The 72,089-nt window shown below is 37.5% G+C and overlaps 1 protein-coding gene and 1 pseudogene across 1 annotated transcript; both read left to right on the forward strand.

Moving 5' to 3' along the window:
• Positions 1-20,811: 20,811 nt before the first annotated feature.
• LOC107806830 (sodium transporter HKT1-like) lies at positions 20,812-34,091 on the forward strand (annotated as a pseudogene).
• A 15,708-nt stretch (positions 34,092-49,799) lies between these two features.
• Positions 49,800-51,941, forward strand: LOC142163840 (putative cation transporter HKT1;4). Its single transcript, XM_075220985.1, has 3 exons — positions 49,800-49,855; positions 50,878-51,108; positions 51,743-51,941. The coding sequence occupies exons 1-3, from the start codon at positions 49,800-49,802 to the stop codon at positions 51,939-51,941; spliced, it is 486 nt and encodes a 161-aa protein (XP_075077086.1).
• The last annotated feature ends 20,148 nt before the right edge of the window (positions 51,942-72,089 follow it).

Genomic DNA, 72,089 nt, shown 5'->3' on the forward strand with positions numbered 1-72,089 from the left:
TATGGGAGGAGGTGTAGATCTCCGGTTGGATGGTTTGAGCCGGGTGAGGCTAGGCTCCTAGGTACAGACTTGGTCCAGGACGCATTAGATAAGGTGAAATTGATTCAGGAGCGGCTTCACACGACGCAGTCTAGGCAGAAGAGCTACGCGGATAAGAAGGTCCGTGATGTGTCTTTTATGGTTGGGGAGAAGGTTTTGCTGAAGGTATCACCCATGAAGGGTGTTATGATATTTGGGAAGAGGGGCAACTTGAGCCCCCGGTTCATTGGGCCTTTTGAGGTGCTTTAGAGAATAGGAGAAGTGGCTTATAAGCTTGCCTTGCCACCCAGTTTGTCTAGTGTGCATCCAGTGTTTCATGTTTCCATGCTCCGGAAGTATATTGGAGATCCGTCCCATGTTTTGGATTTCAGCACGGTTCAGTTAGAGGGTGATATGACTTATGATGTGGAGTCGGTGGCTATTTTGGATCGGCAGGTTTGAAGGTTGAGGTCAAAGGATATATCTTCAGTGAAGGTACAATGGAGAGGTCAGCCTGTGGAGGAGGCCACCTGGGAGACCGAGCGGGAGATGCGGAGCAGATATCCACACTTATTCAGCACTTCAGGAATAATTCTAAACCCGTTCGAGGACGAATGTTTTTTTAAGAGGTGGAGAATGTGATGACCCAAAATATCATCTTTAAGTTTAATAATTAATTATGTGTTCTAAGATCTCGAAAGGTACTATTTATCATTCCTCGACTTGCGTGCGAAATCCGTAAAATTCCGTGGAAAGTTTTTGTGTGAAAAATAGACAAAAATGTGGATTTGAGTTTTAAAAACTCAATTGAGTTGACTTTGGTCAACAGTTTTAGCAAACAGACTTGGATCAGTATTTTGACAGTTTCGGTAGGTCCGTATCGTGATTTGGGACTTGGGCGTATGCCCGGAATCAAATTCTGAGTTTCCTAGCCCGAGATATGGAATTTTGATGAAACAAATTAAAATGTTTAAGTTCAAATAGTGACCAGATGTCTAATTATGTGAAAATGACCCCGGAATAGAATTTTGATTATTCCAACAGCTCTGTATGGTGATTTTGGACTTAGGAGCGTGATCGGATTTTATTTGGAAGTTCGTAGTGAAATTAGGTTTGAAATGGCTAAAATAAGAATTTAAAGTTTGAAAGTTTGACCGGGGAGTTGACTTTTTGATACCTGAGTCGGAATCCAGTTCCGAAATTTTCATAGCTCCGTTATGTAATTTATGACTTGTGTGTAAAATTTGAGGTCAATCGGAGTTGATTTGATAGGTTCCGACATTGAATGTAAAAGTTGAAAACTCTTAGTTTCATTAAGTTTGAATTGGGGTGTAATTCATGGTTTTAGCGTTGTTTGAGGTGATTTGAGGATGCGACTAAGTTTGTATGATGTTTTAGGACTTGTTGGTATATTTGGTTGAGGTCCCGAGGGCCACGATCGGAGCCATGATCGATCCCAGAGTCGAGGACCACGATCGAAGGCATGATCGGCCTCAAGGTCGAGGGCCACGATCGAAGGCATGATCGACCTCAAGGTCGAGGGCCACGATCGAAGCCATGATCGATCCCAGCGTCGAGGGTCATGATCGAGAACCGGGATTTCGTATGAAACCCCAGATTTCGTATCATTATACTATTTTGAAGTGACACACATGCTAGGTGACGGGCGTGTGGGTGTGCACTGTTGGGGATTTGTGAATCGGCTCATCCCGTAGCAACTGTAATGTTGCATACTTTGTTGAAACCATTTGATACTTATATGTTTTAGAAAGAATTTCTGTAAATTGAGCTGAATGCCATGTTTGGGCCTTGCGCCAATGCTGTTTGGACCCTTAGGGGCTGTTTCTTACCATCCTCTCATTATTTTCGATTGAAAGCCTATACTCAGTCAGGTTTATACTTATTTACTGCATAACTCTGTTTTATGACTTTGTTTTTGATGCATATAAATATTTTGGGCCGAATGCCCGAGTGGCTTGATTTGTGAGGATGAGTGTGGATCGGGGCTGCCCGCCTGCAGCATACTTGTGACTGAGTGAGGCCGAGGGCCTGATTGGTGAGGATGAGTGTGGATCGGGGTTGCCCGCCTGCAACATACTTTATTATTATCGCATGTGAGTTGTCCGTGCAGATTATAGCGCTTGGGCTGAAGGAGCCCCTCCGGAGTCTGTACACACCCCTAGTGAGCGTAGGTACCTACTGAGTGCGAGTGCCGAGTGCCGAGTGACTGGGAGTCATGAGTGACTGTGAGGTATGCCCGAGTGGCAAGAGTGATTGTGAGGTATGCCCGAGTGGCAAGAGTGATTGTGAGGTTTGCCCGAGGGGCTGTATATGAGTGATGTTTTCCCGAGGGGCTGTTTATGATTTCATCATTTTGCTCACCTTTGCATTGAGCCTTTGATTGAAAAACTGTTGGAAAGATGTCTTTAAATGATTTTCTTTTTACTGGAACTGGGTTTAAACGAGATGTTTGATTCAAATCCTGATTTTTAAAAGCATGTGGTATTTTACTGAGATTTCCTGATGTGAACGTTATATGCTTTATTGCTCGTCACTACTGCTCAGTCTTTATTTATTGTTGTTACTTACTGAGTTGGCGTACTCACGTTACTCCCTGCACCTTGTGTGCAGAATCAGGTTTGGCTGGACACGGTAGCGGTTATTGAGTGTTCTGGTTGCAGATTTTCTTCGAGATAGCAAGGTAGCTGTTTGGCGATCGCAGCCCCTGCTCTTCTCCCTCTTGTCTTCCTCTAGTTGTATTTAGCTATTTTCCAGGCTGAGTTAGCCTTGACATTGTTAGAGAGGTCGTAGTAGATTCTCATGACTAGTGACACCCCGATGTCGGGCTTTTCTTTTCCGCACTTCTGTTTTTCTCTGATTTGAACTCTTTAATTGGAGGTTTTATGTTAAATAACCTTGAAATTATCTTTGAAATGAAATTATCGTTTTACTTTGGAAATGAGTTGGCTTGCCTAGTTCCACGATAGGCGCCATCACGTCAGGTTAGGTTTTTGGGTCGTGACAGGTTTGGAGCCCGAGGGGCTCCGGTGACTTTCGGATAGACCACAGGTTATTATTGGACTTAGAGATTGCAGCTTCAACTAAGTTTCTAGTGTCTGGTTCAACGTGCTTCGCGATCGTGAAGGGAAATAAGGGCTCGGGAGGAAATTACTCACCGCGAATGTGAAGTAATGGGGGGGGGGGGGTTAACCCTTCGCTAACACAACACTTCTTTCACGAACACGTAGTGTTAGGGATGGACCTGGGGGAGTTGGTCTGTTGCTCTATGTGAACGCGAACCCAGGCTTGCAAAGGCGAAGGAAAAGGTGGACAGGGCATCGCGAACACGAAGGCCACTAGGGTAGCTGTTCTTCGCGAATGCGTCAGGCCCTTTGCGAACGCGAAGAAGGCCTGACGCCCAGTGATAAAAAGGTCCCATAGTCGGGAATTAAGTCTTTTTTCACCATTTTCAAGTTTTAGATCGGCTTAGAGGCGATTTTGAAGAGGTTTTTCATCCATACCTCATAGTTCATAAGTTAGTAGATTTTAACTTGTTTCCTTACATTTTCATAAACACCCATTGATTTTAACCTTTAATCTATAGTTTTTTATGGTAGAAATTAGGGATTTAAGTAGCAATTGGGAATTTTGAGAAATTGAGATTTGGACATGTCGTGATGGCGCCTATCATGGTACTAGACACGCCGACTAATCAGATATTTCCAACACATTCAACTTTGAAATAAACTAAAACAGTTTAAATAAATAAAAATTTCATAAAACAGAATAGGATATCATAACTTAACATATAAGTTTTCCCAAAATCGGGGTGTTACTGAGTACATGAGCATCTACATAATGACATAGTCTGATACACTTTCTAGAAAGTAGAACCAAATAAATAAACTAAAGCATAGGGGAGGAGAGTCAAGTATTGCAGACGCCCAAAGCAGCTACCTCGATGAGCTTCGAATGTCTAATCTCTGTGAATGAGCAACCGCCGTGATCGAAAACACCTGGATCTGCAAACGAGGTACATGGTATAGCATGAGTAAAACCAACTCAATAAGTAATAAATCTAACCTTTGGACTGAAAGTAGTGACGGGTTCAAGTATTACAATCCACTTATACCATTAACAGTACTGATAGGTTACAACTACCTTGCTTTATATTTTGATGATCTAACAAACTTACTGTCAAGAACCAGATAAGGAACCAGGTAAATATTCTCAAGACCTTAAGATCGAAAGATTCTAGCTTGGAATATGCTTCAACTCTTCAGAGTCAGAGGAACAACAGAGGGAACAGATAACTATCGTTTCCCGAGGAAACAGTACAAGTCAAATGCCCCAGCTGTAAAGTTGCTGCCTGCATACGCTACAGTGCAGAAACAGTGCAACAATTAACTTTATGAGGAGTGTCTTTTACCTACCTTGCTTACATCATCTTAGTGATGTCACAAATGAATTATTAACATCAAGGAAGGTAAAGCAAATCACTTGTTCACTTAGAGAAATCATTAAAGCTCTCACACGGTCATTGATCATCAAGCAATCAACTCTCAAGTGCATCAAAAACAAAGAACAACACTACTACGGACCAGTTCCCCACAGCAAGTCATTGTATATACTTAGTTGAGTTGTAACTTTGTAATAGTTCTTAAATTGTATTTATTACTTAGCTTGTTTAGAAGTATTCTGTAGGAAACTCTTTGTAAACCTTAAACCTTTGTGTTTGAGTCTTGGCTATAGTTAGTCAAGTTGTAAAGTCTTTGTAATAGAGTTATTACAAAGTGGCTCGTAATAGAGTATTGCAAGTTAGTGAGGAATTAAGAGGTTAATTCCTAGGTTGAATAGGTTGTAATCTTAAAGTTGCTCAATAGTGAAGTTGAAATCCTACAAGGGTAGGTCGTGGTTTTTAATCTCGTTGAGTTGGGAAATTTCCACGTAAAATTCCTCTTGTTATTTACTGCAGTGTGCGTGTGTTCTAGTGGAACTGATAGAGAACCTGGTTCTCTATAGAGTTTAGTGGACCCTAATATTCTATCAATTGGTATCAGTGCAGGTTCTTTCTATCAGGTTAACACCTAGAAAGGATCCTCATGGCTGCTCCTCCAAACTTCGAAGAAGGTCAGTCTACTTACAGACCACTTAGGTTTAATGGACAGTATTACGGCTGGTGGAAAACTAGGATGCACGACTTCATCATGGCTGAAGATTCTGAGCTAGGGGATGTCATATGTGATGAACCCTTTGTTCCCATCAAGAATCTTGGCAACCCAGCTGTTTACATTCCCAAGAAGAGGAAGGAATTCAATGACGCTGATTGAAAGGCCATAGAAAAGAACTTTCGTGCAAATACAATTCTTGCTTATGGCATTGGTCCTGATGAATATAACAGGATATCAGCATGCCAATCAGTAAAAGAAATCTGGGAGGCTTTTCAGACAGCTCACGAAGGAATAACAAAGGTTAAGCAATCCAAGATCGACATGCTCACAACTGAATACGAGCTTTTCAGGATGATAGATGATGAATCCATCCAAGATATGCATACTCGCTTCACCTTCATCATTAATGAGCTTCACTCGCTTGGTGAAACTATTCCAAGAAACAAGTTTGTCAGGAAAATCCTTAGTGTTCTACCCAGTTCTTGGGAAATCAAAGTGAGCGCCATTACAGAGGCGAAGGACTTGCAGACACTGACCATAGATGAACTTGTTGGCAATCTAATAACATATGAAATGAAGAAGAAGAAGAAGAAGAAGAAGGACAATGAAAGAAGAGAACCCAAAAGGAAGAAGAACCTGGTCCTCAAGACAGACAGCAATGATTCAAGTAGTGAGGATGGTGATATTGCTTACTTGACAAGAAGATTTCAGAAGATGGTTCGCAGGAATGGAGGCATTCCAAAAAGGGGAAACTCTAGCAAGCCAAAACATTATGACCTCTGTCATAAATGTGGCAAGCCAGGACACTTCATCAAGGAATGCCTTCTCTTAAAGCAAGATCAGTACAAAAACAACATTGACAAAGCAGCCAAGAGAAACCCAGTTCCTGATAAATGCTTCAAGAGAAAGAATCCCGCTAACAATATTGTAAAGCAAGCTCTCGCTACATGGGGAGACTCCTCCAGAGAATCTGAAAAAGAAAATGATCATGGTGATAGGTCAATGATGGTAGTGGAAAGTGAAGCAGCTGAGTATGAATGAATCTTTTCCTTGATGGCTCAGTCTGATGATGATGAAGATGACGACGATGATGAGGTAAATTTTCTGGATGTTCAGAGAAATCAGAAATCTTATTCCCTAAAAAAATCATGGCTTTGGAAAAAGTGTTAATTGATGCTTATCACAGTTTTATAAATGATAAAGATGCTTTAACTATGGAGTTAGAAGAAGCAGAACAAACTAGAGATGACTTAGTAATCATTGTTGTTGATTTAAAGGAAATAATTGAGAACCTGAAGAAAGATAAGGATACCTTAGATGAAAAGATTGCAAATATAGAACATGAAAGAGATGATCTAATGGTCGTTGTGGTAGACCTAAAAAAGACCTTTGAGTGTGTAAGAAAGGAAAAAGAAGTCTTAGCTGAGAGAGTTACTAACATTGAGCATGAGAGAGATGACCTATTAGTGGTGGTAGTGGATTTAAGGAGACAATTGGAGAACCTAAAATAGAGAGTAGGCCTGAAAATTCTCAAAAGGGAAAGGAAGTTGCAAGCGAGGCACACATTAAGCTTGAAAGTGAGTTAAATTCAGTAAAGTCTAGTCTGTGTGCTGAGCTTGAGAAAAACAAACAACTTCATAAAGAACTAGGAAGAGTGAAGAGTGATCTTGAAAAATTACTCAAGTGGACCTGGTCCTCTGATGCTATCACTGCCATGTACACCAACAATGGGGGAAGCAGGCAGGCGATTGGGTTCCAAAAGGAAACGATTCCCTCCAACCTTCATAGCAAGTATGTTACTGTACATGATAATTGGTTTTGCATTCACTGTGGCAACACTGGGCACTTTAAAGAAAATTGTAAGGCCAGATTTCAATCACAACTGAAAAATAAAGTTTTCGCTGAATAAGTAACTACTGGCAGAGAACCCGGTCCCTTATATAAAAAAAATGCATGATGCCTCATTCACCCCTTTCCTCATTACAAGGGACCCAAACACGTTTGGCTTCCTAGGTCTAACTCTTGATTTTCTTGTGAAGGGAACAGTGAAAGGAAGCATCCTACAATGGTACATGGATAGTGGCTGCTCAAAGCACATGACTAGAAGTACAAATGATTTCCTTTCACTTAAAGCCCTGCAAGGAGGGAGTGTATCCTTTGGAAATGGCAAGAAAGGATACATTGTGGGAGTTGGAAAGATTGGGAAGTCTCTCTCACACTCAATCAAAAATGTGTACTATGTGAACGGGTTGAAGTACAGTTTGCTAAGTGTTTCCCATATCTGTGACAAGGGAAACAAGGTGGAATTTGTGTCAAAAGTATGTACAGTCACAAACATAGTGACTGGTGAGGTGGTGCTAGTAGCAAAAAGATACAAAAATATCTATGTGGCTGATTTTGAGTCTCTGCAAAATGGTGATCTCAATTGTCTAAGTGCTATTGATGATGATGTTGAATTATGGCATAGGAGGTTGGGTCATGCAAGCTTCACGCTACTGAATAAATTGGTCAGGAAGGACCTGGTTCGAAATCTGCCCAAGTCAAGTTTCAAGGACCACAAAGTATGTGATGTATATGTAAAAGGCAAGCAAGTCAGATCCTCATTCAAGCCCAAAAAGGAAGTCAGTACCTCAAGGCCACTTGATCTTCTTCACATGGATCTATGTGGACCCATGAGGGTGGAAAGCAGGGGAGGAAAGAAATATATCTTCGTTATAGTTGATGATTACTCCAGATTCACCTAGATTCTATTTCTCAGAACTAAGGATGAAACTTTTGAAGTGTTTGTTGCTTTCGTCAAAAGGATTCAAGTGAAGATGGGTAATAATGTAGTTTGCATCAGGTTTGATCATGGGACAGAGTTTGACAATGCGAAATTTATTGAGTTCTGTACTTAAAATAGTATCACTCACCATTTTCGGCTCCAAGAACACCTCAACAAAATGGTGTTATGGAGAGGAAAAATAGAACTTTGAAGACATGGCAAGGACAATGTTGGTTGACAGTGGGATCGCAAAAAAGTTTTTGGCTGAAGCTGTCAATACTGCTTGCTACTTGGTGAACATGTGTATGATCACGTCCCTTCTGAACAAGACTCCATATGAACTGCTGAATGGAAGGAAGCCCAAACTGACACATCTAAGGACTTTTGGGTGTAAATGTTTTATCCTCAACACTAGAAAGGAAGCTCTTGGAAAATTCGAGGCGAAAAGTGATGAAGGAATCTTTCTGGGATACTTATCCCAAAGCAAATCTTACAAAGTATACAACAAAAGGACTCAATGTGTTGAAGAGAGTATACATGTGATCTTTGATAAATATCACCTCTCCTGTGAGAAGGACAGATGTGTTGACCAAGATGGAGAACCTTTATTTGTTCTAGGTGAAGTTATTGACATGGAAAATGGAAAGGCAGACATGATGAGTCATGTCAAGGAATCCAGTAAAGATTATGCAAATATATCTTCATCCATTGGAGAGGAACCTGGTTCCGTGATCACAATAACTGAAGCTGAAAATAGAGTTGCTGATGTAGTCCAAGGTACTCCACTTGTTGAAGTAAGACGCGGCCAAGAACCTCAGTCAGATACACCTGGGTCCTCTACAAATGAGATTCAGGTACCAAACTGGAAGCACAAAATCTCACATCCTCTTGACAACATAATCACCCCTCTTGACTCAGGTGTTCAAACCAGATCAAAAGCCAGAAATTCACTTGCCTTTTCAGCCTTTCTTTCTCAAATAGAGCCCAAAAATATCAAAGAAGCATTGAAAGATGCAGACTGGATCACAACCATGCAAGAGGAGCTACATCAATTTGAAAGAAACAAGGTAAGGCACCTGGTTCTTCGACCTGCTGATCGGGTCCAAACCTACACCACTATTGAGTAGCGAGGATGGTCGATGCAGTTTTATCCAACAAGGTCGGGATCGATTTCCATAGGGAGTTAATTGATTTGGAATTAGGTATTTATCTAAATCTAGATGTGTGTGTTGTTCCTAATTGCGCTTCCACACAGTTTGGTTTTGATTCTACTTCTAATTCTATTCTATTGTATGCAATTATTAAAGCTAAGTACAATATTTTTTATGTTGGTTTTCAAGTGTTTAAAAGGACTAGGGTAGTTACTTCCGCCTAGGTGGACATCTAACGAGTAGTAAGAATCTAGGGCAAGCTTAATTAATTTGGGATCGTAATATAGCCATCACACCCAAGTACTCACTCCATATCTCTCGATAGTTTGAGTGATTTTGCCCAATTTGGCTTTTGCAAGTCCAACTGGGTATTCATGCAAGTCATGTGATATTAGCTCAAGTCAGGTATTACTATCTCTAGGTTTAACCCTTTCATTGGAGCTATCAATTTCTTGAGTTCACCCCAATTCCTTGTTGGCCTAGTTTTCCCAGACTTAATCCCTCTTTCTCAAGAAGTGACCAAATCATAAAGGCATGAATCAGTGTTTGCAACCACTAATTCTATAATTCTAGCAAGAACTAAGCTAAATATTACTAACCCATAGACATTCAAGCCCTAAAATTCAAGACCCATTAAATACCCACACTAGGGTTGAGTCACAACCCTAGCAATGAGTCTAGCCACTCATAATAATAGCAGAAATCAAAGATAAGGAGAAGATATAATCCATAATACTAAATTAAAAGATGAAAATCTAATGTTATAAAGTAAATCTTGTACAAAATTGTCCAAAAGGGTAAACCTAGCTGTCTCACGTACTCAGTAAAACCATAACATAACTTAAAATTGAGAAAAAGATCTATTTATACTAAGCTAAAATTTCGGACAAAAATACCCCTGCCAAAGTTTTGCGGCCGCGTAATTCTGACCGCGGCCACAAACTTGCTTTTGCGGCCGCATAATTCTGATCACGATCCTCGTTTCTTTGCATCTAGATCTGGTTTGAATCTTGTTTCGCGAACCTCATAATTTCTACCGCGTCCGCGTGAGAGACTTCTGCGGACGCGCAATTTTGACACGGACCGCCCTTCTCATTTTTGCTTGAATTATGCACTCTTTGAACCATAGCAACCGCGGTCCGCAAAATTCCCATCGCGGTCGCGCTGGTACTTTCGCGGCCACATCTTCTTGTCGCGGTCTGCGTTCATGTTTGTGCCCAAAAAATCATCTTTCTGATTCTTCATATCCCGGACCGCGAAATAAAGGCCGCGTCCGCATTGATACTTTCGCGGCCGCACTTATTTGTCGCAGTCCGCTTTCCACACCTCTTGGCCCAATTTTGGTTTTTGTTCAAGTTTTGACTCCTTTATGAGTTGATTATGGCTCCTTTGGCTCATTTTGAATAATCTCTGCAAGCAAGCATATTAAGTTAGTTTCCGAGAATACCTTCATGCATTTTTGGCGCAAAACACAAGTAAAAGAGAGCAATTTATAGTCTAAAATCCCTACTTATCACCTGCAGATCGAACTATTATAGGAACCAGGTGGGTATTCAGGAACAAACTTGATGATTTTGGAAATACGACAAGAAACAAGGCAAGGCTTGTAGTTCAAGGCTACAATCAGGAAGAAGGGATCGATTATGATGAAACGTTTGCTCCAGTTGCTCGAATGGAAGCCATTAGAATTTTTATTGCCTTCGCATCTCATATGGAGTTCACACTATTCCAGATGGATGTCAAAAGTGCATTTCTAAATGGCTATCTGAAAGAAGAAGTCTATGTCAAGCAGCCTCCTGGTTTTGAGAGTCACGAGCATCCTGAGCATGTGTTCAAACTCGACAAGGCATTGTACGGGCTAAAGCAAGCTCCCCGGGCTTGGTATGAAAGGTTGTCAAAATTCCTTCTAGAAAATGGATATACAAGAGAAAAAATTGACAACACTCTTTTTCTGAAGAAACGAGGGAGGAACTTGCTCATTGTTCAGGTATATGTTGATGATATCATATTTGAAGCCACATCTGACTCTCTTTGTGAATAATTTGCAAAAATCATAGGGAGTGAGTTTGAGATGAGTATGATGGGCGAACTAAATTTCTTTTTAGGACATCAAATGAATCAATCTCAGAAGAGAACATTGATAAGTCAGCAGAAGTACAACAAGGAATTGCTGAAAAGGTTTGACATCGAAGCATCAAAAGTCATCGACACCCCTATTGCCACAGCTACCCGTCTAGACATGGATGAACCTGGTTACCCTGTAAATCAGACCATGTATAGAGGGATCATAGGGTCACTCTTGTATCTTACTTCAAGCAGACCAGACATTGTGTTCAGCGTGGGCCTTTGTGCACTGTTTCAATCCAATCTAAAAGAATCTCATCTGAAGGCCTCCAAGAGAATATTGAGATATCTCAAAGGGACCCATGACCTGGTTCTCTACTATCCCTCATGTGATAACTTTGATCTTATTGGGTATGCTGACGCTGATTATGCAGGATATCTGGTGGACAGGAAAAGCACGTATGGAATGGCACATTTCCTGGGTTCTTGCCTAATCTCGTGGGGTACAAGGAAGCAAAACTCAGTGGAACTATCAACTGCGGAAGTGTAATAGGTAGCAGCTACTTCTTGCTGTGCTCAATCATTGTGGATCAAGCAGCAGCTGGAAGACTTTGGAGTGTTCTCAGATTGTGTGCCTCTCCTATGCAATCCAGTCTAACATAAGAGAACCAAGAACATTAACGTGCGTCATCACTTCCTCGGAGACAATGTTGAAAAGGGGCTCATTTGCATGAAATTCTTTAGCACAAAAGATAAGATTGCAGACATATTTACCAAGGCCTTGAGTAGAGAACATTTTGAAGAAAATCTTCTGGCACTGGGATTGATAAAGCCCAGCTGAGAACCTTGTCCCTCGATGATTGGCTATGAAAGACATGTTCAGGTAAAATTAGCTAAAAGTGTTTTCTGGCAAAGTCTAACTCATCTCTATACCATTACAGGTAGACACGCATGATGATTACGGAGCAAATAGGTAGTTGATGCAGTATGCACTGGTAAAAAGGGCTAAGCTTATAGATGCTAGATTAGTCACGGAACCCGGTACCCCTGACACAAGTTAGTAGTTTCTATGTTCTCTTATGCACAATTTTGAACGGTTAAAACAAGTGCCACATCATCAGCGCGTCAGTTTCTTTTCCGTGCGTCTTGTGAACCCAAACGTCTCACCCATTAATTATCGACCCGACTCCCAAAATTGTCGCCCTTTCTTAACCGGTCCCTCATCCATCATAATTTCATCTATTACTGTCACAACTCCTCCCATCAAACTTGAAAACCCATTCTTATGCCTCTGTTCAAACTGCCAAATCCCTTCTCTTCTTCTCACCATGGCTGAAAATCAAACAACCTTGAGTGTTCCAAGTGACATCCCCATTGAGTCCTCACCTGTTGACACACCCATATTAGACTCATCACCCCACACCACTGCAAACCAAAACCTAGGACAGAGTCACCCCAACATTTCGTCTCCTCTCCTACCCACTCGAGCTCTGGTTCTCATAGGAGTCAGAAAATCTCGACTCCCAAAAGATTTGTAGCCCAGAGCCCTTCTCCTACCTCGCCGGAAAAAGGGGAGTACTGTTGACAAAGATGAAAATCAGGCAATTTCAAGCTCGCCTATGAAAAAAGGGTCAAAGGTAGATCCAACTGATAGTTCTGAGAAGTTTGACTCAACAAAGACTGCTCCTGATCTTATGTCCACAGGTAACACTCCTTTCTCTACTGAGTTTTCCATGGATGTACAAGAAAAAGTGGAAATAGAGAACATGTAATCCATAGCTCATGTATGGGTTGTTATAGAAGGAGGTGATGATGGTTTTGGGACTCAGGGGGAAGAGTCTAAGACTGTGAAATAGGATAGAGAGCTTGTGCATGTTGAACAATCGGCACAGGACAATACTACTGGGGTACCAAATGAGGGACCTAATTCCTCCCAAGAGGATCTAACTCAGGGGTCCTCTCAAGAGCCCTAGGTCAGTGTTGACCCTGCTCTCTGTCCTCATTTTGATGCTGAGCCTTTGTGTGTGGTGATGCCTGAGGAAATATCTGTGTCCAGAGAAGAAAAAGGTGTTGGTGAAGAGGATTCTGATGATATGCCGATTCCTAGTTTGACTAGGCGTAGACCAATGGTTGCTGAAAAACTGTGGATGGTGGTAGTAACATTGACTCTGCTCCAATTGAAAAATCCAAATTAATGATAATGAAAGCTTTTCCCTTTTTGCTAACTACGCCTTGCCTTTATGCTCTGTTTTTAGTCATGTTGTGTGCACACAAGTAGCATGAGTTAACTCGAGCTAGACTTCTTTTTGCTATATACTTGTTGCTCTTCTTTTTATGATGCTAAAAAGGGAAGATTAATGGTGCATAATTGATGATTAATGGTGCATAATTGATTCATGAGCACTGATTAAGGGGGAATATAGATTAAGGGGAAACTTAAGGCTTTTTCTGGTTCACGGTCTGGTTCTGTGCATTTTCTTTGGGATCTTCAATTATAAGTTTGTCATCATCAAAATGGAAGAAATTGATAGGTTACAACTACCTTGCTTTATATTATGATGATCTAACAAACTTACTATCAAGAACCAGATAAGGAACCAATTACATATCCTCAAGACCTTAAGATCGAAAGGTTCCAGCTTGGAATATGCTTCAACTCTTCAGAGTCAGAGGAACAACAGAGGGAACAGATAACTATCGTTTCCCGAGAAAATAGTATAAGTCAACTTTCCTGGCTGTAAAGTTTCTGCCTGCACACGCTACAGTGCAGAAACGGTGCAACAGTCAACTTTATGGGGAGTGTCTTTTACCTAACTTTCTTACATCATCTTAGTGATGTCACAAATACATTATTAACATCAAGGAAGGTAAAACAAATCACTTGTTCACTTAGAGAAATCATTGAAGCTCTCACATGGTCATTGATCATCAAGCAATAAACTCTCAAGTGCATCAAGAACAAAGAACATCACTACTACAGACCAGTTCCCCACAACCAGTCATTGTATGTCCTTAGTTGAGTTGTAACTTTGTAATAGTTCTTAAATTGTATTTCTTACTTAGCTTGTTCCGAAGTATTCTGTAGGAAACTCTGTGTAAATCTTAAACCTTTGTGTTTGAGTCTTAGCTATAGTTAGTCGAGTTGTAAAGTCTTTGTAATAGAGTTATTACAAAGTGGCTTGTAATAGAGTATTACAAGTTAGTGAGGGATTAAGAGGTTAATTCCTAGGTTGCATAGTTTGTAATCTAAAAGTTTCTCAGTAGTGAAGTTGAAATCCTACAAGGGTAGGTCGTGGTTTTTAATCCAGTTGAGCCTGGAATTTTCCACGTAAAATTCCTCCTGTTATCTATTTACTGAAGTGTGTGTGTGTGTGTTGTGGAACTGATAGAGAACCTGGTTCTCTATAGAGTTTGGTGGACCCTTATATTCTATCAATTGGAATGTTATAGCTATGACAGTGACATCTCAGAAATAAATAATCTACAAGTAATGGTACGAGAAATTAGACATGCTTTCAGGTTTTGCAATAAAATTCAACATAGAATGGAGAAAATCTAGCCCAGGGTTGATCCAGCATAATGCAAACAAAAACCAAGGCAGATCCAACCCAAATGTAAATAAATTGCTAGAAACTACGCTCATTGTGGATGTGTCGACTCTAAAGGGGCTGATCCAGCCCAATCGCTATAATAAGCCACATCCTAGCATGAATCAAATAATCTTGTTGCGGCGTGCAGCCCGATCCATGAATATCACTCATAATAGACCCTCAGACGCACTCAATCATTAATCACTCCAGTTTATCGGGCTCACAAGAATCATGATAATCAGCCCAAACAATGATGATATTATGTATCAATAAAGAATAACATAGATTGAGCTATGATATGCAAATAATATCTGCAACTGAGTATAAAATGGAAAGTTAAGCAAATAGTTCAACAAGTAACACGACCTCTGTGGGTCCCAACAATACCAACACGTAGCCTAAGTAGGATTTCTAACATGACTGGTAGCTCAATTGCTCTAACACATGGTGAAAATACTAGTAACAACAAGATTATTCAACTATATAGTTCCATGTAATCGACCAAGTCATAATTCTTACAGTGCAATCCCACACGCTCGCCACCTAGCATGTGCGTCACCTCAACACCAATCACATAACACGTAATTCGGGGTTTCATACCCTTAGACCCAAGTTTAGAAGTATTACATACCTCAAACTGTGCAAAATTCTACTCCAACAAGCCTTTACCTCGCGAAATGACCTCTAAATTCCTAGAATCTAGCCATAATCAATTTTATACGATCAACTCAAGGTATAGGAATCAATTCCATAAGAAAATACTAAATTTTTAATCAAAAATCAAAAAGTCAACTCAAAGTCGACCCCTAGGTCCACATATCGGAATCCAATAAAAGTCACAAAATCCATAAGCTCATTCAACCATGAGTCCAACCATACTAAAGTTACCAAAATCCAACCCCGAATCGTCACTCAAATCCCCAAATTAAACTCTCTAAATACCGAGCCTCAACTCCCAAAATTACACCTCAAAAACACACAAACTAGGTGGAAAATTCAATGAGGAATCAAAATTATTGAATAAAAACCATCACAATTGATTTACCTCAAGAAATACCTCTTAAACATCGCCCCAATCCGAGTTTAGAAAGTCTAAAAATGAGAAAAATCACGAAACCCTGCGGATATAACACTACCAGTGCTTTCGCACATGCGACCCGTTTAACCGTATCTGCGGTCCCGTAGGTGTGGACATTTCTCCACTTCTGCGACCAAGACTGGGATCTCGGCCTTCGCTTCTGCGATCCCACACGCGCAGGTGCAAGTCCGCATCTGCAGAACTCCCTCCGCATCTACGCTCCACATCTTCCTCTCTGAGCCCGCTGCTGCGCTTCTTACTCCGCATCTAGGACCTCGCAAGTATGGAAATTCCCTCACACCTGGGACCACTGCACACTCCTCTCCAGGACGCTTATGATGTTCCCTCTTCGCACCAGCGGATTCACACCTGCGGCCAATCCCCTCACAGGTGCGATCACACCAGAAGACTCCCAGCTTCAGCAATGCTCTAAGTCTCATTTTCAATCTGATAACTATCCGAACTCAACCCGAGGCACCCGAGACCTCAACCAAAAAAACAAGTCCTAAAATACGATATGAACTTAGTCGAGCCCTCAAATCATGTCAAACAACTTCAAATATGAATCACACCCTAGTTCAAGCCTAATGAAAACTAAGGAATTCCAACTTCTACTATCGATACCGAAACCTATAAAATCATGTCTGATTGACCTCAAATTTTGCACACAAGTCATAAATGACACAACAGACCTACTCCAACTCCCTGAACCACAATCCAAGCCCGATAACCACATATTCAACTCTCGGTCAAACTTTTAAACTTCCAAAGACACTAATTTTCCAACTTTTGCCATTTCAACCCTAATTCAACTACGGACCTCCAAATCACTATCCGGACATACTCCTATGTCCAAAATCACCCAACGAAGCTATCATAACCATCAAAACTCCATTCTGGTGCCATTTACACATAATTTACATCTGGTTACCCTTTTGAACTTAAGCTTTCAAACCTTGAGACTAAGTGCTTCAACTCATTCTGAAACATTCTCGGTACCAAACCAACTACCCCGGCAAGTCATATAATAACTAATAAGCATAAAATGAGCAGTAAATAGAGAAACAGGACTACAACTCTCAAAATGACCGGCTAGGTCGTTACAAGACCTCAAATTGAGGTTGTATTTTAAACTAATTACATAACCGGGGTTGAATAGGTAATCGGGTTTTGGTCCGAATCTCAGGTTTTGACAAGCGAACCCGGGGTTGAATTTTGTTGATTTTTTCAATAAATATTAAAGATTGATTCTTTTTCATTCGTGGGTAGTTTCTAAAATTTATTTTGAATTATTTGAACTATATTTGGTTAGATTTGATTGATTTGGAGGCTTATTCTGGAGGAAAAGTGACGGTTGAATATTGATTTGGTTGCGGAGTGAGGTAAGTGTTATGATTAACTTTGACTTGACGGATTAGGACTAGTTGGTCTATTTGCTACATGGGTTATATGTGGGGATAACTTATATATGTGGTGACGAGTACTTATGTGTTGTCATTGGGTTAAAGCATGCGGGTGGAAATTATTTCTTTGTATTTTATTATTTTGATAATTACGATATCCATGCTTAGGTTAGATTATTACTTCTTTGATTATTCTTTTCGTAATTATTGCTTATTTCAAAGTTGTTGAATATTTTTGAAAGTTGAAGTTTGATATCATGGCACCATATTTGAAGTTAAATTTATTCTCCTCATTATATATTATTTGAATTCATATTACCATTATTACATGATGAGGAAGAGAGTAAAAGTTCGAAGGGTGATACCGCACCACTTCATTTACATTATCATTACTACATGTCGAGGAAGAGAGTAAAAGTACGAAGGGTGATGCCGTGTAGTTTCATTCATATTATTATTACATGGTGAGGACAAGAGTAAAAGTACGAAGGATAATGTCGTGCCATTATATTCATATTATTACATGGTGAGGACGAGAGTAAAAGCATGAAGGGTGATGCCGTTCCATTTTCATATCAATGATTTGACTGATTTTCATGGTGTTTGTTATTTACTTGGTTATTTCGTGGTTTCATACATGTCGTATTTGTTATATTTTCCCCTTTTTGCATGTCCCCTCCCATTTAGTACATCATCATCCTCTGTTATTATTTCTGCTTTATATACACTTGTACATGTTTATTTATGTAGGTGTCTTGTCATATCCTCGTCACTACCTTACCGGGGTTATGCTCAATTCTTACAGAGTACATTGAGTCGGTTGTACTCATACTAAACTTTTGTACTTCTTATGCAGATACTGATATTTATCCTGGCGGCGCTCAGTAGCTTTCTACTCGGATTCAATCGCAGTCGGATACTTGAGGTATAGCTGCACGACGCCCGCAGCTCTGAAGCCCCCTTCCCTTCTTTCTTTATTATTTTATTGAATTTCAAAACAGTTGTATTTTGTGTAGACCTTGTTTGTAGCACTCTAGATGCTCATGTATTCGTGACTCCAGGTTCTGGGATATGTTTAGATTTCGTTATAAGGTATTGTTTTTCTCTACTTCTGACTTATATTATTATCATTGTTAATATTTGGTTTTCAACTATTGGAAATCGGTTAATTTTTTGTTTCACGCCGACTTGCCTAGTTAGTGTATGTTAGGCGCCATCATGACCCCAAAGTTTGGATTCCGGGTCATGACATCAGACCACTGACCTGAAGGTCAGGTCATTATCCTAGGAGCCTAAACACTACTATATATTCGGCAAAAACCGACCAAGGTCGACCGACCAACTTTGGTCGGTCAAAAAATGACCAAAAATCGACCAAAGTTGGTCGGTTTTTCAAAATATATTTTTTTAAATTTATTTTTACGAACCCGACCAACTTTGGTCGGTTTTCTTTGGCGCAAAAATGCGGGAAACTATTTTTGAGTCCCGCAAAATTTATTTTTCAAGAAACCGACCAACTTTGGTCGGTTTTTCAATTAAAATAAATAAAAATTAATATTAAAAAAACCGACCAAAATTGGTCGGTTAATTCGGCCGGTCATTTAAAAAAACCGACCAACTTTGGTCGGTAATTTTACTTTTTAATAAAACCGACCAACTTTGGTCGGTTATTTTCGTGCGAAAATACAATTAAAGAGTATAAATCAAATAAAAGACAGTCTTAAAACAAAATGTACCAATGATCTAGTGGTAGAATAGTATCCTGCCACAGTACAGACCCCGGTTCGATTCCCAGATGGTGAATCTTTTTATTACACAATTAAAATACCGACCAACTTTGGTCGGTTTTTTTTGCAATATTTATTTTTTGAATTTAATTGACCGACCAAATTTGATCGGTAATTTCCAACCAACTTTGGTCGGTATGCCTTTCCGACCATAAAAATACCGTCCACACGTAAATGGTCGCGTTTTGGTCGGTTTTTGGCCATTACTGACCAACGTTGGTCGGTTTTTATCGGATTTCTAGTAGTGAAACAACAACTTGAAAGCTATGTCAGTTCTAGACCATCGACCTGGATACCATACCATTAATTTGGAGGCTAGGCCTGGACTCTGCTTGGAAAATTTTATTTTGGGTTATTTTTCTTCATTTTCTAGATTTCCCTAGATAAATATAAATAAATAATGTTCAATGTTTAGTAGAATGGAAGTCATATTTTTCATATTGTGAATTTACAAACGCGAAAACTACTAAAATTCTCGGATCTCTATTAGAGACCAGGACATGCACTAAAACTCAAAATATTATTGAAGCTCTTGTCAAAGGATTTGACATACCTTTGTGAAATTGCAAACCTTATTCTTTGGTTGAACTTCAGAATTATTTTCAAGTTGGATTCATGAAGGTTAATTCTTTTTTGTTTAAAACTTTATATCCTTTTGTTCTTAATTATCCTTCTTTGGGAGAGATTGATATATCAATTGTTATCATAGTTTTCAGTTTGGGTTTGAGATTCTTTCTACTTTTCAATTTATGTTGGAATTCGTATTATGTTATTTTCATTAGTTAAACTATTTTAATTTTTTCTTTTGCATGTAACTCGAATAATACTATTAGAACTTATGCGGTTAAGAACGATATGATATACGTTATTTCATACGATGAACAATCTACTTTGCACATGCTATTGTTCAGTCATTCGTGTGTGTATGCATAATATATATATATATAGAGAGAGGGGGTCAGTCAGAGGCGGGGTCATGATTTCAAGTTTATGAATTCGGGGATTCTAATTGTTTTAAGTTACTGGGTTCCAAATTAATAATTTATACTATATTCAATAAATTTTTTAAGACAAATACATAGTTCGAACCAAAGCTACTGGGTTCGGCCGAACCAACACGGGGCACTCTAGCTCCGCCCCTGTAGCCAGTAAAGTAAGCTACTATAATATACCTTCAGCCTCGATCGATTCATTATGCGGGCTCAGAGACTCCAACAAGCTAATTATACTAGATCTTGGCTTATAGTGATTGCGATTGTTTTATATCTATCATATAAAATGAAACATATTTAATTAATTATTACAATAATCTAAAGAATATGTAAAACAATTACTTATTGGCTCAGGAAAGAAAGAATCGGGATATAGTCTTCGCATATTGATGATTCTAAATAGTTGACTTTGCATGCATGGATTGTGTGAATGTGTGCATTCCATTTTTATTTTTTGAATATGGTCAAGATTTCAACCAATTCTCTTATGCGTCAGTATAGGAAGAGTATATGATGCTACTATTATAAACAATGTTCAAATCGTATAGCATCTTCTTCCATTAAGATAAGAAATTCCTCATGATTTCGAAAAAACATATTACTATATTCTAACTCCTCCAGATATTCTGACATGGTCACTTGATTGCTGTTACGATTTTTTAAAGGTTATTAATTAAGGAGCCTAGTACAAGGAAACTCCACCTACTTCACAAAACCTTATTATAAATAAACCCTTGAATATAAACATTAGCGATCGTCAAGACATTTCATTACCAAGTAAAGATTAACTAAGATGAAAATGAAGCCTCTTTCATCTTCTTTTCATCATGGTTTATTCTTGTCTTTCTTTAAGATTCTGAGTCTTAAATTAAAGCCAATTTGGATAGAAGTAGGGTATTTCATAATCCTTTCATTGTTAGGTTTCTTAGCTTTGACTGTTTCAAAACCTAGAACTCTACCATCATTTAGGCCTCAAAATCTTGATGTGTTTTTCACTTCTGTTTCTGCTGCCACAGTTTCTAGCATGTCCACTGTTGAAATGGAAGTTTTCTCAGATGCCCAACTTATTTTCTTGACCATATTGATGTTTCTTGGTGGGGAGACTTTTACCTCTTTTCTTACACTTCAACTCACGAAGTCCAAAATGGTCAAAAAAGAACAGAGTTTTACAAAACAAAGTTGACTCTTTTATTAATACAGACTCTGACTTTTCAAACTCTATACCAAACACTATTCATCACCTTGAGCTTGGAAAGGTAACTCCTCACCACCTAGGAGAAGAAAAATTAGATACTATTAAATTAGAACGTGAAATATTAAATTCTATAGATGATAGTGAGCCACTTATCAAGTTGAAGTGTATGAGATTCTTGAGTTATGTGGTTCTTGGTTATACTCTAGTTATTGTTCTTGTAGATTCTTCCTTAGTTTCTATCTACATAAGCTTTATTCCAAGTGCAAAAAAAATACTCAAGGAAAAAGGGCTTAACTTGCATACTTTTTCCTTTTTCACAACTGCTTCAACATTTGCAAATTATGGATGTGTCCCTACAAATGAAAACATGATAGTTTTCAAGAAACATTCAGGCCTTCTCCTCATTCTTATCCCTCAAATTCTACTTGGAAACACATTGTATCCTCCTTGCTTACGCCTTGTGATTTGGTTTCTATGGAAAATCACAAAGAGGGAAGAGTTTAAGCATATTTTGAAGGACTCAAAAACATTAGGATGTTCCCAACTCTTTCCAAGTTATGAAACAATTTCTCTTGCAATTACTGTTGTGGGATTCATATTTGTTCAGTTTATAATCTTTTGTTCATTGGAGTGGTATTCTGAAGCAACTGCTGGATTGAGTACTTATGAGAAATTGGTGGGGTCGTTGTTTGAGGTTGTGAATACAAGGCATGCTGGTGAATCTATCTATGATATTTCAACCCTCGCTCCAGCCATTTTAATAATGTTTGTCTTTATGATGTAAGTATTCAAGTAATTTGAATTTTCTTTCTTCTGCTACTTTCACTCTGCTTCTTTTCTATAATTTTAGCTGAATTTTATCAACTTATAGTCGAGAGGGATTTAAATTAAATTAACACTGGCAATTGTTGAGTAAATAATGCTTACTAGCTAGTCGGCACATGTCAACATAGATAAGAACTGAGTTTGGATTTAACTTATACTTCCTCGGTCAAAATTGACAAGAGTGAGTTGCTCTGGTGGTAAGCACCCTCCACTTCCAACGTGAGTTCGAGTCACCCCAAGAGCAAGGTGGGGATTTCTTGGAGGGAGGGAGCCGAGGATCTATCGGAAATAGGGGTTGTTGTTGCTGTTTCCTCTGTCCGAATTTATGCGACACTTTTTGCTTTACAAGATTCAAGCTACTTAATTTTAACTTCACCATGTATTTAGACATATATTCTTTAAGTTTTTTGAAATAAAATTTACATATTTGGAAACTACATAAAAAGTATTATAAGTCGCAGTAATAAATAAATCAAAATTTTAAAGGATAATAAAAAATTTCGGTGAAAAATAAATTATTTAATATAGACTATCGTTGTAAAAGAATATTTAAAATGTTACCCTATTACGTTAGTTAAAAGCAAAATTGAAATCCCTATACTAAGATGGACAGGGAGAGTATAGGCTATCGTTGTAAAAGAATATTCAAAATGTTACCCTATTACGTTAGTTAAAAGCAAAATTGAAATCTCTATACTAAGATGTGATTGATAACTAGTCTAGAAAGATCAACTAGTTACAATCGGTTAATTAATGCTGATACAGTAAATTTAATATATGCTTTCATTGTACTATATAACTTAAATCTATTACTTCCTCTATTTTAGTTTATGTGCTATTATTTTTGATTTAGTTTATTCCAAGAAAGGCCTCTACATTAATTTTAAATTTATCATTTTACCTTTAACGATATGAATTTACTGCCTACCAAATATCACGAAATATTTAAGACAATGGATTTAAAAAATCTTTCTTTTGTTCATTCTTAAACTTTATAATTAATCAAATAGATTTCACATAAAATAAAATGGAGAAAGTAATCTTAAAGTAGCCTAATATGTAATTTTTCTTTCATATTATTATTGTATAAAAGATAAACCATATATCTTTGGTGGTTGAGTGCAATTTCGACAATGGTAGTTAATACAGTAATTAATTTGTCTTTTTTGGGTGAGAAACTGACTAGGTGGACAGGGTTTGCATTTTTTTTATAAGAGATAATGCATATCTTCATAGTTCATTCTCCACTTAATAACAATATTCATGATCAAGTTGTTTACTGAATATTCGCTTCTTTAGTCGGTTGGTAAATTAATATCTGCTAAACCTTTTTTATGCTTTTTCCCTGGAGTTTTCCCGGGTAAAGTTCCAATAGAGAGTGGTCAGCTTGATAAAAAATGTTTTTGAAAAAAAATATTTGCCTGATGAAATCAATTTCTATTATTGGTTATTTTGAAATGGGAAAAAGAAAAATTCAAGGAAAATATTTGATTAATATTCGGAGAGTAGGATTTGTTTTCATAATTTGCTGATATTCCAACTATATTTTTCCTATATCACTTGTTTTAATAAGGGATATTTAGACATTAAAGTCCACTTTTATTACTCAAAATATCATAAAAACTCTATATATCATCATGCCGATCATCCATCTTATGCGATTACAATATATATGTTACACATATACTTTTGTATACATCAAGTAAATCATTCACATAAAATAGTTTCCCCATGCAAATATAAAGCTTAGCAAGAAGAGCCATAGAATCGCTTCCCCAGCCTTTTGTTCCAACTAGTAATTGCTGTTGGGAAAATAATAATAATCTCGCCCAGAAATAATATCCACGATAAATAATAATAACACAAGAGAGTAACAAAGATATCAAATCTTTTAACCGGGTAAAATACAATATCCGAGCGGAGCAATATTACCACTATAATATTACAACTTAGTAGTATCAAGAGACTATTACAACTTCGAAAGAAATATCACTCTTTATTTAAATAACTCACAACAATATTACTCACACTCACTATTTATCTCACAGACTACGAACTGTGGATTACTCTCTCTAACTTCTATTACTTCTCTCTGGTTTTTGGTGCGTTTGAAGAAATGAGAGAGCTCCTCCTTTTATAGGAGAAAATAACCTTGGGCTCCAAGTGTGCTACATGAGAATAATTCTCCTCCACATCTTTGCATACTTTGGCTCCAAGTAAAATCTTCCGCGAATCTTCTCTGCCAAAGTAAATTCATAAGCAATGGGATGGACCCCACAATCTCTCCCTTAATTTTTCTTTTTCTTTTTCATTCCAAGTTTTAATCTCAATCTCTGAAAATCTTCAAACTTGAGAGGCTTTTTAAAGATATCCGCAGCTTGATCATGAGACTTAACATATTTGAGCTCGACTTCCTTCTGGGCAATACATTCTCTGATAAAGTGATACCTTGTATCTATATGCTTGATTCGATCATGATACACTGGATTCTTCGCGAGTGCTTGTGCAGATTTGTTGTCAATACAAATCTCTGTAGCTTCAATCTGTTGTAAATTGAAATCCTTCAATAATCTTCACAGTCAAATAGCATGACATGTACATGTTGTTGCTGCTACATATTCAGCTTCACAAGTCGAGAGAGTAACAATTGATTATTTCTTTGAACTCCAAGAAATAACAGAATCACCGAAGAAAAACATAAAACCAGTTGTGTGCTTTTTCTATCATCAATATCTCCCGCATAATCACTATCACAAAATTCCATAAGGTTGAAGTCATTAGAAGAAGAGTAAAATTGCCCAAAACCAGTCGTACCTTTTAGGTAACGAAGAATTCTTCTAGTGACTTTCAAGTGAGTGGAGTTAGGAGCTTCCATGAAGAGACTTACTACTCCAACTACAAAGAGTATATCTGGCCTGGTACAAGTCAAGTACCTCAAACTTCCCACAAGACTTTTAAAAAGTGTGGGATCCATTTTTTCTCCTGCATCAAACTTGGACAATTCTGTCCCACTCTCCATTGGCGTGTTCACGGGGTTGCAATCGAGCATATTGAACTTCTTAAATATCTCTTTTGTATAGATTTCTTGAGAGATAAAAATTTCATCCTCCGTCTGCTTCACTTCTAGGCCCAAGTAGTATGACATGAGTCCTACATCGATCCATCATCTCGAACTCACGGGACATATCTTTCTTAAAAGTTTCAAACAAACTTGGGTAATTACCCGTAAAACTAAGATCATCAATATAGAGACAAACAAGCAAGATATCTCCATTAGTATGAACTTTAAGGTAAAAAGTATATTCATGGAGATAACGAGTAAACTCATTGTCTTGAAAATACTTGTTGATACAATTATTCCATGCCTGTGGGGCCTGCTTCAATACATATAAAGTTTTCTTCAACCGCAACACTTTAGCTTCATGGTTTTTGACCACAAATCCCAGCGGTTGTTCAACATAGACTTTTTCTTCAAGAAGGCTGGCTTTACATCTTATTGATGGATCTTTCACGCTTCATTTGTACCGCCAAAGAGATCAACAAACGAATCATCTCCATGCGGGCAACATGTGCATAGACTTCTTCATAGTCAATGCCTTGCCTTTGCTTGTAGCCTTTAGCTACAAGTCGTGTCTTGTATCTCTCCACATCTCCATCAACATTATTCTTTGTCTTGTATTCCCATTTTACTCCAATTGCCCGATGACCATTGGGAAGAGTTGTTAACTCCCAAGTGTTATTTTTCTCTATTGACTCGATCTCCTCCTCCATGGCTTGTCTCCACCTTTTGTTTGTAACAGCTTCATCAAAGTTCATTGGTTCATTGTCAACAAAGAGGCAATATAAAAAATCAAAATTAGTAATATCTTATGTGTCCTCATAGAGCTCTTGAATACTCCTTGTCATTTATGGCTGTTCATTTAAACTTTCTTTAGAAGAAGGAGATGCAATATTGGTTGGAGAAAGAGGTGGAGTTGTATCCTGCACAGGTTCCACGGTCTCTATTTCTTCTCCATCACCAAAGTATGGAAGAAAATCATATGAAGTTTCTTCCTGAGCTTCCCAATCCCATGCTAATTCTTCATCAAATTCAACATCGCGACTAACCACCACTTTGCTGCTACTTGGGTTGTATAACTTGTAGCCTTTTGAACTTGTATCATAGTTAACAAGCAGATGCTTGACACTTTGATCGTCAAGCTTCGGCCTCTCTTACTGTGGTACATGAGCATATGCTATGCTCCCAAAGATTCTCAAATGCTTAACACTTGGCTTTCTTCCACTCCATGCTTCTTGAGGGGTTTGATCTCTAACATTTCTTGTTGGAGACCTGTTGTTCAAATAAATTGCACAAGAAACAGTTTCGGCCCAAAATTTCTTGGGTATACTTTTATCTTTCTACATACATCTAGCCATATTAAGAATCGTTCGATTCTGTCTCTATGCAACTCCATTTTGTTGGGGTGAATAAGGTACCGTTAGAGGGCTACGAATTACATGAGACTGATAAAAGTCATTAAATTCTTTTGAAGTGAATTCGCCTCCTTTATCGGAACTTAAAACTTTTATTTCATAGCCACTTTATTTTTCCACAAGTACTTTGAAATTTTTAAAAGCAGCAAAAACTTTAGATTTTTGGTTCAAGAAATAAACCCAAGTCTTTCTACTAAAGTCATTAATGAAAAATAAAAAGTATTTACTAATTTTACCAAAGGAATATGGATTGATTGGTCCACACACATCAATGTTAACAAACTGGAGCGGTTTAGTTGATCTTGATATGGACTCCTTTGAAAAACTCCTCCTTGCATTTTTTCCAAGAAAACAAGCTTCACACAATTTATTGGGATAGTTGATTGATGGTATCCCATGCACCATGTTCTTTTCTCCCATTGATTTGAGCGGTTCAAAATTCAAGTCCCCAAATCGCATGTGCCAACACCATGATTCATCCTTCACATTAACCTTCAAACACTTTGCATCAATTGTCTTAAGATTTAGAGAAAATAATCAATTCTTTACCATATGCACTTTAGTAATTAGAATTCCACTTGAATATCTAAACCAAAGATGCATATTTTTTATGTGGATGTCATATTCCTTTTCAAGAAGTTGGCCCAAACTCAAAATATTACTTTTTAAATTTTGGGACATAATAAATATCATGAATTAACTTGTGGTCACCATTTTTACAGGAGATCAGAATCGTACCTATCCCTTTGATTTGAATCTTTGAGGTATCTACAAAGGACACATTACCTCTCACCGTTTTATTAATCTCCACAAACTTCTCTTTGCATCCATACTTATGATTACTTGCTCCATTGTCCAAATACCACGAGCTACAATCATACCTATCTTCTTCCTTGAGTGCCAACAGCAATGTCAACTCATCTTCTTCATTCTTGTTCTCAACAAGATTCGTTTTTTCTTCAACATTGCTATGACATTCCCAAGAGTAATGGCCAAATTTATGACAATTATAACACTCAATATTTTATTTGTCATACCTCCATTAATTTCTTGGTGGTAGCCACGTCCTCTTCCTCCTTTTTGTCCATGACCACGATCAAAGAATGTTTGGTGGATTTTAACTTCATAGTTGAACTTGTTACTATTACTTCTTCATCTTCCATTACTGCCACGGCATCGTCCCCGTACATTTCTCCGATAGCTCTTTTCACATCCATAATACTTTAAGGATGCATGAGTTTTAAGAAGTTTCTCCAATGATACTTCTTGTCTCCTTTTGATATTTTCTTCGTTTGCTTGTAAAGAACCTTCCAATTGCTCCACCATCATATAGTCTAAATTTTTAGACTCTTCAATAGTACACACCACAAAATTGAATTTAGGAGTTAAAGTGCGAAGGATCATTTCTACCACACGGACATCTTCTATGTCCTCCACGTATCTTCTTAATTGATTCACAATAGCCTTCATTTTTGAACAATAATCCGAAATGCATTCGAATTCTTTCATTTTTAAAACTTCAAAATTAGCCTTTAGAGTTTGAAATTTTACCTTCCTCACCTTGTCAACTCCTTGGAGATAATTTTGTAAAATCTCCCAAGCTTCCTTTGAGGTGGTAGCATCTGCCACCTTCTCAAATATGGCATCATCCAAACATTGGTGGATGAAAGTGAGATCTTGTTGATCCGTCTTCCTTGTCTTTGCCAAGACTACATCTTTTTCATTTTGAGGCAGAACTTCCTCATTATCGGATTTTGCATACCCTCTGTCTACGATTTTTCAAAAATCTTGGGAGCCAAGAATGGCTTTCATGCGTAGACACCATTTCTCATAATCATCTTTTATGAGACGGGAGTACTGAAAAGGCAACGGATCATTATTTTCCATGACTCTAATACCATGTTGTTGGAAAAGTATTAATAATCCCGCCCAGGAATAATATCCACGATAAATAAAATAACACAAGAGAGTAACAAAGATACCAAATCTTTTAACGGGGTAAAATACAATACCCGAACAGAGCAATATTACCATTATAATATTACAACTTAGTAATGTCAAGAGACTACTACAACTTCGAAAGAAATAACACTTTTTATTTAAATACCTCACAACAATATTACTCGCACTCACTATTTATCTCACAGACTACGATCTGTAGATTACTCTCTCTAACTTCTATTAATTCTCTCTGCTTTTTGGTGTGTTTGAAGAAGTGAGAGAGCTCCTGCTTTTGTAGGAGAAAATAACCGTGGGTTCCAAGTGTGCTAAGGAGAATTTTAATTCTCCTCCACATCTTTGCATACTTTGGCTCCAAGTAAAATCTTCCACCAAACTTCTCTGCCAAAGTAAATTCATAAGCAAAATAGGCATAAGGCTATTGCCAACCAATGGGATGGACCCCACAATTTTATCGTGGCTTCAAAATATGTTGTGTGAAAGAAGTCTCGCGAAAGACAGTCAGGCCCCCACGAAAGGGATGTTGAAAATATATATAATTAAATAGATAAAAATATGTTTTATCTCTAAGTGTTTAAACTTTTAAATTACATTGTCACACAATAAAATTTATTCTATAAACACAATATATTTTTTTTGGCGAAGATGGTTCAACTAATCATCCTTGAACCGATACGTCTCCTCTACTATAGTAGACAGATAGATGTCTTTGGTTCAGGTCTCATTGTTAATCATTATTTTATTTTTTTGACATGCATGACTAATGAAAGAATTAGTCATGCAATAAGGGGATATGTTGAATACGCATAATTTTATTTGTTGAATATATCATTACTTAAATATAAGTGATTGTTCCTTTACCAACTTAAGTTTTTAGATGCGATAATCATATATTTTAGTAGGAAACAAGTTAAACCCAAACTAGCAAGATTCTCAGTTTATGTCAGCAGAAAATAACAGGACTTGCTAAGCTATTAGGAAGCAATTACTATTGTAAGACTCCAAAATATATCATGGTATCACGACCCAAAATCTCACCTGTCATGATAGTGCCTATCTCAATGCCAGGCAAGCCGACAATCTAAAAAAATCACCATATATTTTAAGTTTGAAAACATAAAATTTAAATTCAGCAGAAGAAATTTCACAAATACATATATAAACACTCCCAAAATCCGGTGTCACCGAGTACATGAGCATCTAAATGAATACAAGGTTTGACTGATAAAATCACTGTCTGAAAATATAGAACAGTACAATAATTAAAAAGGAAGGGAGTCAAAGTCTGCAGACGCCAAGCAGCTACCTTGATAATCTCCACAAAATAAATTCAGAAGTCTAGCAACCGCCGTATCCAGGAGCACATGGATCTGCACACGAGGTACAGAGTGTAGTATGAGTACAACCAACTCAATAAGTAACAAGGCTAACCTTTGGGCTGAAAGTAGTGACGAGCTCAACAGGTACAATCCAGTATAGAAATAACAATACAGAAATATAGGCATACTTTCAAGTTCAACAATTACTCTCAGTACAAATAAAATAGATCAATTTTGAACAATATGAGGAATATGACATCTTTGTATCTACATGCCAATGCACATACTGTATGTGATGCACCCTAGTAAAACTCTGTGTACTCACAATCTAAAATACTCAATCACTCAGTACTGTATATGGTCAGTCCAGCCCAGGGAAGATCTATCCCAAATATATATGTATATACATCAACTGACAGTCAGTCACTCAGTACTGTATAAGGCCAATCCAGCCCAGGGGAAGATCCATCCCCGAATATCAATGATTCGGACAAGATCCATGTCCAGAAAAAATTCATCCCTCAATATAAATGCTTCGGGCAAGATTCATGCCCAGGAAAAATCTCTCTCTCACTATATATATATATATATATATATATATATATATATATATATATATATATATATATATATATATATATATATATATGGCAAGATCCATGCCCAGGGAAGATCCATCCCCTCCCCCCTCCCCCCACACACTTTTATATATATATATATATATATATATATATATATATATATATATATATATATATATATATATATATATATATATGTATCAACTGCGCTCACTGTGGGGGTGCAGACTCCGGAGGGGCTCCTTCAGCCCAAGCGCTATAATAGCCAGATCCAGGCATAAATAAATAAACATAACTATCACTCAGAATCTCAGTCATAAATAAATAAACATAACTATCACTCAGTATCTCCAGTCTCTCAAGCTCTCAATGACATGAAGAATCAACCCGACCTGATGATATGGAGTATCAATGAATGACAACAGAGACTGAGATATGATATGCAAGTGATAGATGTGACTGAGTACAAAATTATAAATTTAAACAAATAGTTCAACAACAATATGACTCATGGGGGTCCCAAAATATATCGGCGCGTAGCCAAATCATGATCTTTAATATGAGTCTCAGCTCAATTTCTTTAACACGTGGAGGATGTGCGGATAATGTCATTTATTTAATTATGCAACTCCACGGAATCAATTAAGTCACAATTCCTACGATGCCCTCTCACATGCCCGTCACCTAGCGTGTGCATCATCTCCAAATAATTCATACAACATGTAATTCAGGGATTCATACCCTCAGAACCAAGTTTAGAAGTGTTACTTACCTCAACCTTCAAACTCCGAAAATACTACAATGCTCCAATTGATTAAAATGTCCAAATATTACCTACAATTCAATACCTACCATTAGATATCCCAACTACATCAAAATAAATACGAAAAGATACATAAATATCTATGTAGGTTTCACAATTCGGCAACAAGCCTTCAACCATCACAAATTATCCAACGGGCTCACTCATTAGCCTATTCAATTTTATTCTTATCATTTAATACACATTTGGAGTCATTAACAATACTATGTTAATTACCCAACATCATTAAGTCACTATTCATTATCTTCTCCAACAAAACCCTATGTTCAAGAATACACATTTCAAGAACTAGTGTTGTATCTTGTCCAAATGGTGATTCCCTATTCAATTCTTTCATCAATTAAGTTATCAAGTCTATTGGAATCATTAGAAACTCAAAACAATTCCTTTTATATCGATTCATCACTATTCATATTCTTCTTTGCCCAAAATATCATTTTCAAGACCTCCTTTAGAGTTCATACAATATCCCATTACAACTTCAAATAAAACTCATAAACATGCTACCCATACTCCAATATGACATATATTGAAGCTCAAGTGAAGGGATTACCTCTTGGTGGAAGAATCTTACTTTTCCTCTTTTTGGTGTTCTTGAAGATTCAACCAATTTTCTATGGATTTGATCTATAATAATGTTAGTGTTATCACTAAATGATGTTATATAATCATCTTTGTACCAAAATAATTTACCTTGAAGTGTATCCATGGTGGAAGAGCTCCTCTTTCTCTCTAGAAATCCATTTCAAGATGAAGAACTAACACATTCTCTCTCTAAAATGCTCTTACCTCTATCTAAAATCCTCAGAAAAATACCCAAAAATAAGCCCCAAAGGCTATTAATCAAAATGGGACCGGGTTATGAAAATAGAAAAATAAACTCTCTGAATTCAGGTCTGCGGTCGCATAATGGACCGCACAATTGGTATGTGGGTCGCATAATGCACTGCAAAACTGATGTCCAGAAATGGGCTTCACTCGACAAGTATGCGACCATTTTGCGGTCGCATAACTACTTCTGCGGTCGCAAAATTGGCCGCAGAATTGCATTATGTCAGCCTATAGTAATTTGGTGAGAACTTCTTGTAGGAGTGTCCAAATGACGAACGGTTTGAAGCGTTAGAAACTAGACTCGAAGAGATTTAATTTGATAGGTGACACATCACATAACTCCTATATATATATATATATATATATATATATATATATATATATATATATATATATATATATATATATGTAGATATACTCGTCTAAAGTGTGGTCTTGTGCGTACCCACTTGAAACTTTAGCCTATCATAAAATTTTCAATTGATGGTCTTGTGCTCACCTCATACATATATTATCATGATCAATTAATATCATTCAAATTATCAGTCATGTTTATACCCGAATTAATATAATTAGCACCCGCCAATCTTCTCAATGGTCTTAGAACTCTTTCAAATTTTCCGGGGTGTTATACGTGGTCTCCAGTAAGGTTCTTGATACAGGATACACTTCCATATACTAAGCATCCACTATTTGATCATTTTGTGTTTTTCCTACTAAAAATATTTAATTCCCTCATCTCCCACTATGAAAAGAGAAGATGAAGATGCTAAAAGGTCACATTTTATTAACCAACCCATGCTAAATATTACTGGAGAACAACAAAAAGGTTCTAACAGTATACACAGAAAATTTTAATGAATCTTTAACGCAATCTCGTCATTGTAAAGTAGAAATCTACATATCACAACTGATGTTTTATTGCGCTACCTTTGGTTTAATTTAATTGTCACTACAGGTATCTACCACCCTCTACTTCTTTTTTGCCGGTTGATACTTATGAAGAGGGCTTGAAAACTACAGAAACAATGAAGAGGAGAAAAGGGAGCAGTTTAATGGGATATATATCACTCTCACAGATTTCTTATTTGGTCATTTTCACCGTTATTATTTGTATTACAGAGAGAGACAAAATGAAGAATGATCCCCTCAACTTCAGTGTACTCAAAATTGTCTTTGAAGTCGTCAGGTAAATCCCTAACATATTTTTCTTCCTTTCTGTACAACCTCTAGATTTTAATTTCGGAATTAAACAAACATAATTTTAATGATATTTTTGTCTTTTTCTTCTTTCACTAGAGGTTTTTAAACATCAATTTTCGTTCACCAACCGAGAGTTATGGTGAAATGGTAAATAGTCCTTCATATTTAATCATAAGTATCGAGTTCGAGTCCCAAGTTACCATTGTTAAGGAGCGCTTTATCCTCTAATATGAGATTTTTCGGCACGAATCCATATTAAAATTGGGTCCTAATACAAGTATCGGAAATTGATCGAAAACCAGAAAATGAATATTAATTCCCCCCCTCCCCCCTTTTTCTTTTTCACAGGTGGTTTCTTTTTCACAGGTGGAAATTGTTCGAAGCAGAAGATAACTAATATATATGGACCATAATTGCACTAGGTTTCTTGAATGTAGGCACTCCGCAATTTTATGAGGAGGATTACTCATAACTTAATTCGTTACCCAAGTTATCGAATATCAACCATGTACTTATATTCTTTTTAATTGGATCAACAATTTAAAGCAGTAGATTATTGAATATATAAGAATAAGATTATTATGAGTAAAATGCTTATTTTGTTTCTAACTCATGTATCTAATGATAATGATAATCTTGCAGTGCATATGGGAATGTTGGGTTGTCAGCCGGCTATAGTTGTGCAAAGCAATTAAAACCAGATGACCATTGCAAGGATGCAGCATATGGATTTACTGGAAAATGGAGTAATATGGGAAAGTTCGTTCTGATTATTGTCATGTTTTTTGGAAGGCTGAAGAAGTACAATAAAAATGGTGGCAAAGCTTGGAAACTAATATGACATCTTATGATTACTTTAGCTATTATCTGTATAAAATTATATTGTAAGTAAAAAAAATGCAACTATCTCGGAGTACAACTGTTTTCGGCCCCCTCTTTAATTTCTTTTGCCTTTTCATTTCTTACATAGTATCGTAGTGTAAAACTAGTTAAGTTAATTAGGTATATGTAAAGCTATGCACCCAATGGTATGGCTTAATGATTGGATCTAGAATTTTTAAGTCCTGGATGCAGAAAAATTATTTATCTGAAAATTAGTATTAAGGCCGGATGCTCAAGTAATATATTTGTAAGAATTACTAGCTTTTTATATAAATAATAGTTCATGACTCCAAAAGTTATGGTTGCTTGAGCACCCATAATCATCAACATATATCCGCCACTGATGATCAATGAAGCAAGTTGAGAATCTTGAGATTTAGGTTCAAATCCTAACATATCTATGCTGATAAGAGGTAATAGGTATTCATGAAATTAGTCGAGATGGGTGCAAGCTGGTCCAAATACTACTGTCATAAAAAAAATATGTAAAGTTATATGGAATCCGGTTAAACGTTTCATTAACATCTGTTAGTTTCTTTACAACACCAAATTAATGTGAGCTGCGATAACAAATTAAATAACTGGCTATAGTAGCTTATTTTGTTAACCTAAAAGATAATTAAAGTAAATATCTTGTTTATAACTAATTAATTAAATACAAATACATAGATAGTGTAAAATTATTTTAGCTATGAATCTATTTATCAAATCTTTGAAAATATTATTGTCACAACCCAAAATCCCACCAGAGGCATCGTGATAGCACCTAATCGTGGTGCTTTTGCGAGATCGGCATGTTTATCGAATCCACTTTTGCTCATGAGCCCACGAGAGCTCTGTTCTCGATCGTTCCTTCAAACATTTTGGATGGGGTTGCGTCCTGGGCCGCTGTTTCTACGATCTACGTTGTATGGTTGATATCGATCTCTGTTCGGTCGGGATTCTCTATCGATATTCCTTTGAATTCTGCCGACAGGCCTATTTGGATAAACGGAACCGGAAGGGGTCCCTTATTGATCATCCTCGACCCTGATCTTTGACTGGTACCGATTATGTACATTAGCCCAGGTTACCGCTGGATATTCAATTAAATCATGCTTTAGCTTTCGTGATGCCACCGAATTTCGTTCGCTTAAACCTTGAGTAAAGGCTTGAACAACGCAATCGTCTATGACCGGTGGTAATTACATGCATTCCATCTGGAATCGAGATGCGAATTCCCTCAACATTTCGTTGTCTTTTTGTTTCACCTTGAAGAGGTCCAACTTCCTAGTCACAACCTTTATTGCCCCGGCATGTGCCTTTACGAAGGAGTCTGCAAGTATGGAGAAGGAAACGATAGAATTAGGCGGCAAACTGTGGTACCATATCATTGCTTCTTTCAACAAGGTTTCTCCAAATTCTTTCAGTAGAACCGACTCAATCTCATCGTCTTCCAAGTCATTCCCTTTTATTGCGCATGTATAAGAAGTTACATGCTCATTAGGGTCGATGGTCCCATTGTATTTAGGAATTTCTGGCATTCGGAATTTCTTCGGAATGGGTTTCGGAGCTGCATTTGGAGGGAAAGGCTTCTGTACGAATTTCTTTGAGTCCATATCTTATAGAATCGGCGGTGTCTCCGGTATTTGGTCAACCCAGGAGTTGTATGTCTCTACTTTCGTATCATTTTCCTCGATTTTCTTTTCTCCCGATTCAATCTGTTTAGTGAGCTCCTCGAGCATTTTCATAATGGCGGGGTCAGTCCTCGATTCGTTGGCATTCGTCCTTTCCGGGACAGGCTTGGTCTTGTGAACGACCTTTGGTTTGATCCTACTTGGTGTTCGGTGCTGATTTTGTGGTTATGCTATAGCTTTGTTGAGCATGTAACATTTTGAATAACAATTAGAAGCTAACTCTACCATCTTCTCTGCCCTGCGTACCTCGACCACCTGATCGAACTTCCATGCGTATGCTACCTTCGGGTTCAACGCCCAAATTTGCAGTTAGGGCGACGTATGAACTGACATCGACGGGAATTGTAATTGGTGCTCCCTCGAGGTTAGCCTGAGTCACCTCGATCCCTAGGGCAGCTATATTGGCATTTTTCCCGTGAAATCTGAGGTCGTTGTCACCATGTGTAGGCGCTGCTTGTGAGTTTGACATGTTTATCCTGAAAATAAAGATTCTTATGAGAACATATGTAAAGCAGTATGTGTTATCGGAATCAGTATTAAGCAACCACTATTATTCTTAGCCCCACGGTGGGCGCCAAACCGTTTACCCTTAAAATTGAATATCAATTAAACTTATAATGTGGTTCTAAGGACATGTGATTTCACTTAATACCAATTAATAAATATGAGGATTAATAACAGAAATGGACTATAAAATAAAGCAAACCAATGTTAGAAAGGAACTCAGCCCTCGAGTTTGGATACTCTCGGACTGGTTGATGCAAAAACAATTAAAATATAACAAGCTGATGAACAATAGTATAAACGAGAGAGAGAATTATATTGCTTTGATATTTGTGAACAATGTCCCTTACAAATGATTAGAAACCCCCTTTATTGTAACGATCCGACTTGTCGTTTTAAAAATTTACGCCCCGTTCAGTGACTTAAGGTTTCGAGCAGCCTCGCAATATGTATTATGACCCGCATGTGTGGTCGAGTTTGAATTACGGATGATTCGGAGTGATTTGGGACACTTAGTTCCTAAAAAGGGTGCTTAAGTCTTAGGATTTTGATCGTAATCAGAACTATATGAAGACAACTCCGGAATGGAGTTCTGTCGATTCTGTTAGCTCCGTATGATGATTTAGGACTTAGGAGCATGTCCGGAAAATTATTTGGAGGTCCGTAGTGGAATTAAGCTTGAAATGGCGAAACTCAAAATTTTGGAAAGTTTGACTGGGGGATTGACTTTTTGATATCGGGGTCGGAATGCGATTCCGAGTGTTGGAACAGCTCCGTTATGTTATTTGGGACTTGTCTGCAAAATGTGACGTCATTCCGGGTTGGTTTGATAGGTTTCGGCACGAGGTTTAGAAGTTGGAAGTTTTTAAAGTTCATAAGTTTGATTGGTGGTCCGATTTGTATTTTTGGCGTAATTTGATGTGATTTGAAACCTCGAGCGAGTCTGTGTTATGTTATGGGACTGGTTAGTATGATTGGATGGGGTCCCGAGGGGTTCGGGTGTGTTTCGGAGTGGTTTCGGACCAAATTGGAGTTGTTTGGACTGATGTTGCTGAAGTCTGGTTTCCTTCTTCGCGAACGCGAAGGGAGTCCCGCGTTCGCGAAGAGAAGTTTGAGGGGCTGATGATTTGTCCTTCGCGAACGCGGAGCTATGAACGCGAACGCGAAGAAGGAGCAGGGCAAGCCTTCGCGAACGCATCCCAGGCGACACGAACACGAAGAAGAAAAAGGAAGATAGGGGTATGGAGTCGTTTGGCCGTCGCGACTGCGAAGCTTGGAACGCGAACGCGAAGGAGTTGGTCAGCTCGTCATCGCGAACACGACGAGGACTTCGCGAACGCGAAGAGGAAATGATGGGGCAGAAGTAGTTGGCCTTCGAGAACGCGACGCTTGTCACGCCAACGCGAAGAAGGATTTGAGGCAGCTGGATTTTGGACTTCGTGAACATGAAGGAATGGTCGCGAACACGAAGATGGTGTATCTGGGCAGAATTAAAAGTCCCAAAAATGGGGGTTTGAGTTCATAACTCAAAATCAAATTGGGAGCTCGGTAGAAGGCGATATTTGGAGAGATTCTTGCGTGGGTGTTTGGGGTAAGTGATTCTCATCCAGTTTTGATTAATTTTCATGATTAAGTCTTTGAATCCATCATTTAATTCAGATTTAATGGAGAAAAAATCAAGATTTTTGTAAAATCTTTAAAAAACAAAAATTTAAGATTTGGAGGTCGATTTGTTATTGGAATTCAAATATTGGTATGGTTGAACTCGTATCGGAATGGGTGTCCGGATTTCATGAAAATTATGTCGAGTTCCGAGAGGCGAATCCCGCGTTGACTTTTGTTGACTTTTTGGAATAAATTTTTAAGTCGACGTATTATTATCCAGAATTATTTTCGATGAATTTTAATGAAGTTATACTATTAATTTAGATAGATTTGAATGGGCCGGAGGTCAATTCAAGCAAGAAGGTGATTTTTTAATATCGGCATAACTTCAAAGAGGTAAGTATCTTGCTTAACCTCGAGTGGGGAAAATTTCTCTTAGGCATCGAGTCTTATGTGCAACTTGGGTAATTGAAAACCATGTACGCGAGGTGACGAGTACGTACTTGGTTTATATGTGCAAATTTTATTGAGTTAAGGTCTTGAGCATATTGTGTAGTAAATTCGATAATTGTTGGCATATATTTAATCATCTACTTGTCGTGCCTAAACCCTTGTTGTTGACTCTGTTGTTATATGACAATGGGATGTGATTGTTATTTGATTATTTATGAAATTTCGTGAATTTGCTAGCTTGATAATTATTGGAATTTAATTTTATTTTGGATTTTCCACTCTGCAAATAATTAATTAAATGAGTTTAATAAGAGGTGTTTATATAATTATTGACAATTTGTTCTTTTATGAAGACTTTGCTTTATGTTGAGTAATTTCTATCTCTATTGATTGTTTTTGGGTGTTGTACACATTGTGTGGAGCATTTGGCTATTTGCTGTGAAATTAATTGACTTGGTTGTAGCTTTGAAATTTGGTTGTGGCCATTGGGAAAATTGCGATATGAATTGATTTTTTGTTATGTTGTTGTGATAATTTTCCGTGTAAATTATTGTGTTGTGTGAGTTGTTATTTTGGGTAGATAAGGGTGGCATTTCACCGTTGATATTACGTGGTAATAAGGGTGGCATTTCACCGTTGATATTATGTGGTTATAAGGGTGGCATTTCACTGTTGTGTTTGTTGGTTATTGATATTGTCTGGGCAGAGCGATAAGGGTGGCTATAGGAGTGATAAGGGTGGCTATAGGAGCGATAAGGGTGGCAATAGGAGCGATAAGGGTAGCTATTGTCAGGGACGATATGTGATGATTTGGGGTTGTGGTGTTGACAATTTTCATGTGATGTTGTGATTTTCTTGTGTTTATTTTTATACCTTGTGCAACTTGTCTTGTTGTTAGTAAATTGATAATAATCTGATTTATGTTGAAATTGGGAGTCTGTGGCTATTGCCAGGCGGTTTATAAAATGAAATGTGGGCACTAGGTGACGTGAATTGTGATATGAAATAGGGATATTGGCATGTGAATTGTCTGTGCAGTTGTGATATAAAATGTGGGCACGAAGTGCTGTGATGAAATGATAATGATATTTGGCACGTGAATTGTCCGTGCAGTTGTGATATGAAATGAGGGCACGAGGTGCCGGGCAAATATGATGATTTAATTATGGGCACGAGGTGCCGTTGAAATATGAAAATGGGCTGAGACCCGTATTTACGAAAAATATGAAAATGGGTTGAGACCCGTATTTTGATGATTTTGAAATGAGGTGTCACATGGTGACTTTTTAATTGAAAGAATTATATTCATAATATTTATTTGAAAGGATTTTTACTTAGAAAGTATCATATAAAAGAATTGTATTTTGAAAGATATTTATTTGAGGAAATTGTATTTGAAAAGATTTATTGAAAGAATTATATTTGAAGAATAATTATTTGAGAGAATTATATTTGAAAGAGAGTTATCTAGAAGAACTATGTGAAAGACATTTATTTGAAGGGCTTGATTTAATTGGGTGTAATTGTGTTTGTTAATTGTTGAGTGATATTAATGGTGTTCTTGTTGTCTGTTGTGCATATCACTGGTCGTTTTATCCTGCCGTTATTATTATTTGTTTCCTATTATTTTGTATATTATATTGCATAGGTTATTGGACTAGTGAGTGTCTTGACTGTACCTCGTCTCTACTCCATTGAGGTTAGTCTTGATACTTACTGGGCACCGCTGTGGTGTGCTCAATCTACACTTCTGCACATTTTTGTGCAGAGCCAGGTATTGAAGATAATGGACTTGAGCAGAGTTAAAGCGCGATCATAAGGATTCAAGGTAGAGCTGCTTGGCCGTCACAGTCCCTTGGAGTCTTTTCATTTCATTGTACTGTTAATTTGTAATCAAACAGTATTGTATATTCGCTCCTCGTGATCATTCCATGTATTCAGTTAGAGTTCGTAACTCAGTACTATCAGTCTTAGGAGGTTGTGTATTGTAATTATTTCCGCTGTTAGATTAAAAAAAATGGCTTCAAAATGTAATAGAAATCGGCTTACCTAGTCTTAGAGACTAGGTGCCATCATGACGCCTGTGGTGAGATTTTGGGTCGTGACATTTATATAGTAGAGGAATTCCACTTATGGTATAATTCTAATTACAGAAGAAAATCCCATGATTTAGCTAATTAATCGTTTCCGATTTTATCCGTTCCGATATTTACGCCATGATTCTCGACCAATCACGGATATCTCGCCTTTCTGTTATTGTGTTATCTTCGATCTTGCTCGATGTTTGTCTCATTTGGCTTCGATCGCTACAAGCCTCGATCTCGAAGGTACCTCGATTCTTAACTCGGTACCTTATTCTCGTGATTTAGTCTGTTCCGTTACGAGGCCGTCTTTCGATGCAACTTTCCGGTCTCGGTCAAATAGTAAAATCGAATGGGCCCGGTTTAACCGTATACAATATCTATCATATAAAATGAAACATATTAATTAATTATTACAATAATCTAAATAATATTTAAAACAATTACTTATTGGCTCAAGAAAGAAAGAATCGGGATATAGTCTTCGCATATTGATGATTCTAAATAGTTGACTTTGCATGCATGGATAATGGATTGTGTGAATGTGTACATTCCAGTTTTATTTTTTGAATATGGTCAAGATTTCAACCAATTCTCTTATGCGTCAGTATAGGAAGAGTATATGATGCTACTATTATAAACAATGTTTAAATGGTATAGCATCTTCTTCCAGTAAAGATAAGAAATTCCTCATGATTTCGAAAGAAATATTATATTCTAACTCCTCCAGATATTCTGACATGGTCACTTGATTGCTGTTACGATTTTTTAAAGGTTATTAATTAAGGAGCCTAGTATAAGGAAACTCCACCTACTTCACAAAACCTTATTATAAATAAACCCTTGAATATAAACATTAGTGATCGTCAAGAATATAAACATTAGGCAAAATTGAAATCCCTATACTAGGTGTCTTTTTTGGGTGAGAAACTGACTAGGTGGACAGGGTTTGCATTTTATTTTTTATAAGAGATAATGCATATCTTCATAGTTCATTCTCCACTTAATAACAATATTCATGATCAAGTAGTTTACTGAATATTCGCTTCTTTAGTCGGTTGGTGAATTAATATCTGCTAAACCTTTTTTATGCTTTTGTCCCTGGAGTTTTCCCGGGCAAAGTTCCAATAGAGTGTGGTCAGCTTGATAAAAAATGTTTTTGAAAAAGAATATTTGCCTCATGAAATCAATTTCTATAATTGGTTATTTTGAAATGGGAAACAGAAAAATTCAAGGAAAATATTTGATTAATATTCGCAGAGCAGGATTTGTTTTCATAATTTGCTGATATTCCAACTATATTTTTCCTATATCACTTGTTTTAATAAGGGATATTTAGACATTAAAGTCCACTTTTATTACTCAAAATATCATAAAAACTCTATATATCATCATGCCGATCATCCATCTTATGCGATTACAATATATATGTTACACATATACTTTTATATACATCAAGTAAAACATTCACATAAAATAGTTTCCCCATGCAAATATAAAGCTTAGCAAGAAGAGCCATAGAATCGCTTCCCCAGCCTTTTGTTCCAACTAGTAATTGCTGTTGGGAAAATAATAATAATCTCGCCCAGAAATAATATACATGATAAATAACAATAACACAAGAGAGTAACAAAGATATTAAATGTTTTAACGGGGTAAAATACAATATTCGAGCGGAGCAGTATTACCACTATAATATTACAACTTAGTAGTATCAAGAGACTACTACAACTTCGAAAGAAATAACACTCTTTATTTAAATAACTCACAACAATATTACTCACACTCACTATTTATCTCACAGATTACGAACTGTGGATTACTTTCTCTAACTTTTGTTACTTCTCTCTCCTTTTTGGTGCGTTTGAAGAAGTGAGAGAGCTCCTCCTTTTATAGGAGAAAATAACCTTGGGCTCCAAGTGTGCTACATGAGAATAATTCTCCTCCACATCTTTGCATACTTTGGCTCCAAGTAAAATCTTCCGCCAATCTTCTCTGCCAAAGTAAATTCATAAGCAATGGGATGGACCCCACAATCTCTCCCTTAATTTTTCTTTTTCTTTTTCATTCCAAGTTTTGATCTCAATCTCTAAAAATCTTCAAACTTGAGAGGCTTTGTAAAGATATCCGCAGCTTGATCATGAGACTTAACATATTTGAGCTCGACTTCCTTCTGGGCAATGCATTCTCTGATAAAGTGATACCTTGTATCTATATGCTTGATTCGATCATGATACACTGGATTCTTTGCGAGTGCTTGTGCAGATTTGTTGTCAATACAAATCTATGTAGCTTCAATCTGTTGTAAATTGAAATCCTTCAATAATCTTCACAGCCAAATAGCATGATATGTACATGATGTTGCTGCTACATATTTAGCTTCACAAGTCGAGAGAGTAACAATTGATTATTTCTTTGAACTCCAAGAAATAACAGAATCACCGAAGAAAAATATAAAACCAGTTGTGCTTTTTCTATCATCAATATCTCCCGCATAATCACTATCACAAAATCCCATAAGGTTGAAGTCACTAGAAGAAGAGTAAAATTGCCCAAAATCAGTCGTACCTTTTAGGTAACGAAGAATTCTTCTAGTGACTTTCAAGTGAATGGAGTTAGGAGTTTCTATGAAGAGACTTACTACTCCAACTACAAAGAGTATATCTGGCCTGGTACACGTCAAGTATCTCAAACTTCCCACAAGACTTTTAAAAAATGTGGGATCCATTTTTTCTCCTGCATCAAACTTGGACAATTCTGTCTCACTCTCCATTGGCGTGTTCACGGGGTTACAATCGAGCATATTGAACTTCTTAAAATCTCTTTTGTATAGATTTCTTGAGAGATAAAAATTTCATCCTCCATGTGCTTCACTTCTAGGACCAAGTAGTATGACATGAACCCTATATCGATCTGTCATCTCGAACTCACGGGACATATCTTTCTTAAAAGCTTCAAAAAAACTTGGGTTATTACCCGTAAAACTAAGATCATGAACATAGAGACAAACAAGCAAGATATCTCCATTAGTATGAACTTTAAGGTAAGGAGCATTTTTATGGAGATAACGAGTAAATTCATTGTCTTGAAAATACTTGTCGATGCAATTATTCCATGCCTGTGGGGCCTGCTTCAATACATATAAAGCTTTCTTCAACCGCAACACTTTAGCTTCATGGTTTTTGACCACAAATCCCAGCGGTTGTTCAACATAGACTTCTTCTTCAAGATAGCCATTCAAGAAGGCTGGCTTGACCTCTTATTGATGGATCTTTCACGCTTCATTTGTGCCGCCAAAGAGATCAGCAAACGAATCGTCTCCATGCGGGCAACATGTACATAGACTTCTTCATAGTCAATGTCTTGCCTTTACTCTAATTGCCCGATGACCCTTGGGAAGAGTTGTTAACTCCCAAGTGTTATTTTTCTCTATTGACTCGATCTCCTCCTCCATGGCTTGTCTCCACCTTTTGTTTGTAACATCTTCATCAAAGTTCATTGGTTCATTGTCAACAAAGAGGTAATATAAAAATCAAAATTAGTAGCATCTTATGTGTCCTCATTGAGCTCTTGAATACTCCTCGTCCTTTACGGTTGTTCATTTAAACTTTCTTTGGAAGAAGGAGGTGCAACATTGGTTGTAGAAAAAGGTGGAGTTGTATCCTGCACAGGTTCCACGGTCTCTATTTCTTCTACATCACCATAGTATGGAAGAAAATTATATGAAGTTTCTTCTCGAGCTTCCCAATTCCATACTAATTCTTCATCAAATTCAACATCGCGACTAACCACCACTTTGCCGCTACTTGGGTTGTATAACTTGTAGCTTTTTGAACTTGTATCATAGCTAACAAACAGATGCTTGATACTTTGATCGTCAAGCTTCGGCCTCTCTTACTATGGTAAATGAGCATATGCTATACTCCCAAAGGTTCTCAAATGCTTAACACTTGGCTTTCTTCCACTCCATGCTTTTTGAGGGGTTTGATCTCTAACATTTCTTGTTGGAGACCTGTGGTTCAAATAAACTGCACAAGAAACAGTTTCGGCCCAAAATTCCTTGGGCATACGTTTATCTTTCAACATACATCTAGCCATATTAAGAATCGTTCGATTCTGTCTCTATGCAACTCCATTTTGTTGGGGTGAATAAGGTATCGTTAGAGGGCTACGAATTCCATGAGACTGACAAAAGTCATTAAATTCTTTTGAAGTGAATTCGCCTCTTTTATCGGACCTTAAAGCTTTTATTTCATAGCCACTTATTTTTCCACAAGTACTTTAAAATTTTTAAAAGCAGCAAAAACTTCAGATTTTTGGTTCAAGAAATAAACCCAAGTCTTTTTACTAAGGTCATCAACAAAAAGCAAAACGTATTTACTTTTACCAAAGGAAGATGGATTGATTGGTCCACACACATTAATGTTAATAAGCTGGAGCGGTTTAGTTGATCTTGATAAGGACTCCTTTGAAAAAGTCCTCCTTGCATGTTTTCCAAGAAAACAAGCTTCACACAATTTATTGGGATGGTTGATTGATGGTATCCCATGCACCATGTTCTTTTCGCCCATTGATTTGTGCGGTTCAAAATTCAAGTGCCCAAATCGTATGTGCCAACACCATGATTCATCCTTCACATTAACCTTCAAACACTTTGCATCAATTGTCTTAAGATTTAGAGAAAATAATCATTTCTTTACCATATGCACTTTAGTAATTAGAATTCCACTTCAATCTCTAAATCAAAGATGCATATTTTTTATGTAGATGTCATATTCCTTTTCAAGAAGTTGGCCCAAACTCAAAATATTACTTTTTAAATTTTGGGACATAATAAACATCTTGAATTAACTTGTGGTCACCATTTTTACAGGAGATCAGAATCATACCTATCCCTTCGATTTGAATATTTAAGGTATCTCCAAAGAATACATTACCTCTCACCGTCTTATTGATCTCCACAAACTTCTCTTTGCATCCATACTTATGATTACTTGCTCCATTGTCCAAATACTACGAGCTACAATCATCCATATCTTCTTCCTGGAGTGCCAACAGCAATGTCAACTCATCTTCTTCATTCTTGTTCTCAACAAGATTAGTTTTATCTTCAACATTGCTATGACATTCCCAAGAGTAATGGCCAAATTTATGACAATTATAACATTCAATGTTTTATTTGTCATACCTCCATTATTTTCTTGGTAGTAGCCACGTCCTCTTCCTCCTCTTTGTCCACGACCACGATCAAAGAATGTTTGGTGGATTTTAACTTCATAGTTGAACTTGTTACTATTACTTCTTCCTCTTCCATTACTGCCACGACATCGTCTCCGTATATTTTCTCAATAGCTCTTTTCACATCCATAATACTTTAAGGATGCCTGAGTTTTAAGAAGTTGCTCCAATGACACTTCTTGTCTCCTTTTGATATTTTCTTCTCGGGCCTGTAAAGAACCTTCCAATTGCTCCACCATCATATAGTCTAAATCTTTAGACTCTTCAATAGTACACACCACAAAATTGAATTTAGGTGTTAAAGTGCGAAGGATCGTTTCTATCACACGGACATCTTCTATGTCCTCCATGTATCTTCTTAATTGATTCACAATAGCCTTCATTTTTGAACAATAATCCGAAATGCATTCGAATTCTTTCATTTTTAAAACTTCAAAATTAGCCCTTAGAGTTTGAAATTTTACCTTCCTTACTTTGTCAACTCCTTGGAGAGAATTTTGTAAAATCTCCCAAGCTTCTTTTGAGGTGGTAGCATCTGCACCTTCTCAAATATGGCATCATCCAAACATTGGTGGATGAGGGTGAGAGCCTGTTGATCCGTCTTCCTTGTCTTTACCAAGACTACATCTTTTTCATTTTGAGGCAGATCTTTCTCATTATCGGGTTTTGCATACCCTCTGTCTACGATTTCACACAAATCTTGGGAGCCAAGAATGGCTTTCATATGTAGACACCATTTCTCATAATGATCTTTTATAAGACGAGAGTACTGAAAAGACAACGGACCATTATTTTCCATGGCTCTAATACCACGTTGTTGGAAAAATAATAATAATCCCGCCCAGAAATGATATTCACGTTAAATAAAATAACACAAGAGAGTAACAAAGATACCAAATTTTTTAACGGGATAAAATACAATACCCGAACAGAGCAATATTACCATTATAATATTACAACTTAGTAATGTCAAGAGACTACTACAAGTTCGAAAGAAATAACACTCTTTATTTAAATACCTCACAATAATATTACTCGCACTCACTATTTATCTCACAGACTACGATCTGTAGATTACTCTCTCTAACTTCTATTAATTCTCTCTGCTTTTTGGTGTGTTTGAAGAAGTGAGAGAGCTCTTGCTTTTGTAGGAGAAAATAACCGTGGGTTCCAAGTATGCTAAGGAGAATTTTAATTCTCCTCCACATCTTTGCATACTTTGGCTCCAAGTAAAATCTTCCGCCAAACTTCTCTGCCAAAGTAAATTCATAAGCAAAATAGGCACAAGGCTATTGCCAACCAATGGGATGGACCCCACAATTTTATCGTGGCTTCAAAATATGTTGTGTGAATCAAGTCTCGCGAAAGACAGTTAGGCCCCCACGAGAGGGATGTTGAAAATATATATAATTAAATAGATAAAAATATATTTTATCTCTAAGTGTTTAAACTTTTAAATTACATTGCCACACAATTAAATTTATTCTATAAACACAATATATTTTTTTTGGCGAAGATGCTTCAACTAATCACCCTTGAACCGATACGGCTCCTCTACTATAGTAGACAGATATATGTCTTTGGTTCAGGTCTCATTGCTAATCATTATTATTTATTTTTTTGAAATACATGACTAATGAAAGAATTAGTCATGCAATAAGGGGATATGTTAAATACGCATAATTTTATTTGTTGAATATATCATTACTTAAATATAAGTGATTGTTCCTTTACCAACTTAAGTTTTTAGATACGATAATCGCATATTTTAGTAGGAAACAAGTTAAACCCAAACTAGCAAGATTCTCAGTTTATGTCAGTATAAAATAACAGGACTTGCTAAGCTATTAGGAAGCAATTACTATTGTAAGACTCCAAAATATATCGTGGTGTCACGACCCAAAATCTCATCTGTCATGATAACGCCTATTTCAATGCCAGGCAAGCCGAGAATCTCAAAAAATCATCATATATTTTAAGTTTGAAAACATAAAATTTAAATTCAGCAAAAGAAATCTCACAAATACATATATAAACACTCCCAAAACCCGGTGTCACTGAGTACATGAGCATCTAAATGAATACAAGGTCTGACTGATAAAATCACTGTCTGAAAATATAGAACAGTACAATAATTAAAAAGGAAGGGAGTCAAAATCTGAGGACGCCAAGCAGCTACCTTGATAATCTCCACAAAATAAATTCAGAAGTCTAACAACCGTCGTATCCGGGAGCACATGGATCTGCACATGAGGTGCAGAGTGTAGTATGAGTACAACCAACTCAATAAGTAACAAGACTAACCTTTGGGCTGAAAGTAGTGACGAGCTCAGCAGGTACAGTCCAGTATAGAAATAACAATACAGAAATGTAGGCATGTTTTCAAGTTCAATAGTTGCTTTCAGTACAAATAAAACAGATTAATTCTGAACAATATGAGGAATATGACATCTTTGTATCTACATGCCAATGTACATACTATATGTGATGCACCTAAGTGAAAGCTCCTGTGTACTCACGATCTAAAATACTCAATCACTCAGTACTGTATATGGTCAATCCAGCCCAGGGAAGATCCATCCCAAATATATACGTATATCCATCAACTGACAGTCAGTCACTCAGTATTGTATAAGGCCAATCCAACCTAGGGGAAGATCCATCCCCGAATATCAATGATTCGGACAAGATCCATGTCCAGGGAAAATCCATCCCTCAATATAAATGCTTCGGGCAAGATCCATGCCCAGAAAAAATCCATCCCTCAATATATATATATATATATATATATATATATATATATATATATATATATATATATATATATATCCATAAGGCTCGTTCCATCCCCCCTCCCCCCACACAAGGGGCTCCTTCAGCTCAAGCGCTATAATAGCCAGATCCAGGCATAAATAAATAAACATAACTATCACTCAGAATCTCCAGTCTCTCAAGCTCTCAATGACATGAAGAATCAACCCGACATGATGATATGAAGTATCAATGAGTGACAACAAAGACTGAGATATGATATGCAAGTGATAGATGTGACTTAGTACAAAATTGTAAACTTAAACAAATAGTTCAACAACAATATGACTCATGGGGGTCCTAAAATATATCGGCGCGTAGCCAAATCATGATCTTTAATATGAGTCTCAGCTCAATTTCTCTAACACGTGGAGAATGTGTGGAGGATGTGTGGATAATGTCATTTATTTAATTATGCAACTTCACAGAATCAATTAAGTCACAATTCCTATGATGCACTCTCACACGCCCGTCACCTAGCGTGTGCGTCATCTCCAAACAATTCATACAACATGTAATTCAGGGATTCATACCCTCAGAACCAAGTTTAGAAGTGTTACTTACCTCAACCTTCAAACTCCGAAAATACTACAATGCTCCAATTGATTAAAATGTCCAAATATCACCCACAATTCAATACCTACCATTAGATATCCCAACTATATCAAAATAAATACGAAAAGATTCATAAACATCCATGTAGGTTTCACAATTCGGCAACAAGCCTTCAACCATCACATATTATCCAACGGGCTCACCCATCAGCCTATACAATTCCATTCTTATCATTTAATACATATTTGGAGTCATTAACAATACTATGTTAATTACCCAACATCATTAAGTCACTATTCATTGTCTTCTCCAACAAAACCCTATGTTCAAGAATACCAATTTCAAGAACTAGTGTTGTATCTTGTCCAAGTGGTGATTCCACATTCAATTCATTCATCAATTAAGTTATCAAGTCTATTGGAATCATTAGAAACTCAAAACAATTCCTTTTATATCGATTCATCACTATTCATATTCTTTTTTGCCCAAAATATCATTTTCAAGACCCTTCCTTAGGGTTCATATAATATCCCATTACAACTTCAAATAAAACTCATAAACATGCTACCCGTACTCCAATATGACATATATTGAAGCTAAGTGAAGGGATTACCTCTTGGTAGAAGAATCTAACTTTTTCTCTTTTTGGTGTTCTTGAAGATTCAACCAATTTCCTATGGAATTGATCCATAATAATGTTAGTGTTATCACTAAATGATGTTATATAATCATCTTTGTACCAAAATAATTTACCTTGAAGTGTATCCATGGTGGAAGAGCTTCTCCTTTTCTCTAGAAATTCATTTCAAGATGAAGAACTAACGTATTCTCTCTCTAAAATGCTCTTACCTCTATCTATAACCCTCAGAAAAACAACCCAAAATAAGCCCCAAAGGCTATTTATCAAAATGGGGCCGGGTTATGAAAATAAAAATATGAACTCTCTGAATTCAGGTCTGCGGTCGCATAATAGACCGCACAATTGGTATGCGGGTCGCATAATGCAACGCAAAACTGATGTCCAGAAATGGGCTTCACTCGACAGGTCTGCGACCATTTTGCGATCGCATAACTACTTCTGCGGTCGCAAAATTGGCCGCAGAATGGATTATGTTAGCCTGTAGTAATTTGGTGAGAACTTCTTGTAGGAGTGTCGAAATGACAAACGGTTTGAAGCGTTAGAAACTAAACCCGAAGAGATTTAATTTGATAGGTGACACATCACATAACTCCTTATATATATATATATATATATATATATATATATATATATATATATATATATATATATATATGTAGATATGCTCGTCTAAAGTGTGGTCTTGTGCGTACCCACTTGAAACTTTAGCCTATCATAAAATTTTCAATTGATGGTCTTGTGCGCACCTCATACATATATTATCATGATCAATTAATATCATTCAAATTATCAGTCATGTTCATACCCGAATTAATATAATTAGCACCCGCTAATCTTCTCAATGGTCTTAAAACTCTTCGAAATTTTCCGGGGTGTTACACGTGGTCTCCGGTAAGGTTCTTGATACAGGATACACTTCCATATACTAAGCATCCACTATTTGATCATTTTGTGTTTTTCCTACTAAAAATATTTAATTCCCTCATCTCCCACTATGAAAAGAGAAGATGAAGATGCTAAAAGGTCACATTTTATTAACCAACCCATGCTAAATATTACTGGAGAACAACAAAAAGGTTCTAACAGTATACACAGAAAATTTTAATGAATCTTTAACGCAATCTCGTCATTGTAAAGTAGAAATCTACATATCACAACTGATGTTTTATTGCGCTACCTTTGGTTTAATTTAATTGTCACTACAGGTATCTACCACCCTCTACTTCTTTTTTGCCGGTTGATACTTATGAAGAGGGCTTGAAAACTACAGAAACAATGAAGAGGAGAAAAGGGAGCAATTTAATGGGATATATATCACTCTCACAGATTTCTTATTTGGTCATTTTCACCGTTATTATTTGTATTACAGAGAGAGACAAAATGAAGAATGATCCCCTCAACTTCAGTGTACTCAAAATTGTCTTTGAAGTCGTCAGGTAAATCCCTAACATATTTTTCTTCCTTTCTGTACAACCTCTAGATTTTAATTTCGGAATTAAACAAACATAATTTTAATGATATTTTTGACTTTTTCTTCTTTCACTAGAGGTTTTTAAACATCGATATTTCTTTAACCAACCAAGAGTTGTGGTAAAATGGTAAGTAGTCCTTCATATTTTATCAGAAGTATTGAGTTTGAGCCCCAAGTTACCATTGTTAAGGAGCGCTTTATCCTCTAATATGAGATTTTTCGGCGCGAATCCAAATTTAATTGGGTCCTAATACGAGTATCGGAAATTGATCGAAAACCAAAAAATGAATATTAATTTTCCCACACACTTTTTTTTTTCACAGGTGGAAATTGTTCGAAGCAGATGATAACTAATATATATGGACCATAATTGCACTAGGTTTCTTGAATGTAGGCACTCCACAATTTTATGAGGAGGATTACTCCTAACTTAATTCGTTACCTAAGTTATCGAATATCAACCCTGTACTTATATTCATTTTAATTGGAACAACAATTTAAAGCAGTAGATTATTGAATATATAAGAATAAGATTATTATGAGTGAAATGATTATTTTGTTTCAAACTCATGTATCTAATGATAATGATAATCTTGCAGTGCATATGGGAATGTTGGGTTGTCAGCCGGCTATAGTTGTGCAAAGCAATTAAAACCAGATGACCATTGCAAGGATGCAGCATATGGATTTACTGGAAAATGGAGTAATATGGGAAAGTTCGTTCTGATTATTGTCATGTTTTTTGGAAGGCTGAAGAAGTACAATAAAAATGGTGGCAAAGCTTGGAAACTAATATGACATCTTATGATTACTTTAGCTATTATCTGTATAAAATTATATGTAAAGTTATATGGAATCCGGTTAAACGTTTCATTAACATCTGTTAGTTTCTTTACAACACCAAATTAATGTGAGTTGCGATAACAAATTAAATAACTGGCTATAGTAGCTTATTTTGTTAACCTAAAAGATAATTAAAGTAAATATCTTGTTTATAACTAATTAATTAAATACAAATACATAGATAGTGTAAAATTATTTTAGCTATGAATCTATTTATCAAATCTTTGAAAATATTATTGTCACGACCCAAAATCCCACCAGAGGCGTCGTGATGGCACCTAATCTCTAAGACTAGGTAAATCGATTACAATTACATTTCAAGCCATTTATTTTTTATATAAGCCAACAACGGAAATAATCACAAATATAACAACCTTCCAAGACTGGTAGTACTTAGTCACGAACTCTAACTGAATTCATAGAATGATCACGAGTACCGAATATACAGTACTGTTTGATTAAAAATTAATATTACAATGAAATAAAAAGACTCCAATGGACTGTGACGACCAAGAAGATCTACCTTGAATCCTTGCGTTCTCACTCTAACTATGTCCGAGTCCGATACCTCCAATACCTGACTCTGCACAAAAATGTGCAGAAGTGTAGTATGAGTACACCACGGTCGGTACCCAATAAGTATCAAGACTAACCTCAGTGGAGTAGAGATGAGGTACAGTCGAGACACTCACTAGTCTTATAACCTGTGCAATATTGTATACAAAATAATAAGAAACAAATAACAATAAGGGCAACATAAAACAACCAGTGATGTGCACAGTAAGACAATAATATCACCATTAATATCGCTCAACAATTGATAAACACAATTACACCTAGTTAAATCAAGTTCTTCAATTAAATATCTTTCACACATAATTTTTACGAATAAAACTCTTTTTCAAATATAATTTTCTCAAATAAACATATTTTGAATATAAATTCTTTCAATAAATCTCTTCTAATATAATTTCCTCAAATAAATATATTTCAAATACAATTCTTTCATATAATTATTTTTGAATAAAAATCCTTCCAAATAAATATTTTGAATATAATTCTTTCAATTAAAAAGATCACCATGGGACATCTCATTTCATAGTCATAAAAATACGGGTCTCAGCCCATTTTCATATTTTTCGTAAACGCGGGTCTCAGCCCATTTTTCATATTTTCACGGCACTTTCTGCCCATAATCAAATCATATTATTTCCCCGGCACCTCGTGCCCTCATTTCTTATCATAACTGCATGAACAATTTGCGTGCCAAATATCATTATCATTTAATCACAATACCTCGTGCCCACATTTCATATCACAACTGCACGAATAATTCACGTGTCAATATCCTCATTATTTACTCACGGCACCTCGTGCCACCATTTCATTTTATAATCCGCCTGACAATAGCCACATGCTCCCAATTTCAATATAAATCAGATTATTATCAATTTACCAACAACAAGATAAATTGCACAAGGAATAAAAATAAACATAAGAAAATCACAACATCACATAAAAATCACCAACACCACAACTCCACATCATCACATATCGTCCCTGGCAATAGCCACCCTTATCGCTCCTATTGCCACCCTTATCGCTCATATAGCCACCCTTATCGCTCTACCCAGACAATATCAATAGCCACCATTATCGCTCATATTGTCTCGCTCCAATAGTCATCCTTATCGCTCCGCCCAGACAATATTCCAACAAACACAACAACAGTGAAATGCCACCCTTATGCCCACATAATATCAATGGTGAAATGCCACCCTTAACTCCCCAAAATAATAACTCACACAACATAACAATTTACACGGAAAATTATCACAACAACATAACAAAATCAATTCATATCACAATTTGCCCAATGGCCACAACCAAATTTCAAAGATATAACAAAATCCATTAATTTCACAACAAATAGCCCAAGGCTCCACACAATGTATATATATAAAACCTCAAAAACAATCAACAGAGATAGAAAAATAATCAACACAGGGCACACCTTCATTAATCCAAATTTAGATAATTATATTAACACCTCTTCTTAAGTTCATTTAATTAATTATTTGCAGAGGGAAAATCCATAATGAAATTAAATTCCAAGAAATATTAACCATCAAACTCACGGAATTCACATAAATATACAAGTAATAATTTCATCAAATTGTCATATAAAAATAAATTCAATAAATGTGATTTGAGGTATGGAAAACAGATGATTAAATATATGCCAACTATTATCCAATTTACTACCCAAAATGCTCAAGACTTTTAACTCAATAAGTTTAGCACATATAAGCCTGAGTACGTACTCGTCACCTCGCGTACACGGCTTTTCACATTTCACCATTGGCACACAAGACTCGATGCCTAAGGGGTAATTTCCCACTGGAAGTTAGGCCAGACAATTACCTTTTTGAAGTTATGTCGATATTCTAAAAATCGTCTTCTTGCTTGAATTAACCTCTGGACCGCTCAAATCTATCCAAATAAATTGTATATCTTCATTAAAATTCATCGGAAATAATTCTGGATAATAATACGTCGACTTAAAAATTTATTCCAAAAAGTCAACAAAAGTCAACGCGGGGGCCCGCCTCTCGGAACCCGACATAATATTTACGAAATCCGAACACCCATTCCGATACGAGTTCAACCATGCAAATTTTATAGAATTCCAATAACAACTCTACCTCCAAATCTGAAATTTTCATTTTTGGAAGATTTTGCAAAAATCTTGATTTCTTCCATTTAAATTCGAATTAAATAATGAATATAATCATGGATTCATGAAATATAAATACTGGATATAGAGCTCCAAAATCTATATCAATCGAAAATGACAAAAGTGACTGATTTTTAGTCCTTATGTTGCTGCCCAGTTTCGCATCTGCGAGCACTGTTCACGCACCTGCGGGCACTGTTCATGCTTCTGTTAAAAAAACAACAAGCTGCCCAAAAATTCTAGCAGCTTTTCTTCAAGTCCGAATTGATACGTTAACTTTCCGAAATCCACCCGAGGCCCTCGGAACCTCAATCAAATATACCAACACGTCCCAAAATATAATACGAACTTAGTCGAGGCTTCAAACCATGTCAAACAACGCCGAAATTACGAATCGCACATCGAATCGAATTATGAGTTTTCAAATCTTTCAACTTCTATGTTTTTGCGTCGAAACGTATCAAATCAATCTGGAATGACTTCAAATTTTGCACACAAGTCATAAATGATGAAATTGAGCTATTCAAATTAACGGAATCGAAATCCGACCTCGTTATCAAAAATTCAACATTCGGTAGGACTTTCCAAAATCTTCTATTTTCCAACTTTCGCCAAAATGCGCCGAATTATCGTACGGACTTCCAAATTCAAATATGAGCATACTCCTAAGTCCGAAATCATCATACGAAACTATTGACACCATCATAATTTCATTCCGGGGTCGTTTGCTCAAAAGTCAACTCCCCGGTCAACTCTTTTCATTTAAACTTCTAAATAAGAATTGTTCTTTTAATTTAATTCCGATTCTTCTGAATATTAAACTCGACCACGCTAGCGGGTCATAATACATATTGCAAAGTTGCTCAAGATCTTAAGTCACTGAACGGGTAAATTCTTAAAACGACAAGTCGGGTCGTTACAATTACATATTTGTTCTTAGTTCATAGCAGTTGCACAAAATAATAGTGGATGCAAATTACTCTATATCTACTGACTCACAAACTTAGATTTACCTGTGCTGCTAGAGGCAAATAACAAATTTAAGAGAATGTACAAAATTGTTTTAGCTATTGATATTGAGGATTGTATTTGAATGAAGGAACTAGAAGTGGTTTGAACAAATTAGAGCTTGAGGATTTTGAGGACAGCCATGGAGCTTATAACACTTATTCTTGGTGTGTCCTGGCTTCGATAGTCATACATTGGACGAAATCTATTGTACCCAGTGTAGTATAAAATTATATTGTAAGTAAAAAAAATGCAACTATCTCAGAGTACAACTGTTCTCGGCCCCCTCTTTAATTTCTTTTGCCTTTTCATTTCTTACATATTATCGAGTAACTTTTATGAGTGGTTATTCAACTTTGAGTTCGTTACGCGAAATTCATGTTTCTTCTTTTTGTTACGTAAAAAATCATTTAACTTTATATTCATTACCCAAAAGTCATTTTTCTTTCTTTTGTTACCCAAAAATTATTTTACTTTGCTCTATTTATCACAAAAGTCACCTTGGCCAGATTTTATAATACCTTTACTTGAAATGTCTATTATGTCCTTGACATTAATCCTCTCATTTATGTAATACCTTCTAAATTATATATTATATAATATATTTTTACCTAGGTATTTTACTTATAAATAAAATAACTTTAAATTATTTTATTTATTATTTTTATAATATATCCATACATTTAATATTTTTCATGGCACTCAATGTATTTAATCATATTTTAAATATAATAATGATTAAAAAAAATATTTATTTTTTAATATTCATTTAAAATAATAAAAACAGATTTGTTTAACAAATGATATTTTTTATAGTCAATAAAAATTTTAAAAGAAAGTTTCAATGATATTTGTGTTTAATATTAAGTTTTTTTAAAGTTTTATCTGTTAATATTATTTATTTAAAAGTATTAATCTGACGTGCCATTTTGCTAAATATGGGTATTTTATTTATTAAATTAATGGGTATGACTTGGCTAATAAATCAATAAGCTTTGATTTTTTAAATTTTTATTAAACATATTTCATTAATCATGATTAAGAACGTGGACTTGAGATTTGTTCACGGTAAACTTACTGACAAATTTAATAATGCTACTTATATATCTTGAAAATTAATATTAAAAAAAAATTAAATGTACAAATATATTACATAAATGGGAGGATTTATAATGTCAAGGGCATAATAGACTTTTCAGGTGAAAGGTATGTAAAATCTAGTCAAAGTGATTATTGTGATAACTAGAGTATAGAAAAATGACTTTTGGGTAATGAACACAAAGTTGAATGACTTTTACGTAACAAAAGTAAGAAAAATAACTTTTGGATAATGAACAACAAGTAGAATGACCACACATAAAATTTACTCCATAGTATAGTAGTGTAAAACTAGTTAAGTTAATTAGGTATATGTAAAGCTATGCATCCAATGGTATGACTTAATGATCAACATTGGAGGATCTAGAAATTTTAAGTCATGGGTGCTGAACTATTATTTATCTGAAAATTAGTATTAAGGTTGGATGCTCAAGTAATATATTTGTAAGAATTACTAGCTTTTTTATATAAATAATAGTTCATGAGTACAAAAGTTATGGGTGTTTGAGCACCCATAACCATCAAACATACATCCGCCGTTGATGATCAATAAAGTAAGCTGAGAATCTTGAGATTTAGGTTCAAATCCTAATATATCTATGCTGATAGAGGTAATAGGTATTCCTGAAATTCGTCGAGGTGGGTGTAAGCTGGTCCAAACACTACGGTCATAAAAAAATATGTAAAGTTATATGGCATCCGGTTAAACGTTTCATTGACATCTATTAGTTTCTTTACAACACCAAATTAAGGTAAGCTGCGATAACAAATATAGTAGCTTATTTTGTTAACCTAAAAGATAACTAAAGTAAATATCTTGTTTATTACTAATTAATTAAATACAAATAAATAAATAGTGTAAAATTATTTTAGCTATCAATCTATTTATCAAATCTTTGAAAATATTACATATTTGTTCTTAGTTCATAAGCAGTTGCACAAATTAATAGTGGATGCAAATTACTCTATGTCTACTGACTCACAAACTTAGATTTACCTGTCCTGCTAGAGACAAACAACAAATATAAAAGAATGTAAAAAATTATTTTAGCTATTGATATTGAGGATTGTATTTGAATGAAGGAACTAGAAGTGGTTTGTACAGATTAGAGCTTGAGGATTTTGAGGACTGCCATGGAGCTTATAACACTTATTCTTGGTGTGTCCTGGCTTCGATAGTCATACATTGGACGAAATCTATCGTACCCAGTGTAGTTATTATTAGGAGATTAATTTTGTATACGGTCGAAATCGAGTCTGTGGTGTATTCTAGCCTCCGACATGGTAAGCCAAGCTCGAGACATGCGATAAAGGACTGAATATCGACCGAAAGTTCCACCGGGATAAAACCCGGAGGCAGGACGTCTGCCTTCGAGAATATCGAGGCCATGATCCCGGAATCGGCCCTACCCTTGAACGACTTCGAAGAAACATTGTCAGTATAGCCAACAGAAGATCGAAATATCTGTGACCGGTCGGATGTTACGGTGGGAATCTCGGCACATATCAATAAAGAACCGGCAATCAGTAAATCAAAAGAGTTTTTACCTTTTATAGAATTGTACCTAAAATAGGACTCATCTACTATATAAAGGGGGCCTGATAATTCATAACAGATATTGTAACACGCACTAAAAAGCAATACATTGTTATTTTCTCTTTCTTTAAGCTCTTGTTCTTCTGTATCTTGAGACTGATCGTTGTAAATCATTCTCGAGGGTGATTGTTCCATCAAGGCTGAAATTATCCAATTAGTGTGGTTTGAATTTACTTTGTCATTATTTATTCAATTGCAACTTAATTTATCATTTTGTGTTAAGTTAATCCGCATATCCTTAAAATCACCTACAAATTTAATTATTATCCGATTTTGAGGGTAAATAATTTGGCGTCCACCGTGGAGCTAAGCATAATAGCGGCAATTTGATACAAATTCCCGTAACATGCCCTATTTTACACTTGTTCTTTGAAGTATTTTTGATTCCAGGTTTAAATCGAAATGTTAAACCCAGAGCCTTTCCCTTTAAATACGGACACAGATTCCAGCCACCACGGCAAAAACAATAATGCAGCACCTGGTAACAAGGTGCCCCCAGTCGATCTGAGTGGAGTCCTGGTGGCGGACCCCATTGACGCTAATTCACATGTGGACATTGACAAAAATTTACCGATCGACACCGAAAACGTTCCGCATACCCAAAATTCTTAAGTACAACAGAACCACTGATCCGAATGAGCATGTAACTTCCTAGATATGCGCCATCAAAGGAAACGACTTGGAGGATGACGAGATCGAGTATGTCCTGCTGAAAAAGTTCGGCGAAATTTATCCAAGGGAGCTATGATATAGTATCACAACCTACCTCCTAATTCTATTAACTCGTTTGCCATGCTTGCATATTCATTCGTAAATACGCACGCTGGGCTATCAAGGTCAAGACCAGGAAGTCAGACCTTTTCAAAGTAAAGCAAAGAGATAATGAGATGCTTAGGGAATTCGTCTCCCGGTTTCAAATGGAATGTATGGACTTGCCTCCAGTCGCAGATGATTGGGCCGTTCAGGCCTTCACCCATGGACTCAATGTTCGAAGCTCGTTGGCATCGCAGCAGTTGAAGCAAAATCTGGTGTAATAGCCGGTTGTCAATTGGTCCGAAGATGATCAACTCGGGTCCCCATACGAGTCCGTTTATCCCGCCAGAACAGTTGACAGAGTCAGGAGAGACAATGATCGTGAACCACGGTCAAATAAGGATCGGTATCAGCCATACAATGGAGACCTAAGAGGTAGTGGATTTGGACGAAACCCCGTAAAATGAAATAAGAAGTGACTGAGGTAAAAAAACTGGGTACTCATGAGAAAAAATGTCTTTGACTGGCTCATCGGGCCGAAGGAAGCATAAAGATTATCAGAGTACAACTTTAACATCGCCGCCGCCGCCATCGTATCCGCCATCAAACGTATCAGAGACACCAAATGGCCCTAGCCTTTGCAGTCTGATCCAGCCCAAAAGGACCCTAACCTAATGTGCAAATCTCATGGCACTCACAATCACAAGACAAATGATTGCCAACAATTGAGAGAGGAAGTAGCCTGGCTATTCAATAACTGGCATCTCCGAGAGTTCCTGAGCGATCGAGCCAAGAACCACTTAGGAACATAGACTCTGGTAAATAGACCGAACATGAGGAGCCTCAACACGTCACCAACATTATCATCGGTGGGGTCGATGCTCCCCAGGGGCCGATGCTAAAGCGCACCAAATTACTATCATAAGGGAAAAATGAACTCGAGATTATATGTCGGAAGGAACCTTGTCCTTCAATGACAAAGACACTGAAGGGATCGTGCATCCCTACAATAATGCACTGGTAATATCAGTACTTATAAATAAATTTCAAATTAAGTGTTTATTAATTGATCTAGGTAGCTCGGCCGACATCATCAAATCGAGGGTCGTGGAACATCTCGGCTGCAAGATCAAATTAAAAACCATGATTCGAGTCTTAAACAGGTTCAACATGGCATGTGAGACCACTAAAGGAGAAATAACATTACCGGTGAACACCGCCGGGACCGTTCAGGAAGCAAAGTTCTATGTAATCGAAGGGGACATGAGGTACAATGCTTTGGTCGGGATACCTAGGATTCACAACACGAGGTCGGTCCCCTCGACTCTGCACTAGGTGTTGAAGTTTCCGGCGCCATAAGGAATAAAAATAGTTTGCGGAGAACAATCGTCTGCAAAAGAGATGTTCACAGTCGACGAGGTGGTCCTGATATCCACACTTTCTATATGGGTCTGGTTACCAAGGGAGAAACAAAATAGCAATTACCGACACCAACTCCATCCCAACCGGAAAGGCAGGAGATAGGTGAGTACGATGACTATGGGGTTCCCAGGTATTTCGTAGCCCCCGATGATTCCGAATAAGGCGTGTCCCAAGGACTCGTTCCCTTTGCCGAAAATCGATCGCGTGGTCGATGCAATGGTCGGACATGAGATTCTCAGTTTTCTCGATGCTTATTCTAGGTGCAATCAAATTCGGAAGGACCCGAGTGATTAGGAAAAAACTTCCTTCATCACCAAGTACGTCACCTACTACTATAACGTGATGCCATTCAGATTAAGAAACACCGACCCCACTTACCAATGCCTAGTAAATAAGATGTTAGAAGAACAAATAGGAAAATTAATGGAGGTTTACATTGACGATATGTTGGTTAAGTCCCGTAGTGGAATTTTTTGGACTTAGGAGCGTGTCTGAAAAATTATTTGGAGGTCCGTAGTGGAATTAAGCTTGAAATGGCGAAACTCAAAATTTTGGAAAGTTTGACTGGGGGGGGGGTGACTTTTTGATATCGGGGTCGGAATGCGATTCCAAGAGTTGGAACAGCTCTATTATGTTATTTGGGACTTCTCTGCAAAATTTGACATCATTCCGGGTTGGTTTGATAGGTTTCGGCACGAGTTTTAGAAGTTAAAATTTTTGAAGTTCATAAGTTTGATTGGTGGTGCGATTTGTATTTTTGGCATAATTTGATGTGATTTGAAACCTCGAGCGAGTCCGTGTTATGTTATGGGACCGGTTAGCATGATTGGATGGAGTCCCGAGGGGCTCGGATGTGTGTCGGAGTGGTTTCGGACCAAATTGGAATTGTTTGGACTGCTGTTGCTGAAGTTTGATTGGTGGTACGATTTGTATTTTCGGCATAATTTGATGTGATTTGAAACCTCGAGCGAGTCCGTGTTATGTTATGGGACCGTTTAGCATGATTGGATGGAGTCCCGAGGGGCTCGGGTGTGTTTCGGACCAAATAGGAGTGGTTTCCCTCTTTCGTGAAGGGAGTCCCGCGTTCGCGAAGAAACGTTTGAGGGGCTGATGATTTGTCCTTCGCGAACGCGAAGAGGGAGCAGGGCAAGCCTTCACCAACGTGACTGAAGAAGATCAAATCAAAATGAACGAGGTAGAGGCTCCCTACCTTTTCAACGAAGCTCAACAGGCACTGAATTGGGTAATTTTGCATATCCCTTTGTTATATACTTAGATTCAATAATGAATAATTCATGAGGCCTTTCTTTAATACCGGGAGGAATTCAAGCGTCACGAGGCCGAGACTCGGGAGCTTTCCGAGAAGAAGGATACTTACAAGCTTCTTAGTGAGCAGCTTCAGGACGAGTTAGTAGCGACTCTGTGATGACCCAAAAGGTCATCTTATGTTTTAGAACTCGAATCTGCATTCTTAAGCCTTAAAAATCTCATTTTTTACCCTTCTTGATTTACGTGCGCAATCCGAGCATATTTCCGTAAAGCTTTTATATTTAAAATTAATGAAAATAAGAATTTATGCCTTAAAAGAGTTAATTTTTATTTGATTTGGTCAACATTTTTGGTAAACGGGCCTAGATCCATGTTTTGACGGTCCCGGTAGGTCTTTATCGAATTATGGGACTTGGGCGTATCCCCGGAATCGAATTCGGAAATCCCTAGCTTGAGTTATGAATTTTTGATGAAAATTGAAAGTCTGAAAATTAGTTGTTTTTAAGGATTGATTGATATTTGGCATTATTTGTACCGGGTCTGTATTTTGGTTTCGGATCCTGGTACAGATTCATTATGATATTTAAGACTTGTCTGTGAAATTTGGGGAGAAACGAAGTTGATTTGACGTGATTCGGACGTCCAGTTGAGAAGATAGGAATTTTAAAGTGTTCTTGAGAATTTCATTTGATTTGGTGCTAAATTCGTAGTTCTAGGTGTTATTTTGGTGATTTGATCGCGCGAGCAAGTTCGTATGATATTTTTAGACTTGTGTGCAAGTTTGATTTTGAGCCCCGAGGGCTCGGGTGAGTTTCGGGTAGGCCACGAGATGTTTTGGACATTGAAAATCTGGTATTTTACTGCAGCAGGTATTCTGGAAGGTCTTGCTTCGCGTTAGCGAAGGTACTCTCGCGAACGCAAAGAGTAAACTGGGCAGCTGAAGTTTTCTTCTTCACGATCGTGAAGGCTTAGTCGCAAACGTGAAGCGATGGGGGCGTTACCCTTCGCGAACGCGACCAGCTCCTCACGAATGCGTTGTGTTAGGCACACCTGGGGAAGAGTCGATCGTTCCTTCATGAACGCGAGCAATGTCTCGCGAACACGAAAGCCGGGGGGAGGGGAGGGGGAGGGGGTAGCGTACGCGAATGCAAATGCGGTCTCGCGAACGCGAAGGCTTGGTAGCCTATTCTCTTCGCGAACACGATGAACACTGTCGCCCAACACTTAACAGAATCCAAACACGGGATTTAGCCAAAAATTCATTTTTCTCAAAACCCAAACGGTGTGAGGCGATTTTGCAAGAGCCATTTCTTTCCCAAAGTGTTGGTAAGTGATTCTAAACCATTTTCTTTCAATTACCCATTACATTTCTTGAATTATCAACCTAAAATCTAGAGTTTTCATGGTAGAATTAGGGGTTAGGGTAGAAAACTAGGGATTTCAGAAATTTGGGAATTTAGACCTCAATTTGAGGTCGGATTCCAAAACTAATTACATATTCGGGCTCGGGTGTGAATGGGTAATTGGATTTTAGTCCGAACCACGGGTTTTGATCAAGCGGGCCTAGGGTTGATTTTTCGACTTTTTGGAGGAAAATTTGGAAAAATTAATTTATGCAATATAATTGATTCATTTAGCAATATTTGATATTATTGAGTCATTTTTGAATATATACGAGTGGTTTGGAGGTGAACTCCAAAGGAAAAGCTGTGATTGAGAATTAAGTGACCTTCAGAGCAAGGTAAGTGTTGTGTCTAACCCTGACTTGAGGGAGTTAGGAACCTTAGATTATTTGCTAAGTGAAATTCATGTAAGCGGAGTATATGTGTTGTGACGAGTACTTATCCGTTGCCAATTTACCTATTTTTTCACATTTTTTCCGTTTTTCTTATATTGTCTCTTCCTATGCCTAATTGCTACACGTTTATACTAGTGTTGTTAAATTGATCGTCATTATCATGTTTACGGATTTTCTGTTGGTAATCGAGTATTTATTTAAAAGTTGAGATTTATATTATGGAACCAAATGTTGAAGTAAGGTTTGTACTTATTATTCTATCTCCCTGTTGTTATTTATGCATTGCATTATGGTAAGAGTGAGTGTTAATGCACGAAGGGTGATGTCGTGCCATGATATGAGACTAATGCACGAAGGGTGATGTCGTACCATATTATGAGTGTAAAAGCACGAAGGGTGATGCCGTGCCATATTGTGAGTGTAAAAGCACGAAGGGTGATGACGTGCCATGATATGAGAGTTAATGCACGAAGGGTGATGCCATGTCGTTTCTATTAATTTTATGGTGAGATTGAGAGTAAAAGCATGAAGGGTGATGCTGTGCATTTTTCCTTACTGTATTCACTATTCCTATTGATTCATGGTATATTGACTGCTCTAGTGATCATTCTGTTGTAGTTCTTTATCTTGTATTCCCCTCAGTATGTTTCCCTCCTGACATTTCCTGTTTAGTTAGTCATTTCTTTTATGTGTATATACACTGTTAAACGGTACAGGTTGATTTGTAGGTGCCTTGCCTTAGCCTCGTCACTACTTCATCGAGGTTAAGCTCGACACTTACCAGTACATGGGGTCAGTTGTACTGATACTGCACTCTGCACTTTCTGTGTAGATTTTGATACCGGCTCAGGTTGATCGAGATTTTGTTATTGGTCCGCTGTCCGGAGACTCAAGGTATATCTATCGGCGTTCACAGACCTTGAAGTCCCCATCTATCTTTTATGTTCTACTGTTTCTTTCATTCAAACAGTTGTATTTCTTTCATACTATTACTTGTAGTAAATTCTAGAATGCTCGTAAATTGTGACTCCAGATCCGGATGGTTGTAATTAATACAATTTTATAATATTCCGCACTTATTATATTTTATCTTAGTTAATTATTATAATTTACTGAATGGAAATAAGGAATCGGGTTAATGATTCTCTAACGTTGGCTTGCCTAGCAAGTGAAATGTTAGATGCCATCACGGTCCTGTTGGTGGGAATTCCGGGTCGTGACAAGCTCGGAAGGAGCATGCCTGTTTGCTCGAGCAGGTAATATGAATATTCAATCTTAGCGATGATGATTCAGATACTTTGGCTTACGATCGAAACTACAGGCTCAAAAGAGACTTGATCAGGTCGGGCAGCTTCATGCAGAGGTAGACGTGGTGACGGCCGAGGCCAAAAAATGGAAGAGAAATATGGACGGTCTGGCCTCGAAAAATGAATCTACCCGGGCACAATTGGCTTCTGCTGAGGTCCTACTTCGGGCTGCAAAGGAGAAGAACTTAGAGCAAGAACAAACGATCGAGGAACTCCAATCTCAGCTGAGTTTAGTTGTTTCTGTCCAAGGAGCTCAAGCTGCCAAATTAGAAGTCATTACAACCCTAAACGATGCTGATAAAAGGGTGGCCTAGATCAAAGTTGATGTCGAGGCTATGCAGGAGTAGGCAAAAAGTATAGTGAAACATGCGTGGATGGAATCCAGAAGGAAGACCCTCGAGGGAGTCCATGCTTAAAATTTCAACATATTGAACGAAATTGAGAACACTAAGACATGCGAAGCCAATACTCGAAGGCTAGCTTTTCCCAAGGAGGATTCGGATACGTCTGAAGAGTCGGGCGAGTCCGGTGGCGAGGGAGACTCCGTAGGCGATGATGCAGCCCCCGGTGAGGATTAAGCCGTTCAAATTTTGTACTTTTTCTTTTGTTGAGGCAATTTGGCCTTTGTTTATGACATGTAATAGGGATATTAAGCCTTTGTAAAACATCTTTGATATATATATATATATAAGTCCTCTTTCATAGCTTTTAAATTTCTTCTTTTCTTTCTTATTTATTTTCACAAAGGTCGAGATGCCTTAGCATGTAATAATTAGGTTGTGTTCGAAGGTTCGAACAAACCTTGACTTTATCGCCATTTTGGAATAAGGTTTTATAGGAGTTCAGTGTTACCGATAATTTCTCCCCGAAATATTTTAAATTTATATCCTTGCCGAAGGTAATCTTTAGATCCAGGCAATGCCAAATAAGCTTCACGTTCTTGAGTGTTTTTAACTCGTAATGGCCTTAGCCTTCGGGCAATGCCAATATTAACTCGGACTGACCTTAACCTTTAAATTCAAGCAATGCCAAATAAGCTTCATGCCCTCGAGTTTTATTAACCCGGAACGACCTTAGCCTTTTAATTTAGGCAATGCCCACAGTCCCTAAAACTCGGATTTAGGTGGCCCTTGGACTGGATATCTTTAGGGATTCCCATGTAGGAAATTCATTGAAAAATGCAAGTGTTGTTTTTGAAGAGGAGATGTTTATATGCAAAGAAGAGTCTTTTTTTTTATGCCTATGCATAATAGTTGTACATATATAAGCATTTTGTGTCAGGGCTCGAGTGATTTGAGCAGACATGGGTAATTTGACCATTTGGCCCTTACAATAAATTCCGTTGATCGAGGCCCTTCAACCACGAAGTTGAAATCCCTTGTAAAATCTGATATCCGGGGATATTACCCCCCAGTGTTCGAGGTTGACCGATGAGAGGCCTCGAATGTTGTTGTGATTATTCTAAGATAGCACGATTACTTGTTGACTCGTTAAACACCTTGCCGGAAAACCCATTTGGGACAAAACCGGTTCAAGGGAAAAATAGTGCAACGCATGCTTTCAGACCTAGTATCTTGTATCATCATTTGTAAGTTGCCTACAAGTGTCAATTTGAATTGTAAAAAAGAAAAATATAAGAAAGAATTAGGGTCGTACCTTAGCAATAATATCGTTTTAAGCGAGATATATTCCAGTTGTTAGGATCCTTTTCTGGTGATCCCGATAATTTGGTACGGTCCTTCCCAGTTCGGCCCCAATATCCCTTCGTTCGGGTTTCAGGTGTTCAGTGTAACATTTCTTAATACTAAATCCCCAATATTGAAATATCGAAGGTTGGCCCTTCGAATATAATATTTCTCGATCCGCTGTTTTTGGGCTGCCAAACGGACAACGGCGACTTCGCACCTTTCATCTAATTGTTCCAGGCTCGTACTCATAGCCTCGTCGTTCGATTCCCTTGTTGCATGTCGGAATCTGATGCTTGGTTCTCCGACCTTGGCAGGTATTAAAGCTTTTGGTGTCGTAAACCAGAGAAAATGGTGTGGATCCAGTATTGGACTTCGAGGTTGTATGGTACGTCCATAGGACCTTAGGTAGCACTTCTTTCCATTTTCCTTTGGCGTCGATCAATCTCTTTCTGATGTTTTGGATTATGGTTTTGTTGGTGGATTCTTCTTGTCCGTTCCCACTGGGGTACTAAGGAGTGGATAAGATCCTTTTGATCTTATGGTCTTCAAGAAACTTGCTTAGTTTCCTGCCAATAAATTATTTTCCATTATCGCACACAATCTCGGCCAGTATTCCGAATCGACATATAATGTGATCCCAGATAAAATCGATGACTTCCTTTTCTCTCACCTTTTCATATGCCCGTGCTTTCACCCATTTAGAAAAATAGTCAGTCATAAATAAAATAAATTAGCCTTACCGGGCGCCCGTGAAAGGGGGCCGACGATGTCCATTCCCAATTTCATGAACGACCATGGTGACAAGACCGAAAGTAACGGATCTGCTACTCGATGAATCATAGGAGCATGCCTTTGGCATCCATCGCATTTTCGAATGAACTCCTTCGTGTCTTTTCCCATGTCGATCCAGTAGTAACCTGCTGTAATTATTTTTTGAACCAATGATTTGGTGCACGAGTGATTTCCACAGATAGCTTCGTGCACTTCCCTCAAAACATATTCGGTATCCCCTGGCCCCAAACATATTGTCACCGGGCCATCAAACGTTCTTCTGACTAATGTTTCATCCTTGGATAAGCTAAATCGGGCTGCCTTGGTACGTAGGGCCCTTGATTCTTTTGGGTCCGGGGGTAGTTTTCCAGTCTTGATATATTTCAGGTACTTATTCCTCCATTCCCAAATTATGCTCATTGAATTTATCTCGGCGTGTCCTTGTTCCACCACCGATCTCATAAGCTGCACGACTTCTTCTGAATTGAACTCGTTATCTTCGACCGACGACCTGAGGTTAGCGAGGGAATCAGCTTCGCTATTTTGATCTCGAGGTATATGTTGCAAAATCTATTCTTTGAACCGATGTAATGTCACTTGTAACTTGTCTAAGTATCTCTGCATTCGGTCTTCTCTGATCTCGAATATTCTGTTAACTTGGTTTATAAAAAAGAGGGAGTCGCACTTGGGTTCGATCACCTCTGATCCTAAGCTTTTGGCTAATTCAAGTCCTGCAATCATGGCCTCATATTAGGCCTCGTTGTTAGTCAATTTCACAGTTTTAATGGATTGTCTAATTATATTACCTGTTGGTGGCTTTAGTACGATACCAAGTTAAGACCCTTTGGCGTCTGAGGCCCCATATGTAAAGGGGGTCCAGATTTACGAAGTTGTCACTAAGTTAACTAGTAACTCTCTTTCGACCTCAGGTATCAGGGCCGGTGTAAAGTCGGCCACGAAGTCGGCCAATATTTGAGACTTAATGGCGATCTAACGTTCCTTAATGGGTAAGTAGTCATGACACATATGGGGTGACATTGGAAGTATGGTTTTAGCTTTCTAGAGGCACTTAGCAAAGCGAGTGCCAATTTCTCTAAGTGGGGGTATCTAGTTTCGACCTCACCCAATGTCCGGCTAACGTAATAAATCGGAAATTTCATACCTTGTGTTTCCCAAACTAGGACTCCACTTACCGCTATCTCTGATACTGCCAAATACAAGTATAATGGCTCGTCTGCCCTCGGTGTGTGAAGTAGTGGCGGGCTCGATAAATACCGCTTAAGTTCTTCCAAGGCCCGTTTGCATTCCGGTGTCCATGTGAAGTTGTTTTTATTTTTTAGCAACAAGAAAAATCGATGACTCTTATCGGAGGACCTCGAGATGAATATCCCTAGGGCGGCAATGCTCCCATTTAGCCTTTGCACGTCCTTCACGTTATCTACTATCATGATATCTTCGATAGCTTTAATCTTGTCGGGGTTGATCTTGTCGTTGGATACCAAGAACCTGAGAAAGTTACTTGATCCGACACCAAACGCACATTTTTCCAGATTTAGCTTCATATTGTACTTCTTCAAAATATTGAAGGTTTCCTGCAAATGTTTTAAATGATCCTCTGTTCGCATGGATTTAACCAACATATCGTTAATGTAAACTTCCATCGATTTTCCTATTTGTTCATCGAACATCCAATTTACTAGGTGTTGGTATGTGGCACTGGCATTTTTAAATCCAAATTGCATTACATTATAAAAGTATGTGCCATTTTTAGTGATGAACGAGGTTTTTTCCTGATCACCCGGGTCCATCCGTATTTGGTTGTATCCGGAATACGCATCGAGAAAACTGAGGATCTCGTGGCCGGCCGTGACATCGATCATAGATCGATGTTGGGCAAAGGAAAAGAGTCTTTGGGGCATGCCTTATTCAAATCTTTGTAATCTACACACATTCTTAGTTTATTCCCTTTTTAGGGACTACCACTATGTTTGCCAACCAATCTGGGTATTTAACCTCTCAAATGGATCCTATTATTAGGAGTTTAGATACGTCGTCCTTGATGAAAGCATGTTTGACCTCGGACTGGGGCCTCCTCTTCTTCTTGACCGGATTAATTTTTGGGTCCATGCTTAGTCTATGAATGGTTATTTCTGATGGGATCCCTATCATATCAAGATGGGACCAAGCAAAACAATCTATGTTAACTATAAGAAATTGAATAAATTGTTTCATGAGCTCAGGAGTTAATCCAGTGCCCAGGTATACTTTCTGATCGGGCAAATGCTCGATTAATACAACCTGTTCCAGCTCTTCGATCGTCGATCTGGTTGTGTCGGAGTCATCGGGGATTATAAAATATCGAGGAACCCCGTAACCATCGTCTTCGTAAGTCTTTTGCTTATCTGGTCATATAATTACCGGAATCGGTAATTGCTACTTGGCTTTTGGATCGGTGCCATAATTCGGTTCCTTCAATGTTGTGAGTGTTGATATCAGAACCACTTCTTCGATGGCAAACATCTCTTTTGCGGTTGGTTGTTCCCCATAGATTGTCTTGACCTTCACTAGGGTTGGGAATTTTAACACCTGATGAAGAGTTGAGGGTACTTCTCTCATGTGGTGGATCCATGGACTTCCGAGCAGGGCGTTGTACCTCGTATCCCCTTTGATTACAGAAAACTTAGCCTCTCATACAATTTTGGCGGTGCTGACCGGTAACGTTATCTCCCCTTTGGTTGTTTCACATGCCATGTTTAACCCGTTTAGGACTCGAACTGCTGGCATGATCCTGCATTGTAGACCGAGCTGTTCTACGACCTTCGATCGAATAATGTTGGCCGATCTACCTGGATCAATTAACACACTTTTGATTCTAGTTTTATCTATGAGTACAGATATTACCAATGCATAATTGTGAGGTTATATGATCCCTTTTGCGTCCTCGTTGCTGAAGGATAAGGCTCCTTCAAGTATGTAGTCTCGAGTTCATTTCTCCCTGGTAACAGAGATTCTGGTGCGTTTTAACATTGTCCCTTGTGGGATTTCGACTCCACCGATGATCATATTTATGATGTGTTGAGGTTCGGTATCTTCTTGTCGTATCTGTTTGTTATAATCCATGTTTCTAAAGTGGTTCTTGGCTCGGTCGCTCAAGAATTCTTGAAGGTGCCCATTGTTGAATAAAAGGGATATTTCTTCTCTTAGGTGTCGACAATCTTCCATTCTATGACCGTGAGTGCCATGATATTGATACATATGGTTAGGGTCCCTTTGAGATGGATTGGATTGTAGAGATCGAGGAGATTTGGTATCACTGATGCGCCCGATAGCAGATACGATGGCGGCAACATCGATATTAAAGTTGTATTCTGATAGCCTCGGTGCTTCTTTAGGCCCGAGGAACCCGTCGAAGCCATTTTTGGTCATGAGCCCCTGGTTTCTTCGACCTCGGTCACTTCTACTATCATTTCTTACGGGATTCCACCCTGACCCACTGCTCCTTCGATCTCCATTATATGGCCGATATCGATCCCCGTTTGATCATGGTTCATGATCGATGTCCCTCTTGGATCTATCGAGAGTTCTGACGGGATATATAGACTTCGAAGGTGCCCCGAGTTGATCATCTTTGACTCTGATTTTCGATTTATACCAATTATGTACATCGGTCCAGGTAATGGCAGGGTATTCTATCAAGCTTTGCTTTAATTGCTCCGAAGCCACCGAGCTTCGAATATTGAGTCCTTGAGTGAAAGACCGAACAACCCAATCATCAGCGATCGATGACAAATCCATTCATTCCATTTGAAAACAGGACACTAACTCACTGAACATCTCGTTCTCCTTCAGTTTGATATTGAAAAGGTCTGATTTCCAGGTTTCGACCTTGATGGCACCGGCATGTGCTTTTACGAAATAGTCTACAAGCATAGCAAATGAGTCAATAGAATTAGGAGGTAAGTTGTGATACCATATAATGGCTCCATTCGACATCGTTTTTCAACAAAACATATTCGATTTCATCATCTTCTAAGTCATTTCTTTTGATGGCACATTTATAAGAGGTTACATGCTTGTTTGGATCGGTCATTCCGTTGTACTTAGGTATTTCGGGCATACAAAATTTCTTGGGGATTAGTTTTGGGGCCGCGTTTGGGGGAAAGGGTTTTTGCACGAACTTCTTGGAATCCAGTCCCTTCAATATCGTGGGTGCTCTTGGGATTTGATCTACCCTAGAATTATAGGTTTCATCCCTTTTATCGTTCACTTCGATCCTCTTTTCCCCAGACTCTATCAACTTTGTTAGCTCCTCGAGCATTTTAATAATTTCGAGGTTAGTCTCCGATTCTTGCTCATTTGACTTTATCATGCCCAGTTCCATTCTGCGGGTGACTCCTTGGGGCGGATCGGGTTCAACCCTTCTCGGTGCCTGGGTTTGGCTCTGTAGCTGAGCTATCACCACCTGTTGAGCTTGCAGCATTTCAAAGATCATGCGTAGGCTAATCCTGTCTTCTTCAATGTTTTGTGTGTTTCGAGGTGCAGATCGGGCTCCACCATGGATGCTATTTTTAGGGTCGGTAATAAAGTTCGCATCAATGGATCTGCAGTCTGAATTCCAACGACATCAACGGATGGCCCTGCATTAGCGGGCACCA

Source organism: Nicotiana tabacum, chromosome 9 (assembly GCF_000715075.1).
Source record: "Nicotiana tabacum cultivar K326 chromosome 9, ASM71507v2, whole genome shotgun sequence".
In the NCBI taxonomy this organism is placed as follows: Eukaryota; Viridiplantae; Streptophyta; class Magnoliopsida; order Solanales; family Solanaceae; genus Nicotiana; species Nicotiana tabacum.

Excerpts from the sequence above, each read along its gene's own strand:
- LOC142163840 (XM_075220985.1), top strand. The coding sequence starts at position 49,800 with ATGGTGGAAGAGCTTCTCCTTTTCTCTAGAAATTCATTTCAAGATGAA. Across the intron at positions 49,856-50,877 it reads TTTCAAGATGAAGAACTAAC|GTATCTACCACCCTCTACTT; the intron begins GTATTCTCTCTC and ends TTGTCACTACAG. Across the intron at positions 51,109-51,742 it reads ATTGTCTTTGAAGTCGTCAG|TGCATATGGGAATGTTGGGT; the intron begins GTAAATCCCTAA and ends ATAATCTTGCAG.